Raw genomic sequence first — 72089 nt, forward strand, 5'->3', positions numbered from 1 at the left:
TATTACAGGCCTGCGCCACGCGGCGACCCGCTCACCATGGGGGCACACCTTGCTACTTCTGCGGGCAGAGCCAGCACCCACGCCCACGCTGCCCAGCCCGCTCCGCGATCTGCAGCGACTGCGGGAAGAAAGGGCACTTTGCGAGGGTCTGCCTGGCCAGACCCAGGGGCTAGAAAAACAAAGAACAGCCGGCCCGAAAATCAGGCTCTCAGGCCCGCAGGCCTCGCAATGCTGCTGCGCACCGACCCGACACGTCCTCTTCTGACGCGTCATCAGCCTCGTGTGAATCATGGGAGCGGCCATCTGGTCGGCGGCCATCTTCTCGACCCGACACGTGCAACCAACGGCAGCGGCCATTTTATGACTCCGACTACCCGCGACTGGGTGCGATCACCCTCGATCAAACTCGGCCAAAACACCTGCAGAACTCCATGATGCAGGTCCAGGTCAACGGGCACGACACTGCATGCCTCTTCGACTCCGGGAGCACGGAGAGCTTTATCCACCCTGAAACGGTAAGGCGCTGCTCCCTACGCACCCATCCCACATCCCAAACCATAGCCCTCGCATCTGGGTCCCACTCGGTACAAATCACGGGGTACTGTATTGCGGATCTCTCGATCCAGGGTGCCAAATACACCCGTTTCAAATTTCATATCCTCCCTCACCTCTGTGCCCCCCTGCTGCTCGGACTGGATTTCCAGTGCAGCCACCGAAGCCTGACACTGAAGTTCGGCGGACCCTTGCCCCCCCTCACGGTGTGCTGCCTTGCGGCACTGAAAGTCGCACCCCCCTCGCTATTCGCTAACCTCACTCCCGACTGTAAGCCCGTCGCCACCAGGAGCCGGCGCTACAGTGCCCACGATATGGCTTTTATCAAGTCAGAGGTCTAGCGTTTACTGGGAGAGGGGGTCATCGAGGCTAGCAACAGCCCTTGGAGAGCGCAAGTGGTGGTAGTCCGGTCCGGGGAGAAGAAACGGATGGTCGTGGATTATAGCCAGACCATAAACCGATTCACGCAGCTTGATGCGTACCCCCTTCCTCGCATCGCGGAAATGGTAAATCGGATCGCCCAATACCGAGTCTTTTCCACGGTCGACCTCAAATCTGCCTACCACCAGCTCCCCATCCGACCAAAAGACCGCCTCTATACTGCCTTCGAAGCAGCCGGCCGGCTCTTCCACTTCCTCAGGGTCCCCTTTGGTGTCACAAATGGGGTCCCCGTCTTTCAAAGGGCGATGGACCAAATGGTGGACCAGTACGGTTTGCGGGCTACATAACCGTACTTGAACAATGTCACCATCTGCGGCCATGATCAGCAGGACCATGACGCTAACCTCAAAAAGTTCCTCCAGACCGCCCGAGCCCTTAACCTGACCTATAACGAGGGCAAATGCATTTTCCACACCAACCGGCTGGCCATCCTCGGCTATGTCGTGGAAGACGGGGTCCTAGGTCCCGACCCCGACCGCATGCGCCCCCTTAAGGAACTCCCTCTCCCCCGCAGCCTCAAGGCCCTCAAACGGTGCTTGGGGCTTTTCTCCTATTACGCTCAGTGGGTCCCCAAGTATGCGGACAAAGCCCGCCGACTCCTAAAGACCACCACTTTTCCCCTCTCAGCTGAGGCTCAATTGGCCTTCAACCGCATCAAGGCCGACATCATCAAGGCCGCCATGCACGCGGTGGACGAAACCATCCCTTTCCAGGTAGAGAGCGATGCATCAGACATCGCCCTGGCTGCTACCCTCAATCAAGGAGGCAGACCAGTAGCGTTCTTCTCCCGAACCCTCACCGCCTCCGAGATTCGACACTCTGCAGTCGAAAAGGAGGCACAAGCCATTGTGGAGGCTGTGCGGTGCTGGAGACACTACCTCGCCGGTAGGAGGTTTACCCTCGTCACCGACCAACGGTCGGTCGCCTATATGTTCGATAACACGCAACGGGGCAAAATAAAAAACGATAAAATTTTGAGGTGGAGGATCGAACTCTCCACCTACTCGTACGATATCAAGTATCGTCCAGGGGAGCTCAACGAGCCCCCAGATGCCCTGTCCCGCGGCACATGCGCCAACGCGCAGGAGGACCGCCTGCAAGCCATCCACAATGACCTCTGCCACCCGGGGGTTACCCGGCTCGTCCATTTCATCAAGTCCCGCAACCTACCTTACTCAACCAAGGAGGTCAAGGACATGGTCAGGGCCTGCCAGGTCTGTGCGGAGTGCAAACCGCACTTCTATCGGCCAGACAAGGTTCAGCTCGTGAAGGCCTCGGGCCCCTTTGAGCGACTGAGCGTGGGCTTCAAGGGGCCCCTCCCGTCCACCAACCGTTATGCCTATTTCCTCACCGTGATCGATGAGTTCTCCCGTTTCCCATTCGCCATTCCCTGCACCGACATGACCTCAGCCACGGTGATTAAGGCACTGCACAGCATCTTCACCCTATTCGGTTTCCCTGCTTATATCCACAGCGACCGGGGTACATCGTTCATGAGCGATGAACTGCGTCAGTATCTGCTCAGCAAAGGCATCGCCTCGAGCAGAACGACCAGCTATAACCCACGGGGAAACGGGCAGGTGGAGAGGGAGAACGCGACCGTGTGGAAGGCTGTCCTTCTGGCCCTGCGGTCGAGAAATCTCCCAACCACCCGCTGGCAGGAGGTCCTACCCGATGCCCTACACTCCATTAGGTCACTCCTCTGCACGGCCACAAATGAGACCCCTCATGAGCGATTGTTTCTCTTCCCCAGGAAGTCTACCTCCGGGGTCTCGCTTCCACCTTGGCTGACGGCTCCGGGACCTGTTCTTCTCCGGAGGCACGCGAGGAGCCATAAAACGGAACCCCTAGTTGAAAAGGTCCGACTGCTCCACGCCAACCCCAGTTACGCCTACGTGGAGTACTCCGACGGCAGGCAAGATACGGTTTCCCTCCGGGATCTGGCGCCCGCTGGATCCTCCACCGCAGACACCCCATCCCGCGCCGCTCCCCTGCAGGACCCGTCGCCCCCTACAACACACCCCCTTCCGGCCCTACCACCCGTTGGTAAGCTCCTACCGTGCGCCCCCCCCTTGCGCCCCCCCTTTACACACCCCGCCGGCGCCGGCTCCGCTACCCCCGGCCCTGCCTAGTTCCTCTGCCCCGACCCGGACCGAAGCTCCAACCGCTGTGCTCCCGGATGTGCCCTCAACCGGGACGTCCGTGCCTGCCGCACCACTGCCCGAACTGAGGAGATCGAGGAGGACGATCCGGCCGCCGAGACGGATGGACCTATGATGGCACTTCACTCCCGCCGGACTCCTTTTTAAACAGGGGGTGAATGTGATGAACGGTTACTGCCTTATCATCATGTAAGGTGATGTCCCCTTTAAGACCAGGCTTGGAACCCTGGGGACTCCGCCTCTGGCTCCGCCCATCTGGGAGCCATACATAAAGGCCTGCCTCATGGTCTGTATAGCAGTCAGCTCTCGTCCAAATCTGTAGCATAGTTATTAGCCTAATAAAGCCTTCTTTACAGTTTAATCTCTAAGCATCATTATTGAGGGTACCTCAAATAGCTGCTTCTGGATCTTTCGCTGGATTGAGGCGTTTTGGTTGATCCATGGTGCTTGCTCGAACGCTGTACCATGTGCCCATCAACTGGCGAGACAGCTAGTGTCGGCATACTTTTGGACGCTCTCGCCGTTGCAGGCAAGTTTGCAACTTCAGAAATGATCTGCAAACCCTTGCATTCCGGTATCTTAGCTAGATCGAGGTCCTCAACATTAGGCATTACTTCTTCACTTTGTGTTTTAGCCTCAGTTAGTGGTTCATCCTCATCTGATATAACGATACATGCTTTGTCTTCAGTTAAAGAACTGCACAAAGATGTATCCATCTGGCTTCCTTTAAGTTTTTTGATGGACTTGCCTTGAGTCCTTGGGAATTCACTGCAGGAACCATTCCAGGGCATAGGATAATTCATCATAGTTCTCTGGAGCCAATTTCTCCAAAATAGGGATTATTTCTTCAGTTACCAATCGGCTGTTCGCAGTTGATTTGCGTTCACTGAAAATCGTATCAATGACACAAGGTCTTCGCTGTCTGTCTCCTCCGGCAAGTGAACAGGCCTTGCTCGCTCCAGACAGGAGTAACATTGCCAGGCAAGGTGGTTTGCTCTGCCACATTTGGAACAGATCAATCCAAAAGCTGGACATCTCTGTGGCAAATGTTGATTGCTGCATTGCTGGCATAAAATGGGGGATCATGTCGGCCGCTCAAAATGGCCACCTGCATTGGGAGCACGTTTCTTATTCAGCTGTGTCACCACACTGCCATATCTTCTGCCCTTCCGCCAAAACTATGGAGATTAATCCTCAGGTTAAATCATCACCAGTCCTCACAGTTTACTTATAGTACTTGGCCTGGTGCCATTGGGTATAATGTAAATATGAGGTGACAGTTGAAATAAATGTGCAACCAGGCTAAAAATTGTGCAGCTAAACGATGCATAGGGAAATTTCAAACTGGTTGCTCGGTGCACTCATATTTCAATGGAAGTACAGGCTGTACACTTAAGACAAAGGATTACCGGGAAGAAATGTCTGCCCAGAGCTCTCCTCCAAGGTTTTCTCTTGGGTGGCGGGTGCAGGTATGACTCCGGATGGCCCGGTCTCATCAGATGGAGATCCTGCAAGAAAATGGACATGTGGTCGGTGAGAGGGGAGGATCGTTTTTCCCGACAACTCACTTGAGACTTCTGCGGTGCAGGTCAACCTGGGGGGCTGACGCAGGTCAACAGTGGATGAGAGGTCAGACCTCTACCTCACCTATAACAAGGAGAAGTGCGTATTCACCACAAACCGCTTAGCCATCCTCAGCTATGTGGTTCAGAAAGGAGTTCTAGGGCCCACCCCGACCGCATGCAACTCCCCCTTCTCCGCTGCCCAAAGGCCCTCAAACGCTGCCTGGGGTTCTTTTCTCACTACGCCCACTGGGTCCCAAACTATGCGGATAAGGTCCGCCCACTCATCCAGTCCAATCATTTCCCCCTGACGGCCGAGGCTCAACAGGCCTTCAACCGTATTAGGGCCGACATCGCCAAGGCCGCGATGCACGCAGTCGACGAGACTTTACCATTTCAAGTCGAGAGCGACGCATCGGGCGTCGCTCTAGCCACCACCCTCAACCAGGCAGGCAGGCCCGTGGCATTCTTTTCATGAACCCTTCATGCCTCTGAAATTCGACACTCCTCCATCGAAAAAGAGGCCCAGGCCATCGTTGAAGCTGTGCGGCATTGGAGGCATTACCTGGCCGGCAAGAGATTCACTCTCCTCACTGACCAACGATCAGTAGCCTTCATGTTTAACAACACAAAGCGGGGCAAGGTCAAAAACGATAAAATCTTGCAATGGAGGATCGAGCTCTCCACTTACAACTACGAGATTTAGTATCGCCCCGGTAAGCTCAATGAGCCCCCCCCCCGATGCCCTATCCCGAGGTACATGTGCCAGCGCACAGTGGACCGTCTCCGGACTCTGCACGACAACCTTTGTCACCCGGGAGTCACATGGTTGTACCACTTCATCAAGGCCCGCAATCTGCCCTACTCCGTCGAGGAAGTACGGGCAATCACCGAGACTGCCAGGTCTGTGCGGAGTGCAAACCGCACTTCTACCAGCTGGACCGCCCGTGCCTGGTGAAGGTCTCCCGCCCCTTTGAACACCTCAGCATGGATTTCAAAGGGACCCTCCCCTCCACCGACTGTAACACGTATTTCCTCAGTGTGGTCGATGAGTATTCCAGATTCCCCTTGGCCATCCCATGCCCCGACATGACGTCTGCCAGCGTCATCAAAGCCCTCAACACCATCTTCGCTCTGTCCGGCTTCCCCGCCTATATCCACAGTGACGGGGGATCCTCATTCATGAGTGATGAGCTGCGTCAGTTCCTGTTCAGCAGGGGTATCACCTCCAACAGGACAACCAGCTATAACCCCCGGGGTAACGGGCAGGTGGAGAGGGAGAACAGGACGGTCTGGAGGGCCGTCCAGCTGGCCCTACGGTCCAGACATCTCCCGGCCTCGCGCTGGCAGGAGGTCCTCCCCGATACACTGCACTCCATTCGGTAGCTCCTATGCACTGCGACTAACGACACACCCCGTGAACGTCTATTTGCCTTCCCCAGGAAGTCCACATCCGGGGTGTCGCTCCCGACTTGGCTCGCAGCTCCAGGAGCCGTACTCCTCCGTAAGCACGTACGACTCCACAAGGCGGACCCGTTGGTTGAAAGGGTGCAGTTACTCCACGCTTACCCCCAGTATGCCTATGTAATGTATCCCGACGGCCGCCAGGATACTGTCTCCCTCAGGGACCTGGCACCAGTAGGTTCTCCACACACACCCCTCCAGCCCGGTGCCACCCTCCCCATCCTCCGGCGCACCCCAGGACCATCAGTCCTCCCCCTGCCCACACCAGAGGATGAGGAGGATTTTGGCACGCTCCCGGAGTCACCGAGGACCGTACCGACACCGGAATCGCCGCCACCACTGCGTCGCTCCCAACATCAGATCAAGGCCCCGGACCGGCTAAACCTTTAATTGGTTATGGACTGTTAAAGCACCATGTACTGGACTCCAAACTTTTTTTGCCTCGGTATATTAAAACTTGTTCTGTATATAGTTCTCCGCCACCCCCGCCGGACTCAAATTTAACAGGGGGTGAATGTGGTAATCACCACTGTTGTATATATTAGGATATGTGTGGTAAGGCCCTGTACTACAGGTACGAGGGTAGTCCCTATCTGCTGGCTCCGCCCAGTAGGCAGAGTATAAATATGTGTGCTCCCCATGCAGCAGCCGTTTCGCCAGCTGCTGTAGGAGGCCACACATCTTCGTGTAACAAAGCCTCAGTTGTATTCAACTCTCGTCTTTGTGCAATTGATCGTGCATCAAACCTCACGCAAGATTCAATAGCCTCGTCGCGGCAGCAAGTTGGGCGCAATGAGGCCACTATATCATGCCCAATCTGATTATGCAATGATGCCTACTCACAAACAGAAGCTATGGACTTGATTTTCCCACCACGTTGTGCTGGGCGCCAATCTCGTTGTGCTGGGAGCATTGCGGCAGAAGCCCAAATGGGGCTTCGCACTGTACTCAAAACCGCATGGAAGTCACCCAACCCACGGTGCCCGGCGTGATCTGGATCACACCCTCATTGGTCATGATATTTAAACAAGCCATTAGGCTCATTTTAATATGCATGACCGGGTTCAGGTTGCATTCCCTCTGTTCCCGGGAGTCACCGGCTGCAACGGCGAAGCCTCACCCAGGAGCCAATTAGTACTGGTATCGACAAATGGAACCCAGGCATCATGGCTGTCATAATATACACCAGTAGATCTGTTTGTGATCCAGAACACCCAACACATCAATGGCAACTCCGTGGGTCGCAGAACCATTGGAGCCCCCCGATGGTCGGGGACAGTGAAGGGCTGTACCCTAGCACTCCCCCTGGCACCTGAGCACCCTGGAAGTATCAGCCTGTCACTGCCAAGGTGCCAAGTTGGCAGGGTCAGGTTGCCAGATTGGCACTACCAAGGGCCTGGGCCTGAGGGGGCCATGCCGATGAGAGGGGGGGAAATGAAGGGAGGTATGATGGATGGGGGAGTGAAGGGGAGAGGTGCTGAAAGGGGGCTCTAAAAGTGGAAGGCCCCAAGCTCCAAAGAAATGCCCAAGTGCGGGTGAGCACAGATCTGGATCTCACCCAAACATCTGACGAGAAACACCCCATCAAACTCGCCGAAAATGGTTAATTGTATTGATACGTTGAAATTGAATTGGAATGAAAAAGTTCAATTGCATAATGGTCGCCCTAAAATGGAGGAGAATAATGTATTATTAAATGTCTGCCTCTTTATTCTGAAAATCTCGATATGACTATTCCAGTGATTAGTCAATAACAGCAATGGGAGCAGAATTAGCCATTGAGCCTTCAATGAGGTGTAATTGCCCATGCCCTACATCTGAGGGAATACTGCCATTGATGCAAACCCCATTGCCCTCTGTGCCTGACTGATGGCCTCTGTGTTGAAGCTGATGAATTCCAATGCTCTCACAATAAGTGCATCAGCCACCTGAGCAGCTATAGGCTGCTCACACAAGGGCCCCCTGCTGGCTCCCGAAATGAGCCCCAGGCCAGAAAGTTCAAACTTGAAAGCTTCTGGCATATGGTGTCCCCTACGCATTGTGGTGAAAGATCATCCGTCAGGGGTGCATACAAATCAGCCTCAATCTGCTTCGATAGGGACAGCCATCTGCTCTAATATATTCATGATGGAGGCTCCTCACAGATCGGGGCACCATTTTGAAAGGCTGACCGATCGTCAGGATTATCTGAAGAGAAACTATTTGCAGGGAATTGTAGGGAAAGGGAAAGGGATTGGGACTAGCTGAGTTGTTCTTGCACAGAGTGGGCAGAGTTGAATGTTCTCCTTCTGTGCTCTATCCATTGTACTGTTTGCATGAGGCTCTGGCACAGGGTGGAGCCTGTATTGGAAAGATTGCAGTTATGAGGAAATGGATCATTCAATTACATTAATAATGAGCCTAATTGGTGACCTGCCTATTTCCAGTGTGCAATCCTTCCACCCAAGATGCCACTTCTGCAAAATTTGCCTGAAGGCACCAATATGTTGGGCAATTGGCACGCTGTTCTCCAGTGCAAATCTGTCATCTTGCCCACCTCCTAATCCACCTTCACCTCTTTGGGAAAATCTAGCCCCAACGGTGTGAAAAGCATTTTTTAATTTGCTCTCAGGAAGTGGCAAAGCCATGTTTGTTGCCCATCTAAATCACCCTGATAAGGTGGTGGGGGGCCTTTGCTTTGAGTCAATCCAGTCTTATATTATATTCCTGCAATAGCGAATTCCAGGATATTGACCAGCAACGTTTATGGGAAGGCAATATATATCCATGTCACAGTGGTGTGTAGTTTGAACAACATGCAGGTGATACTGTTCCCAGGACATTACAGTTCTTGCCCTCTCTGTGATCGTTATTGTAGAAAAGGGAGTTTGTTCAAAACACTATGCCAAGTTGCTGCAGCACTTTCTGTAGAATGTACACTGCAGCTACTGTAATGATGATGGAGGGGGTGGATATTGAGTAACAGGGATGCCAATTAAACAGACTGCTTTGTCTTAAATGTTATTGAGTTATTTGAATTTTCTGTCGACCAAAATGCAGATGAGTGGTCCATATTCCAATTGGCTCCTGACTTCAGCCTGGTAGATGGTGGGAAGGCTTTATGGAGTCAGGCAGTGAATGACTTGGTGCAAGGTACCCAGTTATTTACACTATTTTCTTGGGGTTGTCGCAGCACGATGAATCTGAATGGGAATTAATACACGCCCAACGTTGGAAGAAGCTTTGAGGCTTGTTTAGAATTAAATGTCAGATATTCAATTGGTGATGATTGCAACAGCCGTGGGGTTGATGGAGAAAATAGCATGACGCATTTGGGTGTCATTACTGTAGCAGCTATGTGACAGCTGACCCCAAGCTTTTTGATAGCATCACCAGCAAGCAGAAAAGGGAAGACAGAAGCCGAGGCCAGTCAGTTGCAAAAGTGTGTGACAGCAAGAGGGAGAGACAATTGGAATTTTAATGAGCATTTCGCAGCCAGGCAAACATTGAAGTAAGTTTCCAGCTGGTTACTGCATCAGCTGCCATGCTCATCGACACGTTTGGGTTACAGTTTGGATTAAATTGACAGTACGAAGGGCAGTGTGCCTGAGCGAACAGCGGTTATGATGACCAGGAGCTGGAAATTTCCTTCACTCTTGAGTACGCTGAGAGAAGCAGCAAGACTGACACTGCAGAACAGACTGCTAATTAAAATGAAACTTTCATGATACATTGCTCTTGTCATTGTAAAACGGCATACACTGTGACTACCAAGAGCGACATTGTAGGCAGTAAATCGGAGGACAAAATAGGAGTTTGTACGTTCTCCCCATGCCTGCGTGGGTTCTTCCGGGTGCTCCGGTTTGCTCCCACAGTCCAAAGATGTGCAGGTTAGGTGGATTGGCCATGATAAATTGCCCCTCAGTGTCCAGTGATGCACAGGTTAAGTTACAGTGTTACAGCAATAGGGTGTGGTGGATGGGGGAGTGGACACGGGTAGGGTGCTCTTTCGAAGGTTCGGTGTGGACTCAGTGGGCCGAATGGCCTCCTCCTGCACATTAGGGATTCTATAATTCTATGAATGCAGTCTGATCTTAGTGTCTGCTCTGTTAATTATGCAAATTTTCTGCATCATGTTTGGTCAATTGAAATTTCATATCGACAATACATTAAAAAATTAAATCTGACTCAGGATGGAGAATATCAGATAAATGCAAAGTTACTGAAGGCGAAGGGCCTGTACTGCGCTGTATTGTTCTATATTCTATGTTCTATGTATGCAAAAGCAACATATCCAGAATAAACAACAGTAATTTCAAAAATAGTTGAATTATCACTCAAAATAATTTTTCAAAATCTTTCCAAATGTTATCTTTTTTTCTACCAAGTTTAATGCCTAGGTATTGGAGGTAAAGTTTAGAGCATTAGAGAGCTGTAAAAAAAATTATAAAATCCACAGGGAAATTGTTCAACGTATTTAAATAATAGTTTTTTTTCATGCTTAAAAGCTTGTAGCGATGTTTCCCAACTGAGGCCTGTGTCTCAGAGAAACCCAAGTTGATGCAATCCTTCAATCAATTGTGTAAGTGGAACTTACAGGAATGTGCCGATTGACAGAACATTGAGCCATTGACAGAGTGATGCAGAGCCTCACAACCTCTCCCATTCTGCAACATCTATGAAAAGGTACTTGTACTCTGTTATATCTGCGAAAATGTAAGCCAGAAAGGCAATCTTGTATATTGCTATGTATTCAAAATCATTCTACCATTTATTTTACTTTGTTTATATTCAATATAATTCAACAAATTATTTTTCATGGAAACAGGAAACATGTAAAAAAGGACTAGTTTTTTTAATTAGAGGGTGATGGTGTGCGGGCAAAAGTTGCAAACACAAATCATAGAAACATAGAAATTGACTGCACAGAAGGAGGCCATTCAACCCAGCGTCTCTGTGCCAACCAATAAAGAGGAATTCGGCCTAATCCCGCTTTTCAATCCTTGCTCCATACCCTGTTGGTTACTTCAATCCATGTGCAATTCAAGTAATTTTTTAAAACACCTTGGTCTGAATTTTTAGGATGGAGAGCACTCGTGTCTGCCATCCTGAGAGTCAGCGGAGAACACATTCCTACCGATTCTGACACGTCCGCTGCCATTTTACATTCAATTGAGCATTGATTGGCACCAGGCGAGATTTCCAACCCCCCTTGGATGCAGTGGCCAGAAGAGGTACTGCAGCACTAGCACGATGCAGGACCCTAAGTCCCAGGAATGCAGTTCAGGTAAGTACCAGAGGTCCCGAGGGCAGGAGGGTTGGGGTGCCTTGGCGGTTGGGAGGAGGGCGATCAGTGTCTGGCGGGGGCCGGGTAGAGAGCCAGAGCTCCCATCTCCCTGAGTAGAGAGTGCCCCAACTCTGATGAGGTCTTCAAATTGAGACGCCCTCTACCTTCGTGCCTGAGATTGCAAAAGTTCACTTTTTCTATCTGGAACCCTGATCAAACCATTGCATGCCAACATAAAAATTGAGGCTGGGGGGGGAAAGGCCCTTAAATAGCCGTTAAATGGCCACTTAAGGGCCTTAATTGGGGTGGTGGGGAGATCCCCATCTGAGACCCTCTCTGTCCTGCCATAAAATTGCAACTGTGTCAGAGTGGGCAGGATCCCAATTTAACGTTCTCCCTGATCTCGGAACCTGCCTGGGTGGGAGCGTAGAATATGCCCAGGGTTTTTTACCTCCATTATTCTTTCAAGCAGTGAGCTCTGGACGTACACCATCCTCTGACTGAAAACTTTCTCCTCAAATCCCATCTAATGCTCCAATTACTTGAACTCTATGGCCCCTGGGTTATGATCTCTCCACTAAGGGAAATAGATCATTCCTATTCACTCCATTTGGACCCCTAAGCGTTTTTAAAAATCAACTTGCATTTATATAATGACTTTAGAGTCCTGGAGACATAGAGAGAGTCATAGATTTTACAGCACAGAAAGAGGCCCTACAGCACATTGTACCTTGTAGCCACCTGGGATGGCCACTTCCCGATTACAAAATGGACACTTGCAAAGATTGCAGGGAAAATGGACAATACTAAGAAAGCAAGCAGGTGCAAGGTTTGTCTGTTGATTGGAGCCGTAGCTCCCAGACAAGGCCGATACTGCAAAACCATTACCATACTAATGAGCCAACCCCGGGAACTAAAAGGTAACATTTAAGTAAACAATACCAAGATAGACACCCCGGCGCCAGAGGAGACCAGAACAAAGCAGGCCAACGGCCACCTAGGACACGCCCAGCAATCAGGGCACCCACCCCCCTATTGGAGGAAATAGATAGGAACGATTGGTAAACAGCCCAATTAATTGGGGCCAAGTTCAAGGCCCGCCCAAAAGCGCGTAAAGCCCCTTTTGGGTATAAGAAGAATCCCCCAAGAGAGAATCGCTCTCTTGTGGCTCCGGCTCTCACCAAGGAGAGACCTGCCCAACAGCAACATCAGAACAAGTAAGTCCAAGGTCAATGCATGCTATCAGACAGACGCTCCTAGCTGTTATTCCATACCAATTCGACCCCAGCAGCCTTAGAACCGAATAACGGCCATTGTTCCTCTGACTGAGTGGGCGCCCGAAGCTAAGTATAGGCTTTAGCAGCAGTGATAGTTTAGTTTGTAGAATTTTATGCATGAGTATATTTGACTGTGTGTGTAAATAAATGAGCATTTAGTTTGAACTTACTAACTGATGTATCGAATCTTTGATCAGTATTCGGTTTTGAAACTTGTGGCGGTATCGAAAGATACCTGGCGACTCTAGAGCAAACGTAATTAGAATTAAGGAAGGCGACCATATTGGCCGCCATCTTCAGAGCCAAATTAAGAGAAACACAATTAGCAACATTTACTGGCGACTCTGCCGGGACTCGACCTAGAAGTGGCCTAACCACAATTACACCATAAGTGTAAGAACAATACTGATCAAAGCTCCAAGATTTGGAAGTCTGCTAATACATGCGTTCTAACAGAGCTATAAGGTAAACCTGAGAGATTTTGTTGTGTAAAACTGTCGGGAGTTTTGTAGGCCGGAAATTAGTGTAAGCCGTACCCGTGTTTACGTCACCACTTTATCAGCCCCTGTTCCAAATTCAGTAGAGAACCCAGATAGAGAAAATGGCCATGAAGGCAATGGAATGCCTTATGAACCCCAGGAATTTGAGGTCGCAGCGACCAGTAGAGTAGGACAGTGTCCCGTATGGGAAGAGGAAATCAGAAAGTACCTCAAAGGGAAAGGATGGCTCCTTTGGAGCAAATTCTGCGTGAATGATGAAATAGGTCACGGGAGTATAGGACATACTTGGTGAGAGAACCTGTCACAGATCCACAAGAAGAGCTTAGGGAAAGCTCGCAAGCCGATGGCAATCGTGTCCTGCTTGGCACAATTGCGAGGCACAGAGGAGGTCGTTGGGACGCTCCGTAGAGAGATAGAGGAGAGAGACTGAAATAGTGAGGGAGATGTGAGCGAGTTTGAGAAAGAGAATAAAGATTTGAGAGAACAGTTAGCAGCGAGGGACAGAGAAGTAGATGATGCCAAGTGGGCACACCAGTCTTGCCTCGCCCATTTGACTATTTTTCAGACGCGATACGATAAGGCCTACCAGGACACGCAATGTGCGGTCTTGGTAAGACAAGAAACCAATCAACAGGTAGAGAAATTGCAGAAACAGTGCAATGATTTGAAAGCAGCCCTACGAGCGCTCCACACTTCCACGACGGAATAAAGGCAGAGCTCCGTAGATCACGCAAAGTGCCAGAAGCAAATTGCAGAATTGCAATCTCTGCTTTCCATTCAGAATGGGTTTCAAAATACGTTTGGACCCCAATTAGACTAGGAAAATGGCCCCGATTGGCAGGAGTTAAGTGAGACTGCCCACAGATATTTACATGGGACATGTACGCAAGAAAAACCCCAAAAGAGAAAAGCACCCCAACCCCCGACTGAACAGGCAGAACACACCCCCATGAACCCTGTAACCACACACCGCAGGGCCGCAGCAGAAGGAAACGCAAATTTCCTATATACGACCCTGTTAACCGTGACCCAATTACGGTGTGGAAAAATTACACCGTTCCTCCTCCACATCAGACCCCCACCAGTTTTTCGCTAGAGTTAAACAGCAGGCTACCATGTACGGCCTGGACGAAAAGGAGCAAGTGAAGCTCACAGTTTTAAGCCTCGACCCTTCAGTCGTGGCAGCCCTTCACGACCCACAGAATGTAGGAGGAAGCACACTCCAAGAGATGCACACAGCGATCCTAGATGTGATCGGCTATAACAGAGGAGACCCCGTAGAAGGCCTAAACAAGTGTAGGCAAAAGAAAACAGAGCACGCCACAGCGTTTGCTGGACGCTTGCGGATACATTTCACACCAGTTTTCGGAGAGTTAGCCCGCGCCCATTTGTCTGCAGATAATATGGCCAAATGGACTTGAATCCTAGTCTCTCACGAGACAGACGCAGGACAGAGAGCTTGTGCAAATTACGACCCCTCAGATGAGGCCCACAACGAGAAATGGGTTTTGAAGAGACTGTCCCGCACTTGGGAACAATCAGTCCAAGGCAAAACCACATTTATCAAACCAGATGAAGAACAGGCAGATATGAATCCAGATAAAGCGCACCAGAACCCCGCATGGGTAAATGAGGGCAGGAACAGCCCACCACAGCCAAAACCCCAGGAATGTTACAACTGTGGACAATTAGGACACTTTACACAAGAGTGCAACACGCCCCAAAAGCAGCAGAGAAACCAACAGACAGGCACCCTAAATAAGAATAGGGCAAAGCCAATCCATAGCGTTAGCGCCCGTTCAGAGTACATAGACATGAACGGCACCGACTGACGGTGTTCGGGATCCCCAACTTGGGTCTGCGGCACCCTTTGTGACAAGTCCGGTAGACCGGTCATAGCAGGCAAAGTCCGGGGACACCCCATAGAATTTCTTTGGGACACAGGAGGGTCCCGCACCACATTCAATTCCTCCACGATGTTTCAGCGAGACACGTGGCCCACAACAGACACCATCACACTCAGTGGCTTTACAGGTCATTTACAACAAGGACACATCACAGCCCCTGTAGCGATACAAATAGGGAACATTACAACTAAACACCCCGTAGTTTTGGTCGATCTACCCCAGACAGCTGAACACATCCTAGGAATTGATTTTATGAGCTTCCACAACCTCTCTTTTGATCCAGTTAATAAATGTGTTTGGAGAATGGCAAAGGCAGCATGAGCCCCCGCCACGCTCACAGTTGGAGACTATGAAAACAGGATTAGCTCAGTAGGAGACTTCTGGTTCGACCCCCGAGCCATGAGTCAGGACAAACAGGTTAGGGAAGTCCTGCAGCAACACAAAGTAGCATTAGGACAGCACAAGCACGACTGTGGCAAAATAGCTGGCTTGGTAAATATTACAGGTCCCGACCCCAGACCCCTAAAACAGTATGGTTTTCCCCAAGAGGCAGAGGGAGAAATCTCCAAAGTAATAGAGAGTTTGCTGGATCAAGGCGTACTCAGATCAGTAGCCTCCACAAACAACGCACCAATTTGGCCCATCTGGAAACCCAATGGGTCATGGCGACTGACCATTGATTACCGGGAACTGAACAAAGTAACCCCAGTAGCAGCCCCCACCGTAACCACGAGTCCCGAGACCATGCTCAAACAGGGACTCCAGTCAAAAACAAAATTCGGTTTTGGACATTAGCAATGGCTTTTGGCCATTCCATTGGATAAAGCGTGCCAAAACAAATTCGCCTTTACATTCCAGGGACAACAATATACGTGGGCGTGCCTTCCCTAACACAGCACATCTTTACAAGATGGGGCCTCCCACGCAGTATAGAGTCCGATCAAGGCTCCCATTTTACAGGACGAGTCATGAAAAACGTCCTCACAATTTTCAGAATTCGGCAGAAGTTTCACATAGCCTACCACCCCCAGTCAAGCGGCATTGTAGAGAGGATGAATAGGACTCTAAAAGCCACCCTCAGGAAAATGGTACAACAGAAAAACAGCACCTGGGATTCAGTTCTCCCATTTGCTTTAATGTTCCTAAGAAACACGGTATCCACGTCCACAGGATACACCCCCCACACCGTCATGACCGGACACCCCATGAAAGGGACAGAGTATCTATTAGGACTGGATTTGGCCACCCCCACAGTCACTGCCCTCACGCATGAAAATGCTGTACAGCAGTTACTTGAGAATATAAAGGCAGCCCAACTCACAGCAGCTGTGAGACTTGGGACCAGGAGGAAACAAAGCAAGGCTTGTTTCGCCAAAAAGGTACATGCCACCAAGTTTGTAGTAGGTTAGCAAGTGATGCTTTCCCTATACAACCCCAGTTCATTCCTTTCCCCCAAATTTTCCGGACCGTACTCCATTTCAGACAAAGTAAGCCCCTCGGTATACAAGATCACATATCTCAATGGCAAGTCTGCGTGGTTCCACATAAACCAGCTTAAGGCATATGGCTCGCAGAACAACATTCACACCACATCTTGCTCGCAGCAGCAGATGAGCACGCCCCGCCCACAGATGACGTATTCCTCCCCTCCCCCAGTCAGTCCAGCACGTCCTCAGACACATCTTCAACTCCACCCCCAGAGGCACGACTCTGCCTCTCCCTTCCTTCAACCAGCAGCGTCAGCGACAGTGATAGCGATAGCAATGACGACAGCCACAGCACACCACGTTATGATTACACCCCTGCACCAGGGCCCACTCCCAGCGAATCCGAGCATGATTCCAGCGACCCCTTTGAAATCACATACATCAAAGCCCCTGACCCAGACCCACCACCCGACGATTATGGATTACAACCTAACAGCTCCAACCTCGACACACAATTCTGGCACCGAGACAATTTGTTCAGGCTCATCCGGAATGATGAGATGGACCCCAATTCGCCCCAAGCAGCTTTAGCCAAACTACTCCAGTCAAGAGTATGGCAGCCGGGAGAAGATGATGACATAGAGTCTGACTCCCACCAAACAAATCCCTTTGCGACCCTATTCGCTATTGATCAATGAGGTGTCCAGATGATGGAAAAAAGGAACCGATGGAGAGAAACGGTGTCCTTTCTGATGGAACCTGCACCGTGTTTGTTGTACGTTTGTTCGTTTAATGTACATGTTTGTTGTTTGGAAATTTGAAAGTTTTTCATGGCCCCACGCCACCGCCCCTTTGACACCCAATGACGGTTAGAGGAACTGGTTTGTCGACAGACAATCATTCAGAGGAACTAGTTGGCGACAGACACCACTCATAGCTACTCTCCTGATTCGATCACGAGAGGCAGAACCCCACGACGACCACATTCATACCCGTTCTTGCCAGTCGCTCAGGCAGTGGAGAAACGGCACTGGTCCCCACCCTGCCTGAGGAACCCCCGTCTGGTCAGCTACGCTCGGGTAGAGTACAGACAGCACTGATCACTGTCCTACCCGAGGATTCTACCCATTTCCTACTCGCCGCGGCCCATACGCACCCCATTTTGGCACTTTCAGTTTGAAATTCTTTTGTTTGTTTTTGGCGACCCTTAGGTTGCTTCCGTATGCTATTTACATCCTCAAACACTAGGATGGTAGATCACACAGGCTGCGAGACAGCCCGCACTATGTCAGTATTTTTCTCGGATGTCTTGTCCCAAATATTTGGTTTAAAAAAAAAAAGGAGGGAGTCACAGATGGTGACCAATCATAATGGCTAATTTGCAACAAAGGACAGACAGCCAGACATATGAGATCTTAAGCAAGATAATAACAGATATTATGCTTGTGTCCATAGAACTCCGGAACCTCAGGAACCCCAGAGGAAGAAAAAGAAGAAGACAGAAAGACGGAAAGATGAAGACAACCTTCATGCTCACCTGGATCTTAGCGGGATCCCTTCAGTTGCGTGCGGACGCTACCCCCCTGACCCCTACCACACAGGCCGGGAATGATTCCCACCCCTACCATACACAGAACCCCGAGATAGTTAGTCCTAAGACAGTTAACGATACCCTGACCTGGTGTGATAAGTTAATCACCTGGTATTCACTATCCTACATAGTAGAAGCACTGTTAGTACTGGCGATACTTTGCAGTGTCGTGCAGACACTTAGAATCAGAAAATGGCGAAGGAGAACCTCCCGCTCTCGCACCCCGGTATACACATTTAGGTCCCCTATTTTCGAACGTCACCAAACCCCCGAACCCCTTGACATGAATTAAAGTGCATCCGCTCTTCTTTATGTGTGTTTTATTCAATAAAGAAATGTAAACCTCTGTGCCTGACTGCCAGGCCAGAGAAACTTGTGTTGCTGCTATTTTGTCCATTTAAAGTGTTGTCAATTATTTTTGATTGTTTGAGTGAGGATAGTTTATTGAGGATAGTTAGAGGTTCCAGTTTTTTAAATTTTGTAATGCATGCCTGAATGTCATAGCGCCCCGTAGAGTTTTATACCGATGTATGTAAGTAAAATGATTTTAGGCAAAGAATTGCGTTTCATAGGATAGGGCAGTGTAGAGCCCATGAACTGCTTATGGGTGTCCTGCTTGGTCAGAGAATGAAGACGACGCAGTAATGTGATCCTTCACGCTTCGCGTTGAGGATCACAATGAGGGAGTGTAACCATCTGGGATGGCCACTTCCCGATTACAAAATGGACACCTGAAAAGATTGCAGGGAAAATGGACAATACTAAGAAAGCAAGCAGGTGCAAGGTTTGTCTGTTGATTGGAGCCGTAGCTCCCAGACAAGGCCGATACTGCAAAACCATTACCATACTAATGAGCCAACCCCGGGAACTAAAAGGTAACATTTAAGTAAACAACACCAAGACAGACACCACGGTGCCAGAGGAGACCAGAACAAAGCAGGCCAACGGCCACCTAGGACACGCCCAGCCATCAGGGCACCCACCCCCCTATTGGAGGAAATCAATAGGAACGATTGGGAAACAGCCCAATTAATTGGGGCCAAGTTCAAGGCCCGCCCAAAAGCGCGCGAAGCCCCTTTTGGGTATAAGAAGAATCCCCCAAGAGAGAATCGCTCTCTTGGCTCCGGCTCTCACCAAGGAGAGACCTGCCAAAGCTGCATCAGAACAAGTAAGTCCAAGGTCAACGCACGCTACAAGACAGACGCTCCTATCTGTTATTCCATACCAATTCGGCCCCAGCAGCCTCAGAACCGAATAACGGCCATTGTTCCTCTGACTGAGTGGGCGCCCGAAGCTAAGTATAGGCTTCAGCAGTAGTGATAGTTTAGTTTGTAGAGTTTTATGCATGAGTATATTTGACTGTGTGTGTAAATAGATGAGCATTTAGTTTGAACTTACTAACTGGTGTATCGAGTCTTTGATCAGTATTCGGTTTTGAACCTTGTGGCGGTATCGAAAGATACCTGGCGACTCTAGAGCAAACGTAATTAGAATCAAGGAAGGCAGCCATATTGGCCGTCATATTCAGAGCCAAATTAAGAGAAACACAATAAGCAACAACCTGAACCAGCCAGCAAGCACCTATCTATTCTAATCCCATTCCCCAGTACTTGGTCCATATCCTTGTATGTTATGGCATTTCAAATGCTCATCTAAATGCTTCTTAAATGTTGTGAGGATTCCAGGGCCTACCACCCTTTCAGGAGGGAATTCCATGGCTTATAGAGTTTTCATAGAATTTACAGTGCAGAAGGAGGCCATTCGGCCCATCGAGCCTGCACCAGCTCTTTGAAAGAGCACCCTACCTAATCCCATACCCCCACCCTATCCCCATAACCCAGTAACCCGACCCAACACTAAGGGCAATTTTGGACACTAAGGGCAATTTTAGCATGACCAATCCACCTAACTTGCACATCTTTGGACTGTGGGAGGAAACCGGAGCACCCGGTGGAAACCCACGCAGACACGGGGAGAATGTGCAGACTCCGCACAGACAGTGACCCAAGCCAGGAATCGAACCTGGGACCCTGGAGCTGTGAAGCAATTGTGCTAACCACCATGCTACCATGCTGCCCCGTTGCTTATAAAGCAACATTTGACAACAAACTACATTAAGAGATATTAAAGCAGAGGAACGTTTTAAGGAACATGGGGCGGGATTCTCCATTTCAATGACTAAGTGTTGACGCCAAGATAGAATCGGTGGACTTCTATGACAGTAAAATTGGCGCCGCTCCTGGAGCAATTCCACAACCATTAAGAAATGGTGTTGGATATGCCAGAGTCGGGATTGACACTTGAGAGGCTGAAAAGCTGCAGCCGCATATTAGCCCTCTACCGCCACACACACTCATTCCAGCCAACAAGATGGTAGCACAGAGAGCGGCACCACGGTTTACGGACGCGGAGCTGGAGACCTAGGTGCCGTGGAGGAGAGACAGGCTACCCTCTATCCTGGGGTGGGTAAAAAGCTGAAACCCACCGGCCTACAGTGACCCTGGGCGCAAGTGGCAGAGGTTGTGAGCACCGTGGGCCCCACCACCAGGACCGGAGAGCGGTGTAGGAGAAAACTGTACGGCCGCCTCCAAGGCGGTCAGGATGAATAGGTAGCACTGTGCCCCTGGCACTAAACCCCGTCCCACACATTTATAACCCCCCCCCCCCACCCCCCTAGGGTGACCGAACTCCCACCCTGCATCATATGGCAGCACCCAGGCCTAGGCCCGGGCAATAAAGGGCACCAGCTACCCAGCGCCTGTGCTGCAGGCATCAACTATCTAATACTGTCTTTCTTCCACTCCCTGGCCCCTGCCCAGGAGAAGGTGGCGCACAACCGCCGGGAGGGAGAATAGAGGGGGACCACCGGACCTGCGGCCCCTCACTACAGTAGCCAGCAGTCCCTGAAACTAGTCGAGGGGCCCAGAGGTTAGCATCGGGTGAGCAAGTGAGGTCCCCATGGCACTTGTGTCACCATCCCCACCACCACACACATCACCACCACCCCCCCCCCCCCCCACACTGCACCTTCACCACCCACACACCCACCCCACACCACCCTAACCACCCCCTATACCCTCCCCACACCACCCCCACACCACCCACAAACCCCACCTCCAACCCATGGTCTAATCATGCGTCTGGATCACCTGCCGATGAGGCGTGACCTTCTGGTGCCCCCTGGCCTGACCCCAACCACAACCCCAAATGGATAGCAGAGATGAAGAGGACATGGACTGCGATGGGAGCTCATTTGAAACTGCACCCCGAGGCACTCCCGAGCACCCATCCAGGGAGGACACTGACCTCCCAACACAGCTGTCTCCAACAGCCTCCACCATCCCAGAACCACTCACCTCGGTTGGGCATGTTACTGAAGAGGCTCTTGGGGCACTCTCTGGTGCGTAACACACACATGCAGTGGTACAGCAGTTGGAGGTAGGAACCCCCGAGGGGGTGGAGTATCAGAGGGCAGCCTGACCCCAGGGATTAGCTGCCGTCGAGACGACTTTCGGGCTTCTGGAAAGGGCGATCCCAATGACAGTGGAGATTCAGTCACAGAGCCAGGGAGTGCATGAGGGGATGTCAGCAACCATCCAGTACCTGCAGGTACAGTTCGAGGATCCAAATGCCTGCAGGGGCAGGAGATGTCGCCAACCTGAGCTCCTCTAGTGGGTCTACATGTCAGATGCAAGCCATGGTCGATCAGTCGTGCCCTCAGGCCAATATGAATGGCTAATGTAACGAGAGTGCAGAATTATCAGGCTTCTACACCTAATAATTAGATTTAAAGTTCTTCTAATGGGGTTCACAAAGTCGAATATTGGGAATTTCATTAGGTCACTGGGGGGGGGTGATAATCGCAATGGGACTTCCCACCAATTTGTAACTTAGTTTGGGGGCCTCGCAAGATTTTGCACTTCCGTCGCCGTTCACGCTCGGTGCGAATGGGAGCACAAAATCCGGCCAAGGTCATTGTTTTAGGGGAGCTTCAGCCACACTGGTCCATTAGTCATTGATAGAGGACGGATTATCTTATTTATAAGTTACACCCCCAAAATAATAGGTTGTAAAAGCATTTACCTAGAATATTGAGCATATTGTGATAATGATTCTTTGTAATACTTATATGTAGACTTAAGAGCACACTTATAATGATACCTTGCATGTTCACCAGAAGACTCTAAGTTCTCGTGCTCGCAGGGTTTACAGCTAGACAGGTTTAATTGAATTCTGTGACTTTTTTCTCAACATTCCTTTTTTTTTAACCTTTTTCCCAATCTGGGGACGTGAGAATCCAGAGCCTCCATAGCATTACCTCATTCCATTAGCTGCTCTACCTTATTGATATCTACAGTTTTAACAAGAATAGCTCCCAACATATTGTGCTAGCTTCACCTCCCAAACTGTCAATTCAACCGGAGACAGTTACAGAGAGATTACAGAAAGTCCCTTTGCATGCAAAATTCTCACTTGCCATGCACAAATGAAGGTTCATCCTGAGAAAAGAGTTACGAGATATTTGGGGCCAAGTCAAAGGGATCTTGTTATTGAATCCTTATCACATAAACTTCACTGTCTAATAACTTAATTCTCACAGATCAACTGAGCATTACTAAAACACACATTTGATGATCTCAATGTTAATATAAAGAGCTCAAGACAATTTAATTAACTCTTTCCTTACAGTAATATGGAAGGGTCTCACTCTCTCCAAAGGTCGCTACACAACAAAGCAAGTAATCTGTTTGTTAACTTTATTTGTAAGTGGCATTTGAACTGTATTGGATTGCTTAATTGGAGTTAGTAGCAGGTATAGATGGTAACTTCAAGTTTTTCCTTGTGTTTTGATGTTAATGTGGTTAATTCTGTGCTTAAATTAAAGTTGGTTTTAACACAAAAGAGTCATATTGGTCTGAGTCATCACTCCTAGGGTGGAGTATCCTTTCCTCACAGTTTTACAAATTCAAAAGTATTTGGGGTTCTTGTCCAGTATGCAAACAAATGTAACACAGTCAATGCCACCTTTCTAAATCAGGGGAAATTACAGGGTAGTTATTTGCTGATAAGTGCTACCTCATGCTGCCTGGGCATTTATTTAGCATTCTAGATTTAGGGACACATTAAGGTTGCATTGGATACACACAAAACGTTATCCCACAGGAAAGCTTGTACAGTGTGCACACATGCACATAAGGCAACATGGTGGCACAGTGGTTAGCACAAGTTGTCCACAGCACCAGGGACCGAGGTTCAATCCCAGCCTTGGGTGACTGTCTGTGTGGAGTGTGCACATTCTCCCCATGTCTACATAGGATTTGTCCGGATGCTGCGATTTCCTCCCACAGTCCAAAGATGTGTCGGTTAGGTGGATTGGCCAGGCTAAAGTTGCTCCTTAGTGCCCAATGATGTGCAAGTTAGGTGGGGCTACAAGGTTATAGGGATAGAGCAGGGGAGTGGGCCTAGGTAGGGTGCTCTTTCAGAGGCTCGCTGCAGACTTGATGGGCCAAATGGCCTCCTTCTGCATTGTAAGGATTCTATTGAGGCTGTGTTGGATACACACACACGACACACTCCAACTCGGGATTAGCAACAGGAAAGCTTACACACCTTGTCGAGTAACCGTTCAATCAAAAACATTAATCTCAGATCATGACAGAGATGTTTTTCTTTAAAAGGAAAGCAATCTCAGATCCTTGATCATACACTATCACTGCCTTGCTGATGAATATGGTGTTGTCTATGCCCATTCTAGCATTCAGAGCTATCATCTGTATTTCCACATCGGCAAAATGTGGCTGCGGCATTTCAAAGATGTGATGGCAGGTTTTGCAATCACAGATAACGAAGGGAAAAGGCCTTACTTCTCCTGTTTGGAGGTGAAGAATAGGAAATATAGGGACAGCGCGGTGGCGCAGTGGTTAGCACTGCTGCCTCATGGCGCCGAGCTCCCAGGTTCGATCCCAGCTCTGGGTCACTGTCCATGTGGAGTTTGCACATTCTCCCCATGTTTGCGTGGGTTTCGCCCCCACAAACCAAAGATGTGCAGGCGAGGTGGATTGGCCACGCTAAATTGCCCCTTAACTGGAAAAAATGAATTGGGTACTCTAAATTTATAAAAGAAAATGTACTCACATCCAATTCCGCATCCAAGAAAAATACAATGGGCAGGATTTTGTAATCGCACCCGCCCAAGGCCGGAAATTCCGGCCCGAGTTCAACAGACCTTTACATGGCCCTTCAAATGTTCAGTCCCACCCCTGACAATTCTCGTGGCGGGCGAGACCCGGAACATTTACCTCAATATCTGAAAAAATTGGCTTCCTGCACACTGAGCAAGAAGCAGACAAAATAATTGGCCAATATTGGATGTGATTGAGGTAATTAGCAACCAAATGTGACTTTGGTGATGTTGTCTCTCTCATCAATTACACTGAAAAGCACTCCAGAAAGATAGAGAGCTGTCAGAGTTGTTGGAGTTAACAAGATCGTTATCTTTTTCAGAGTCCAGAGTTATTGAAGTTGAGACTGCCAACAGTAACTGCCACACTCCAAGTTCAACTCCTGTGAACGCAGTTCATCACTCCTGTGGCAGGAAACTAACTGCAGAGAAACAACAGCAATCCTGCAGAGCTGTGACCTTCCCAACAAATGATTCCACCCTTGGCAGTGCCTACTCATACCTGACAGAGTGTCCTGCTGCTGGTAAACGTGTAAAGCTTGTGAAAAGCCCAGCCATTTTGCTCATGTTTGTCGTTCATCATTAAAATCAGCTACGAAGACCAATCCCAACAGTGGGGTGTCACGTATGCATATAGCAGCAAAGGAGCAAGGGAGTGGTGCCGATATAGAGGCAGATGATCCTGAATATATTTCTGTGTTCCCTTTTGGACACATCAACAAGCTACGTGTAACAGTGACCACTGGCTGCTCGGAGGTAGATGTTCTCATAAATGCAGGAGCATCTGGGAATTGTTGTGTTGGGCGCTCTGGATCCGTGGAACACATACAGGTCACCAACACTTGAAATAGTGCAACACTATTTTATTGAATCATTAACTGTTTAACATACTCTCACTGTGGGTTAACACGACACTAGCTTTAACTAAAGACCTTTGCCTTGTCCTAACCAGTCGATGCCCTCAGCACATGGTGAATGTCTGTGCTGCAGGCTGTGAGCTCTGTCCTGCTAGCTAGCTGCAGCTCGAATGGGCGGGAACTCTGATGCCCCCTGTCTTTATAGTGCGTGTGCTCTAACTGGTGATTGGCTGCGGTGTTGTGTGTATTGATTGGTCCCACTGTGTGTCCATCAGTGTGTGTCTGCACCATGATATACTGGTGTATATTATGCCAGTAATGTTATGCGAGACAAAATATTCAACAAACTTCAGGATTGCCCCATTCTCTGCAAACCAAGGAATACAAGAGTTTTCCTTTATAAGAGTGGCAAACTACTGAAAATTCTTGGGGCATTTGAAATGCAATCTCATACAAAAATACTGGAACGAATGCTGTATTCTATATCGTATCTGGAGAATGTGGTGCACAGCAACAGATCGGCACGTGATTTCAGTCACATACATGATTCCTCAACCTACCAACAATATTTTTTTATGTATGCTGCACTTCACTGGTATCAGCAATATGGAAGGTATTACATGTAAGCTGTATGTTGACCCTAATGCTAGTTGACCCTGTTGCGCAGCAATGGCAACGAATATCATTTCATGTCAGAAAGCAGACAGTGAAGGAATTTCAGCACCTACTTCACCCTGACATTCTAGAGAAGGTTGGGGATGAGCCTACCTCTTCGGTCTCACTTATACAAGTCATGAAGAAAGACCGAGAACCAGATCGCAGTCTGCGTTAATATGTGATCACCAAACCAAGCCACACAGCGAGAAGGGTCAATATTGATGCTATCACAGAGAAAGTGAATCGTGCTAAATACTTTGCTATTTCACCTCTCGTCAAATTGAACTTGCAGAAAAATTGAGGGATCCCACAGTGCAGACACTCACATCGGACTTTTTCAATACAAGAGGCTCAACCTTGGAGACAAATCAGCAGCTGAGATATTTCAGCATATTATTCATTCCGTACTGTAGCCACCTGGGTTGGCCACTTCCCGACTTAAAATGGAGAATCGCAAAGACTGAAGGGAAATTCAGCCAACACAGGCAAAGACTAGCAAGTGCAGAAATCATGTGCATTGAAACCTGCAAAACAACCAGACAGCACTGAAACCAGCAGCCATCTGCATAGTAATGAGCGATTCCAAGGCACAATTGCAACACTTAAGGTGAATAAAGCCAAACCAGACTCCTCGGCGCCAGCTGGAGCCAAGACAAAGGAAGGCCAACGGACATTTAGGGACCGCCCAGCGATCAGGGAACAACTCCAGTATTGGAGAAATCGATCCAAATGATCAGAACGCAGTCCAATCATTTGGAACCAGGTACGGGGTCCGCCCTGAAGGGCGGGAAGCCCCTGGGGACTATAAAGTAAAGCCCCCAAGTTCAAATCATCCTTCTTGGCAGGGCCACTCAACAATGCGAATCAACCCCTGAGAGTGAACTGCCCAAACGGCCACATCAACCAAGTAAGTCTCCAGTCCACGCTCGCTACGAGATAGGCGCTCCTAGCTACAAGTCCATACCAGCTTTTGAATCCGCAGACTCAGGACCTGAACGAAAGGCCATTTGTTCCCCTGACCTGGTGGGCCAGTCCAAAGCTAAGTATAGGCCTTTTAGTGATAGGAATAGCCTAGAAAGTAGAGTTTATGCATGAGTAGTGATTTACTGTGTATAATAAATGTGTTTTGATTTGAATCTTACTAATTGGTGTGTTGAATTATTGATCAGTCCTTGAACTTGAACCTCGTGGTGGTATCATAAAGATACCTGGCGACTCTAGAGCAAAGGTTAAACAAACAGAGCAAATTACGAATTAAGAGCCAACCAAAAGTTAGCAACAGTACTCAAGAGTTTAAGAGCACGTGGAACATCAGCGATGGCATTCTCCTCTGTTGTTGCACTGAAAGTTAACTCGAAACATGCCTACATGCATGCCTACAATGTCTCAGAGAATGTAACCTCACCATGGAGAAAGACAATTGATTGTTCAATGAAAGGAGAATCAAATTCTTCTATTATGTATTCAGCGGTAAAGGAGTATCATCTTATCTACAGAAAGCTAAAGCCACTGCAAGCAGCGCGGATCCCACAGATGTGCAGGAAGTCTGGTGCCTGCTAAGACACAGTTGTATTATAGTTGTTTTATTCCTGATCTCCCTCTGCTAACTATCCCCCTACGTGGTCTGACATAAGGGGAACTACATCACGCAAACAGACTGCACACCATATCAAAGAATGAACGGCAACAAGTTGTACAAATACCTATTTTGACCCCAAGAAAACAACTGAACTAGTCGTGGAGACAAGTGTGGCTTAAGCACAGTTCTTGTGCAGAAAATCAAGGCAGGCAACCCATCAATCATTGGGATGGCATGCAGATCAATAATGTTATTTACAAACAGGTAGAAAAGTACTCTCAATCACATGGTGCATGGTACACTTAATTTCTACTTGCATGGAAGTGAGTTTAAAGTTATAACCAGTCAGCGGCCCCTGGTAAGCTTGCGCAACAACCCACACAACAAACCACTTGGATAGAGCACTGGATACTCAAACTGCAAGAGAACAAGTTCCATGAGGATCAACCAAACAAGCTCAACCCAGTGGACTATCTTTCATGACATCTGTTGCCGACAGTCAGTCCCATAAATCATGAGGGAAAGGTGGCAAATATTTTACGCATGTTAACCTGAATGCAGTATCAAAGTCACTAAAACTAGCTGACGTCAAAGTAACAAAACATGATGCGATCTTGCAACTATGGTATGAATCTTTCAAATGGCAGGGCTCACCTCCACCAATTTATACTCCAGTGAGCATTGATTGGCTGCAGGCAGAACTTCTGCCTTCCCCAGTGTAAAATCGTTGAGTAGTTGGGGAAGCCGGAGTGAAACCCATCCCTGAATTTTCACCTCCCCAAAACACAGGTGGGGAAATATAAAATTCAGGCCTATGCCAATGTATGGTGGCTATGGAATCAGCAAATTGGAAAGACATGACCGAGAGAGCATCGACAAAGGAAATTACTCACACTTACAAGGTCGTCAGAATGGTCAAACTGAGCTCACTGTCACAACCACATGTTACCTCGCAACCGTAATGTCATTCCACACTATCCGAAAGAATGTGTCATCTCTATAGCAAATGAAGGTCACCAGGGAATTGTTAAAACCGAACAACTCCCTCGGGAAAGGGTATGGTTCCCAGTAATTGACTGCATGTTAGAGATCAAAATCAATCAGTGTTTGCCGTGTCAGTCAACAACAATGCCAAAATTTGGTGATTCACTCAAGCTGTCAGAACTATACCTCCAGCTAGATTCGGGTGGCATGGTGGCACAGTGGTTAGCACTGCTGCCTCACAGCGCCAGGGGTCCGGGTTCAATTCCGGCCTTGGGTGACTGCCTGTGTGGAGTTTGGCTTTTCTCCCCTTGTCTGCGTGGGTTTCCTCCGGGTGTTCTCAATTCCTCCCATAGTCCAAAGATGTGCAGATTAGGTGGCGTGGCCATGCTAAATTGTACCTTAGTGTCTAAAGATGTGCAGATTAGGAGGGGTTATGGGGATAGAGAGGGGAAGTGGACCCATGTAGCATGCTTTTTCAGAGGGTCGGTGCAGACTCCGGGCCGAATGGACTCCTTCTGCACTGTAGGGATTCTATTCATCTTTGTACATAGATTAACATAGATTAACATAGAATTAACATAGAATTTACAGTGCAGAAGGAGGCAATTCGGCCCATCGAGACTGCACCGGCTCTTGGAAAGAGCACCCTACCCAAAGTCAACACCTCCACCCTATCCCCATAACCCAGTAACCCCACCCAACACTAAGGGCAATTTATCATGGCTAATCCACCTAACCTGCACATCTTTGGACTATGGGAGGAAACCGGAGCACCCGGAGGAAACCCAGCAACACACGGGGAGGATGTGCAGACTCCGCACAGACAGTGACCCAAGCCGGAATCGAACTTGGGACCCTGGAGCTGTTAAGCAATTGTGCTATCCACAATGCTACCGTGCTGCCCTACTTTGTGCACACTTCTTCCTGAGATACCCCACAGAGCTATTGGGCATTGCGTATATCAATGCGATCATGTGCGCCGTGGCTGTCTTCGCGCCAGTCCCCCCGCAACATGGCAGAGCCCTCCGGGGACCCGGCATGGAGGAACATAGGCCCCCCTGGAATGAGCATGCCCGCCGATCGGTAGCTACCGATCACGGGCCTGGCCACTGTGGAGGCCCCCTCAAGGAGTCGGATCCCCCCACCCCCCCACCAAGACGGCCCCTGCAGCCAGAATGCTGAGGTCCCGCCGAGTGGGACCACATGTGAACCACGCCGGCGGGACTCGGCGGAGCTCGGCGGGCACTCAGCCCAAAGAGCGCGGAGAATCGCCGCTGGGGCCGCTTTCAATGGCCCCCAACCGGCGCACGTCGATCGCGCATGTGACTGGCAGCGATTCTCTGGTCGGCGGAGAATCGCGCGCCAGCATGTGAGCCTATTTTGGGTAATTCTCCGCCCCCACGCCGAGCGCAATTTCGGCGCGGAGGATCGGAGAATGCCCCCCAATGTTTATAACCATCTAGGAGTTAAGTGCTTTCACTTTCTCTTTTCCTCAGGAGAAAGCACATCACTGCTTTTGTGTGGTCAGGAGCTGTCAATCATAGCTAGATGCTTATAAACATTGTAGCTAGGGTCACAGCAGGCTACTTGAGATGCATTCAAGAGAAATGAAAATAAACTGTCTAGTCAACTGGCTGTCTGGAGGCTACTACCCTGTCAATTGTAGCTTGACTGCTCTCAGTTATGGGGGGTTCTCTGTTATGGGGGGTTCTCTGTTACCGGTCTTTCTGAAGTGGCCTACCATGAAGTCCACCGCATCAGGGCCACACTGGCAAATACTTGCACCAATCCACATCTGTGTGAATCCCAGCTCAGAAGGCCAGAGCACCATGGAGACACGGAGAATCAGGGGTGGGATTCTCCGACCCCCCGCCAGGCCGATGAATCGCCGGGGGGGGCAGCGTGAATCCCGCCCCGCCGCCCCGACGCCAGCTGCCGGATTCTCCAGTGCCGGTTTTCTGCCGGGGGTGGGAATCGCGTTGCACTGGTCGGGGGCCATTGGCAATGCCCCCCCCACCGGCAATTCTCTGCTCCACGATGGGCCTAATGGCCGCCCGTTTTCGGCCAGTCCCAGCGGCGTAAATCAAACAAGGTCTTTACCGGCGGGACCTGGCTCTGCGGGCGGCCTGCAGAGTCCTCAGAGGGGTGCGGAGGGACCGGGCCCGGGGTGGGGGGGGGCGGCCCTACGGTGGCCTGGCCCGCGATCGGGGCCCACCGATCAGTGGGCGGGCCTGTGCCGGGGGGGCACTCTTTCCCTCCGTGCCGGCCACTGTAATGGTCCGCCATGGCCGGCGTGGAGAAGAACCCCCCTGCGCATGCGCTGGGATCACGCCAGAACGTGCTGGCGCTCCCGCGCATGCGCCAACTCGCGCCGTCCGGCGGAGGCCCTTCGGCGCCAGTTGGCATGGTGCCAACCCCGCCGGCGCCAGCCTAGCCCCTGAAGGTGCGAAGGATTCCGCACCTTCCGGGCAGCCCGACACCGGAGTGGTTCACGCCACTCCTCGGCGCCGGTACAGCCCGCCCCGCCGGATAGCAGCGAATCCCGGCCCAGGTATCTTGCCTATTAATAGAATTTAAATGATTCAAATGACGAATTTGCATCCTCCTAATGGTGTGGGCGCGAACCGCAGTGCCACCACCAGCATTAGGCAGCGATCCCATTTTCCCCCGAAATGGGATTCTTCGCTGTATCGGGAGCTCTGTTACCGGTGGCAGAGAATCCAGCCATTGCTGCACTGCCTCCAAAGCAAGTATCCTTCCACAAATATGGTGGCCAAAATTGCACACAGCATTCCTGGTGTAGAAGGTCTTGTGGTGCAGTTAGCCTCTGAGCCAGAGGATCCAGGTTCAAAAACAACTCCAAGTCTTGGTGGCCACAAAGGTAGGTTCATAGCGCAGTCAAAAATGTTGAGCATCAACCTGTAAATCCCTCCAACATAAACAAATGGCAGGTGGCACGAGCAGGAGACATTCCTAGTCCCCCAAATGATGGAAAAACATTGGAACCTTTGTCATCGCTATCAATAGCTCCAGGCTGTAACAAGCATTTAAGAATGTAAAAATGCATGTTGCCACAGCAACACAGACCTCAAGGGGATTAGATGGCTCTGTTGGTTGGATGGTAGGTGTGGATCAGATTGGTGCCAAAAGCAAGGAATTCGAACCCCTTTCTGGACGGGGTGGTTTCAGAACCTGCTTTATTCCCCAACCCATGGTAGAGATTGCAGCGCTGTGGGCTGGACCTACCTTCAGGCAGAGAACTAAAAAAGGCGAATCCCAGGTATGGGGCTGAATTCTCCGATCCTCGACGGGGTGGAGAATCTCCGATGATGCCGAGATCGAGCGGCGCCACTTTCTTGATGCTCTGCCCCTGAAAAGTGGCATAGCCACGGCCTCCGAACGTTGGCTGAGGCCCGCCCGCGATGCTCCGTCCCCGACCGGCCGAGTTCCCGATGACGTGGGTCTCTCATGGTCTCACCCATCGGGAACTCAGCATGGCGGCTGCGGACGCAGTCCAGTGCCGCCACAGTCAGGGGAGGGCCGATCCGGGGGCAGGGGGGGCATATTCAGGACTGAACGCAGTGTGGTGGGGCGGTCCGGGGCGCGCGAGCCGGCCGAATGGGGGTTCTATTTCGTGGGCTGGGTCCACGAGCGGTATCTGCAGGCTGCCATCATGCGCATGCATGGCCATGGACCCAGCAACTCTCTAGGCTGTATCGGCAGCTAGAGCTGGGATCTCTACTCTGCCTGGCTGCTAGCCCCCCCGGAACAGGGAATCGGCAGCCGCTTTGCACCAGTTTTCCTGGCGTAAAACGCCACTGTGTTCACACCGGTGTGGGGACTTAGTCTCCAGGACGGAGAATCCAGCCCATGGTCTCACCAAAGCCCTGTATAATTGTAGCAAGACTTATTTTTTCTTATCAAGTCAACACACCATTTGCTTTCCTGATTGCTTGCTGGATCTGCATGCTAACTTGAAGTCTTCTTCATGCTGAGATTTTCCAGCATTTTCTGTTCTTGTTTCAGATTCCAGCAGTAATTTGCCTTTATTCATGGGAACCAATATATCTCAGCGAACACAGTGGGTTATGAGTGAATGGGATTTTCCACAAATTAGGATATGGATAGCAGATTTTTGGACGAGCTCAAGTTTGTCTAAGGTGGAAGTTGTGGTTTTGGCTCAACGAGCATTGTAATCGTGTAGCCTCAAAGCACCAAAATCATGGGTGTATATCAGCAGATGAGGTGGGACAAGCAGAGTCAGCCAAAGTTATGAAGGGGAAAGTTAGCATGAAGTTTATAAATGTGGTCAGAAGCTTATGTCAAGGTCATGTATTATATGAAGACTGTGAACAGTATAGTTCGACCTCAGACAGCTGTCAGGAAGGGGGATGGAATCTGCGGCTAGGGAATATAGGATTTGGTAGGCACCAAAGTCAATGGTGGGGGAGGGAATTTTCTGCATCCCTCACAGTGTGTTTCTCAGTGGTGGGAGGCAGCCCACCATTGGCTCTTCCATTGGACCTTCCATTGTTCCCAATGCCGTCAATGGGATTTCGCATTGAATCCACTCCATGCCGCCGGGAAACCTGTGGCAGGGGTCCATAGTTTGCAGGACCGGGCGATCTTGCTGGTGGGAGTGGCCATGAAATCCACCCCCCCCCCCCCCCATGGCAGAAATTTTCCAGCCCTTCCTGCTGGTGGGATCTTCCGGTCCCACCGGTGACAGCCCCACCCCCTCCCCCAAGCGGCAGATGGTGAAAGCCATGGAAAACATTGTTGACGTCGGCAAGACCGGGAAATCCTGCCGTCAGCCAATGACCAGCTGCTCCACCATCGCAAAACATGTCATGGTGGGGTGGGGGGGCGGGCAGTGAGGTTGGGGTGTGGAAAATCCAACCCAATTACTTAATTTTCCCCAATGTTTATTTGGGAGAAATCTGTGCTCAGCCGTGACTAACTGTCAATCAAGCAGTTTGGCAAATCAGAGTTGATGAGGCAGTCGACAGATTTGGCAGTCATGTAGAGCTGGGTGTTGTCAATGGACATGTGGAACCCATCCTGTCTTTGGATAGGTGCCTCTGAGGGCAGCATGCAGATGGGAAATACAAATAATACTGGTGATGAATACTCCGACCCGGCGGGAGATCGGAGAATCCCGCCCTTTGTTTCAGGTGGTTGTCTTCCAGCACATCTTCCTTCAGTCTAGACTTTCAGTTTGAGGTTTTTGCTTTCAGTCTGTAATGGTTTTCATTGTAGATTCATCCAGGTTCTCTGTCCGATCCTGGATCTCATCCATGTTCAGAAATTCAGCCGCTAAGCAGCTTCTCTGGAGAAAGGAGAGAGACTCACAGCTTCTTCGCTGAGCACCCAGGACTTGACTGTACTTTCCTTGGTTCTCTGAAAACCATTTAGGAATCAATCACTGCCTGTTGCCCGGCAGAATGCGGCCTTTTGGCCAATTCATTGGTCACCAGTCAACCAATCAACCAAGTTCCTTCAATCTCTCAGGTGTCAAAAGGTCTGAGTTCTGCTGTTCGAAAGCTAGCATAGTGTTTTGTAACCTTTGAGTTCCTCACTTCCTCTGCTTGACTTAAAAGTATATGTCCATTAAAAATCCATAGATCAAAAATGATAACATCAACATAAAATAAATGGGAAATAAGGAAGGTCCCTTACATTTCTCCTTATCCTACCCAAAGACTAGAGTTAATCAGCTTCGCCTTAACTATTGTCCTTCTAACAGTTATCAGAGTTGGTTCCCCGGGCCTGCTGATTTAAGTCCTTGAGGCCATACAAGGTTTGTCTGGCAATTAAGGTTGCTGATATGGACCCTTAGGATGTACAAGGTTCATCTGGTGAATCCTGACTGTTGGCTGTGTTTGATGATACTGGCTGTGTAACCATTTAACTCGCATGTGCCCTTTACTCTGAGTCAGGAATGTTAGCCCTACCCTCTTTTAATAAATTTAGTTCATTTCCCCTAACACAGACAACTCATCCTGCACATCTGTAGCTGCGTGTTTACTTTTAATTGCAATCAGTATCATCCCTGCCAAAGAATCAGGGTGAATTTCCATAAGAACTGGCAGTTTTGGACGATGAGTTGTTCTTCAAACAGCATACGAAAAGCTGTTTATCTTTGAGTGCTATTTTAAACCAAATAAAAAATCTATAAAGTAAGCTGATCAAAGTATGTCTGAACCAGACAGCTGCCATCAACAGCTGGTTGGTAATTTTATTCCCCAATCTATCAGGAGATCTTTCGCACATTAAAGCAGTGAAATTGGTTTTCAGTGACAACGCAACGCAAGTAGAAACAAATTGCCAGCATGATAGACACGCTGCCAATTATCTTTTGCATTTTGAAGAGGAATCCACTAATGCGGAAGGTGTGCAATCCCTTTTTTTCTTTCAAATTGGAAAACCCGAGTCTGAAATTTTCACATAATTTTCATTCTGAGGTGAAACTGCCGGGGGTATTTTTTGTACAAAAAGGAGATTTGCACAAATCTGCAATAACATTATTTGCATTAATTAAAACATAATCAACATTTTGAAAACAAATATCCTTATTTTATCACAGAAAAGCACACAATCTATATGATTATCACACAGTGAATTATATCGAATATAATGGCATACAGTGTGCTGTCATGATATTCAGATAAACATCATGGTGCAAACACACATGCACACTGATGGACAGATCAACGGACCAATCAACACACACGCAACATCACAGCCAATCACAAGCAAGAGCACACACACACAACGTGTTTGGGGAAACACGTGTTTCCCCAAAACGGGGAACACCACAGTTCCCGCTCATTCCAGCAGGAGGCAGCTCAGGGCACAGAGCTCACAGCAAGCCACTCAGACATACACCATGTGCTGAGTGCCTCTCCAAGATAGTGTTAGGGCTGGGTCCACAGGTTAAAGGGTAAAGGACGAACCACAGTAACAAGTTTACAGATGTTGTTATTGATAGTAATAAAACAGAGTTGTACCATCTGCAACCGTGTTGGTTCGTCTCTACAGCGGAACACCCAACACGACATGTGCTTCATTTGAAATTGCAGAATAAATGAAATGACTTTGTGTGGTTTGATGCTCCTTATGTCCCGTAATTGGTTACACACATTGTAGCTAGCTATGATATAAGAAGCAAAAAGATAATTTCCCATGGTCTGGGTTTTACTTAAGACCACCCAGGTTCTTGTACCAGATTTCTTATCAAGTGGGTTCTACTGGAAAGTTTGAGGAATTAAGTTCCAGTGACACCGTTTGTAAAATCAGTGGGAGCCCCTCAGTGCGTCTGTGGAGGAGGCCCGATGCAAATTAATTACTTTCAGGCGCTTAACTGGGCAGCATGGGCCCGGCTAGAAACTCTCCATTGACGGCAATGCCGCTGCAAACATTGGCTGCTGTCAGTAATGCTTTGAGGCCTACCCAGAGGATCAACGCTGGTTCCCCGTAAACAAGTGAGTAGGACAGGTTGGGGGTCACAGGGAGGGGGTTGCCGGAGAAGGGAAGCTGGCAGGTCAAAGGCAAGGGTAGGGAGGTGGCTTTTGGCAGCTTCTATATCTCAATGTTAACTCCCTTGATCATACAAGACCGCATGGCAACCCAACAGGGATTGCTGTAGACCCATGGGAGGACCAGCGGACCTGTGCAAGTCCTGTTAAATCCTGGAGCCAACAATAAATTCCGGTGGGATCAGTGCTATTTGGATCTCGGAGGCTCATCTATGAGGCTAAATGGCATCCCACCACCAGCACGCGCAATTCTCACTTTGGGGCCTTCCTGCCTCCAACTTAACTGAGGGCAGTTTCCCAGGTGCCAGGAATTGGATGCGAATAGTCTCCCGCCCACCCCTACCACAATGTCCACTTTGACAGGCTCCACTAAACCCAGCTCTTTGTGCGTGAGCATTGGGTGAGGACAGGTTGTCCTGAACTACATTCCCACCTTCTTGATTGGTGAATGGCTTGCCAAAACTCACTGCTTGAGTTGCCACTAACAGGGTGGTCACTTCTGTGGGGTGCCAGAAGGTGATTAGCATATGGACCCTTAACAAAACTTACTTCGGCATCTTCAGAAGAGGAAACCAAAAAAGATAGGAAATATTGTGAACAAAAGGTTTTCAGAAGTGGACTAAGTATGTTTTATAAGAGAAGTTAGAAATAGGGGCAGAGTGGACCATTCAGCCCTTCAAGCTAGCTCCACCATTCAAAGCAATTGTGGTTTATTCGCTACCTCAGTTGCACCTATTCACACTACCTACATATCCTTACCTCCCTTGGTGTCCAAAAATCTACCAATCTCAACTGAGCAGCTCACTGTCAGTAATGCTCTCAACTGAGATCTAGGCCGATATTTTCTGACTCTTTCCACTGGCAGGATCTTCCATTCGGCTCCCCGGCGGCGAGGGGTGCAGGGCATGCAAAACCCTATAGACATCAGAGGAACTGGAAGATCCCGCCGTCGCCAATGGCAGGCCGCCTCTACCACCACCGGAGGATACGCCGGGGTGGGGCTGGGAGGAGAGCGGTGGCAAGAAACTCCCTCCCCCAAAGAATTCATAAGTTCCACAAACCTTTGAGTAAAGCAGTTTCTCTTCATTTCAGTGATTATCGATCGATCCTTTATCCTCCAGTGCAAATAAAAGATGCAATGACAATTCATGATTTGTCGTTAAACAAAGGTCAAAATAATGTGGCTTTTCGCGTTGTGGCAATACTACTGTATCCTTAAAATCTTTAATTTTTCACATTCAGATCAGAATCCTGAACTTTGCATCTATAAAAGATCAGTAATAAAATGATTAAAAATAGGAATAATAGGATTGAACATGAATAAATCTGCAGCACGAGTCATGTCCATTGCCTGATAACTTCCAACTTTTTAAATGGCTCTGCCTAAGCAGTTAATGAGTATTACACAGCATCTTAATGATAATTATTTGAATGGGCATTAATAATACTGAAGTCATGCTTAATTGCTTTTGGAGTTATCTTATTAATCAGAAATTTGATCTACTGTGTTAATAAATGTAAGCTGTAGAGAAGATTTGTAAATGCTGATAATTGGTTTTTTTTCTCTGGCACATGGCTTAAAAAGTCATTACAGTCTCTACCTCAGTCATGGGTAGCCTGGGAATGGAGGCAGCTGTGGGTTATTATATTTACCCTTTGAGTGTTGGGCCAATTTCAGGCCAAACTAGTAGAATCAAAACCTCTATTTACTGTCCTGATCCCAAATTACATAAGTCCAACAGAACTCCTTATTTGACAATAGTTGGCAGAGTCAGCTGAAGACGACAAAGTTGAGCATGGATAACAGGAATGTCATATTGGTAATTTAATGATCTTAAAATGAATACAGTGTTGGGATAATGTCAAAGAAACTTTACTTCGCAAGTTACCTAGAGCTGCTAATCTTTCAACTCTAGATAAATAGAACCATTCTCCAAAGGGGTTTAAAAATATGAAACAATTGTTTTGATAGATTCTCAAATGGACCCTGTTAATGTGGGGCGCAATCGTACGGGTCGTCACGCCCGACTCGGTAATGTGACAAGGCCGTTAAATCTCACGAGAGGCCTTGTCGCGATTTAGGACCCTTGGTACGCCTCATGAGGTCTAAGGGAATCTCACGAGACATCACGATCTGGATCTCGCCAGCACTGGGCAGGATCCAGATTTGCACATTTAAGTGAGTTGTTAGCTGGAGTATCCCAAGGCTTGGGATCGAACGTCCACAGCTGGGAGCCTTGCCGTGGTGCCATTTAGCACTGGTTGCCACAAATGTGGACCAGGTATAACGGCATTTGGGGGGGTCTCCCAACCAATCAGAGGCCCCCAGATGGTTGGGCTCTGGGCAGGATGACACCCTGGCACACTGAAGCCACCAATGCACTTTGGCACTGCCATCTGGGCACCCTGTCAGTGCCACCCTTTCAGTGCCACCCTGTCAGTGCCACCCTGGCACTGCGAGGGGCACGGCTGGCACTGCTAGGCGGGCAGGGGCACTGCCAGGGTTACAGGCCAGCAGTGTCAAAGTGCCCAGGTGGCAGGTTGCCCATGTCAGGAATCAGGCCCTGGGGGGCCCTGTCATGAGTGAGATGATGGGGGGCTCGACGACCCCCCAATCAGTAAGTTGGGGCGTTGTGGGGGTTCGGAGGCCACAGTGGGGGATCATGAGATCAGGGCTGCATTTAAAAATGATGAGCTGAGCTTGTCAGTGTCGGAAACGAGTTAAGTGCGTCCTCAGCAGGGTGTTCCTGATTAATAAATGGTTAACCTGTTTACTATTTGTTGTTCTTTCATAGGATGTGGGCAACACTGGTGTGGGGAGCATTTGTTGCCCATCGCTATCCCGTAAGAAGATGGTGGTGAGCCGCCTTCTTGAGTTGCTGCAGTCCATCTGATTTAGATAAGAGCACAGCTTCGCTGGGAAGTGAGTTCTTAGATTTTGATCCTGCGACCGTGAAGAGATGGCGATATAGTGTCAAGTCAGGGCGGTTGTGTGGTCTAGAGGGGAAATTCCAGGTGGTGGTGTTCCCATGCATCTGCTGCCCTTGTCCTTCTAAGTGGTAGAGAGTGCAGAGAGTTTTCCTCCTGATTCCCATTGACACCAGTTTTGCAAGGGTTCTGTGATAACCCTCACAAGGGCCAGGGGGATCGCTGATTGATCTCACCGTGGGTTCCATAGAATAAGAGTTCTGCGGAGTCCTGCCCAGCTGGAGCCCACTAGTGGGATCTTTAAATGTAGCTCCCAAACCCGGACCGGTAGTTCCCAATAATCCTGGGCTGATATGTTTTTTTTTGTGTGCTGTGTAGCAGCTTTATTTTCGGTTTAAAATAAACCAGTTTGGCCTTTTGCTCTGCACCTCGTGGAATTGTTACAGGCTCCTTGATGCTACACTCACCCAAATGCAGCCTTGATATCCTAAGAAATAATAACAATCACTTATTGTCACAAGTAGGCTTCAATGGAGTTACTGTGAAAAGCACCTCGTCAACACATTCCGGCACCTGTTTGGGGAGGCTGGTCCGGGAATTGAATCTGTGCTGCTGCCTTGTTCTGCATTACAAGCTAGCTGTTTAACCCACTGTGCTAAACCATCCCCTGTTTAAATATTTAAAAATACACCGCTGTTCTCTCTCGACAGATGCTGTCAGATCTGCTGAATATTTTCACCATCTTTTTGTTTTTATTTGTAATAAATTCATGGTTGGTTTTTCTGGATAGTTGTACCAAATAAAATCTTACATCCTTACTATCTAAGATACATCAAGTATTATTTTTCCAGTGTGCTTAAAATGTGAAAGCTAATCTTATCATTAAATTGTATATATTTTTGATGTCTCTGACCTACATTGAGTCCCGGTCTGGCAATGCCTCAATTTTAATATATGCAGCTTTTTAAAAATTCCTTCATGGTTCTCTCCCCTCTTTATCTCTATAGCCTCCTCTAGTCTCAGAACGCACTGAAATCTCTGGGCTCCTCCAGTTCTGGCCTCTTGTGCACCTCCAATTTGCATTGTTTCGTCATTGGCGGCCATGCCTTAAGCTTCCTCTCTCCTTATCTCTGGAATTTCCTCCTAAAATCTCTCCAGCTTCCTAACATTCTCTCCAGGTTTAAGGTGCGCCTTAAAAATTACCTCTTTGATTCAGCATTTGCTCATCTTCCCTTAAATATCTGCATGGAGTTGGGTGCCAAATTATGTTTGATGACATGTCTGTGAAGTGACTTGGGATATTTTATTACAAGGAAGGTGCTATATAAATGCAACATCTTGTCATTGTAGGCGTGACAAGCACCAGACCAGCATGTACCTAATTGAAGAATGCAGATATCTAAATTGGGAGCGTTGCAGCATATTTTGAAATAGAGACTGAAACGGAAAAAGAATTATTAATAAAATATATTCGCACGGTTGATGTGCTTTGTGTCATCAGGTGCAGCAGAGCAGGCTCCAAATCTCAATTTTACCAGCATTTCATATAATGGTAATTGCTTACTTACCTTGGCTGATTTTCTGCCAAATACCAAAATAAAAGGATGCTATTTACCATGTACTTTGTGTTAGCTTTTGCATGTGATGTTTTCATCAGTTGAAAGGGTGCAGTTTGAAATGAAAAAAATGAGATGAAAGTCGCTTATTGTCACAAGTAGGCTTCAAATGAAGTTACTGTGATAAGCCCCTAGTAGCCACATTCCGGCACCTGTTCTGGGAGGCTGGTATGGGAATTGAACCGTGCTGCTGGCCTGCCTTGGTCTGCTTTTAAAGCCAACAATTTAGCCTTGTGTTAAACCAGCCCCAATTTATTCACAAAAGTGTAGAAAACATGGAAAAGCCTTCCAGTACTGACAATAATTACAGAATTATGGATAGTTGGTAGTGAATATTGAGGTTTAGTCAATGTCATTCAGTCAAGGGGTTTAGATAGCATGCTTAGTTTATAGATTTAAGTTTTGACTCCTGAGATTAAATTACAATCTATTATTTTTTTCTATGAATCTGTGTTTTCTATGGTATGCACTCGGCAAACTGAGAATGATATAGGTGAAATATAAAAGCATTGCTCAAATTAAATTGACAGTTAGGCTAGTGCAACACTTTCACTAAAAAGGTGATCTGGCAAGGTATAGCAACATGCTGAAGTTGAAAAATAAAATTTTTGACTGAATAACTGTAAAATCTATTGTAAGGTAATCTTTATACAAAGAAGTTTAATAATGCTTCCCAGTGACTCCATTGACAAAGCAAGTAGAGGACTGAACCATATAAGCTAGAATGCTCCAGGTAGCTGATCGCAGCTGCAATAACAGTAATGGCCAATGTGTTGGGGATGTGCCCTCATTTCACTTTTGAATCCTCTCCCATGTGCGGTAGGATTAGACCTTTTCGTATTGAGGCGATTGTGAACCATTTTTTTGCTACAGTAATTAAAACCTTACTTCCCTGTGTCACAATGACAGGAAATTGTGACTGAGTGAGATCTATCCATAACTTCAGCAGCTAACGAAAAACATATTGAACTGTCTAAAGTGGGCCTATTTTTAAAAAAAATACAAGGAAAGGCGTTGACGAAAGATGGCTACCATCAGTCACAACTGATGTCTCGTATTGTAAGTTGACCACGTTTCTGGAAAGTTCCCATATGGATTGTACTGCAGACCTGCGCTGACCTGTTGCATGGAATTCCACACCTGGGGACATGCCAAGTTTCACATTAAAAAGGGACTCTTGAAAGAACGGCATAAAAAATTCAAAGTACTGAATTTTAATCAACAGTAAAGACAATTAGATCTGCTAACCAACTATGTACACCCAACAGACAATCAAAGTCCCCGTGGAGGGTGAAATAACCTCATCCCCTATTGCTTTCTACTGCCTAGAAATGTGTTGGAAGTTTCTGAGGTGAAAGATCAAGGACGGGATTCTCCGTTTCTGAGACTAAGTGTTGACGCCGGCGCAGATTCATGGATTCCACGACAGCAAAACTGGCACCGCACCTGGACTGATTCTACTACTGTTTTTTTTTTTTAAAATAATTTTTATCAGGGTTTTCACAAAATATCAACAACAGAATGAAAAAGAAACCCAATAAAATTAAATACAGAACAAAGTAAAACAACCCCCGTGCCCCCTCCCCCCATACATAAATAATAAATTAACATCCCGAGTTAACACAAAGCAAACATAGCAAATATATACACCCCCTCAGATCCCCCAGGGTAAATAAACAAAAAGACAATAGGACCCCCCACCCCCGGGGTTGCTGCTGCTACTGACCATTGTCTACCGTTCTGCCAGAAAGTCCAAGAACCCTTGGACCAATCCCCTTAAGGCGAATTTCACCCTCTCCAATTTAATAAAGCCCGCCATATTGTTGATCCAGGATTCCACGCTTGGGGGTCTCGCATCCCTCCACTGAAGAAGAATCCTTCGCCGGGCTACCAGGGAATCAAAGGCCAGAATACTGGCATCTTTCGCCTCCTGCACTCCCGGCTCCCCGCAACCCCAAATATTGCGAGCCCCCAGCCCGGCTTGACCCGGGATCCTATCACCCCCGACACCGTCCTCGCCACACCCTTCCAAAATTCCTCCAGCGCTGGGCATGCCCAGAACATATGGGTGTGATTTGCTGGGCTCCCCGAGCACCTAACACACCTGTCCTCACCCCCAAAGAACCGGCTCATCCTTGTCCCGGTCATGTGTGCCCTGTGCAGCACCTTAAACTGTATGAGGCTGAGCCTCGCGTACGAAGAGGAAGAGTTCACCCTCCCTAGGGCATCTGCCCACGTCCCCTCTTTGATCTCCTCTCCCAACTCCCCCTCCCACTTACCTTTCAACTCCACTACCGAGGCCTCCTCCTCCTCTTGCATCACCTGGTAAGTTTCCGAGATCTTCCCCACTCCAACCCACCCCCACGAGAGCACCCTGTCCTGTACTGTGTGTGGCAGCAGTCGCAGGAATTCCACCACTTGCCGCCTGGCAAACGCCCTTACCTGTAAATATCTGAAGATGTTCCTCGGGGGGGGAGCCTGTACTTCTCCTCCAGTTCACCCAGGCTCCCGAACTTCCCGTCCACAAACAGCTCCCCCAACCTTCTTATCCCTGCCCTGTGCCACCCCAAAAACCCTCCATCTATTTCCCTGGGACAAACCAATGGTTCCCCTGTATTGGGGTCCACACCGAGGCCCCAACTTCCCCCCTGTGCCGCCTCCACTGCCCCCAGATTTTGAGGGTAACTACTGGGCTCGTGGTATACCTCATTGGAGGGAGCGGCAGCGGCGCCGTTGCCAGCGCCTCCAGACGCGTACCCTCACAAGACGCCGTCTCCAGCCTCTTCCATGCAGCCCCCTCCCCCTCCATCACCCACTTGCGCACCATCGCCGCATTGGCGGCCCAGTAGTACCCACAGAGGTTGGGCAGTGCCAGCCCCCCCCACCCCCCCCATCCCTACTCCGCTCCAGGAACACCCTTCTCACCCTCGGAGTCCCTCGCTCCCACACAAACCCCGTTATGCTCCGATTGACTCGCCTAAAGAAGGCCTTGGGATAAACATGGGGAGGCACTGGAACAGGAATAAAAACCTTGGGAGCACCGTTATCTTAACTGACTGCACCCTACCTGCCAGGGACAGCGGCAACACACCCCACCTCTTGAAATCTTCCTCCATTTGCTCCATCAGCCTTGTGAAATTAAGTCTATGCAGGGCCCCCCAGCTGCTGGCCACCTGGACCCCCAAGTACCTGAAGCTTCTCTCCGCCCTTTTTAGTGGGAGCTCGCCAATCCCCGTCTCCTGGTCCCCTGGGTGAACTACGAACAACTCGCTCTTCCCCATGCTGAGCTTGTACACTGAGAAATCCCAGAACTCCCTGAGGATCCTCATTACCTCTGGCATTACCCCCACCGGGGCCGCCACATATAGCAGCAAGTCGTCCGCATAGAGCGACACCCTATGCTCCTCCCCGCCCCGCACCAACCCCCTCCCGCTTCAGGATCAAGGAGATCAGTGCCCGGGACATCGTCGGGGGCAAGGCCCCCCCCCCTTGCCTCATTGAAGGTCCTAACTAGCAACGGGCCCAACAGGTCCACATATTTCTTGTAGAATTCGACCGGGAAACCATCCGGCCCCGGTGCTTTCCCTGCTTGCATGCTCCCTATCCCTTTGGCCAGCTCCTCCTGCCCAATCGGGGCCCCCAATCCCGCTACCAGTCCCTCCTCCACCTTCGGAAACCTCACTTGGTCCAGAAAGCAGCCCATCCCTCCCTCCCCCCGTGGGGGCTCGGACCGATACAATTCCTCATAAAAGTCCCTGAAGACCCCATTGATGTGAACCCCACTCCGTACTACACTCCCTCCTCTATCCTTAACTCCCCCGATCTCCCTAGCTGCGTCCTGCTTCCGAAGCTGATGCGCCAGCATCCGACTTGCCTTTTCCCCATACTCATAAATCGCCCCCTGGGCCTTCCTCCACTGCGCCGCCGCCTTCCTGGTGGTCAACAGGTCGAATTCGGCCTGGAGGCTACGTCTCTTCCTCAACAGGCCCTCCTCCAGCACCTCCGCATACCTCCTGTCTACCCTCACCATCTCCCCCGCCAGCCTTTCCCTCTCTCTCTGCTCTCTCCTCTCCTTGTGGGCCTTAATGGAGATCAGCTCTCCCCTAACCACCGCCTTCAGCGCCTCCCATACCATCCCCACTTGGACCTCCCCGTTATCGTTGGACTCAAGGTATCTCTCTATGCTTCCTCGGACCCGCTCACTCACCTCCTCGTCCGCCAACAGCCCCACCTCCAAGCGCCACAGCGGGCGCTGGTCCCTCTCCTCCCCCAGCTCTAGATCTACCCAATGCGGGGCGTGATCCGAAATGGCTATCGACGAGTACTCGGTATCCTCTACTCTCGCTATCAGCGCCCTACTCATAATTAAGAAGTCGATCCAGGAATAAGCCTTATGGACATGTGAGAAGAATGAAAATTCCGTAGCCCCCGGCCTTGCAAATCTCCAAGGGTCCACACCTCCCATCTGGTCCATAAATCCCCTCAGCACCTTAGCCGCTGCCGGCTTCCTACCTGTCCTAGACCTGGAGCGATCCAGTGCCGGATTCAACACCGTGTTAAAGTCCACCCCATTATCAGGGCCCCCACTTCCAAGTCCGGGATCCGACCCAACATGTGCCGCATAAAACCCGTATCATCCCAGTTCGGGGCCTACACGTTGACCAGCACCACCCTCTCCCCTTGAAGCTTACCACTTACCATTACGTACCTGCCGCCATTGTCTGTCACAATGCTCGACGCCTCGAACGACACCCTCTTTCCTACCAAGATCGCCACACCCTGATATTTGGCATCCAACCCTGAGTGAAACACCTGACCTACTCACCCCTTCCTCAATCTTACCTGGTCTGCCACCTTCAGGTGTGTCTCCTGGAGCATGACCACATCCGCCTTCAGCCCCTTCAGGTGCGCAAACACCCGGGCCCGCTTGACCGGCCCGTTCAGTCCCCTTACATTCCAGGTTATCAGACGGATCGGGGGGCTACCCGCCCCCCCCCCCCTCCCCCGCCAACCAGCCATAACCCCTCCTCGGCCAGCCTCGCGCCCGCACTCCATGCCCGGCCCGTTCCCCACGGCGGCAGACCCCCGTCCCAACCCCCTCTACTCGCTCCAGCTCCCCCTTGACCATAGCAGCAGCAACCTGGTCCCCCCCACCCCCCCCCCCCCCCCCCCCCCCGGCCCCCAAGCTAGGATCCCTCCTAGCTGCTTTACTCCCCACATTGCACTCCCGCAAGTCAGCTGACTCCTGCTGACCCCGGCTACTCCCGCCTCTCCTTCGACTCCTCCCATTGTGGGACATACCCTCCTCCTCCATTACCCATCCACAGGCTCTCCGCCTCCCCCTTCCATCCCAAGCGTAGGAAATAACCCTCGCTTCCCCGCCCCGATCCCGCCCCCTCCAGCCTTCAGCGCGGGAAAAAGCCCACGCTTTCCACCTGCCCGGCCCCGCCACCTCAGTCGCCGCTCCTTTTACAGGCCCAGTCCCCTCACCCCCGACTCGGGCCTCCCCCTCCTCCGCGGGGCCCCATCCCCCCTACCGGCCATCCATGCCTACTCCATTTACTTACCCCCTTCCAAGAGCCCACCCGACAGACCCAACCAAAACAGTGCCCAACTCACCCGAACCACCCTCATCAAACCAAACAGAAATAAGAGCAAAGAACCCCCCCTCAAAGAGTAACACCCCAACAGCAATCCCCGACCACCCATCCCTACCCTCAGTTTGTGTCCAGTTTCTCGGCCTGGACAAAGGCCCACGCCTCCTCCGGAGACTCAAAATAATGGTGCCGGTCCTTCTAGGTGACCCACAGTCGCGCCAGCTGCAACATGCCAAACTTCACCCCCTTTCTGTGCAGCACCGCCTTCGCCCAATTGTATCCGGCCCTCTTCTTCGCCACCTCCGCACTCCAGTCCTGGTATATTCGAACCTGCACATTCTCCCACCTGCTGCTCGTCTCCTTCTTGGCCCACCTGAGCACACACTCCCGATCAACGAACCGATGAAACCGCACCAACACCGCCTGCGGCGACTCATTAGCCTTGGGCCTCCTCGCCAGCACTCTATGGGCCCCTTCCAGCTCCAGGGGTCCCTGAAAGGACCCCGCTCCCATCAGCGACTTTAGCATGGTGACCACATAGGCCCACACGTCTGACCCCTCCAGCCCCTCCGGGAGGCCCAGAATCCGCAAATTCTTCCGCCTCGACCAATTCTCCATCTCCTCGAACCGTTCCTGACATTTCTTCTGGAGCGCCTCGTGCGCCTCCACCTTTACCGCAAGGCCTAAGATCTCGTTCTCGTTGTCGGAGACCTTTTGTCGGACCTCGCGGATCGCCACCCCCGGGCCGTCTGGGTCTGCAGCAGCTTGTCGATAGAAGCCTTCATCGGCTCCAGCAGGTCCGCTTTAACCTCCCTGAAGAAGCGCTGGATAACCTCCTGCTGCTCCTGCGCCCACTGCATCCACGCTGCCTGGTCCCCGCCCGCCGCCATTTTGCTCTTCTTCCCTCGCACCTTCTTTGGGTTCACCACCACTTTTTTAGTCGCCCGTTCCTGGTCCAAGCTATACACTGTCGGGGATCTATTGCAATCTCCTTCCCACACCGGAAAATGTCGAAAAAATCCCGTTGGGGCCCTGAAAAGAGCCCAAAAGTCAGTTTTTAGCGGGAGCTGCCGAATGTGCAACTTAGCTCTGCAAAGATGCAACCGGAAGTCGTTTCTACTACTGTTAAGCACCGGCGCCACATGGAACACAATCGATTCCAATGAGAAACGGTACCAGATTTGCTGGTTTCGTGATTGGCACTCAGGAGGCTGACAAGCTGCAGCCTCATAAACACACTTCACTCCGCTCACACACCATTCCACCCAACAAGAAGGCAGCGAGGAGATCAGCCTCAAGATTCATGGATGCCAAGCTGGAGACCATCCTGGACATCGGGGAGGAGAGGCGGATGACCCTGTATCCCGATCCGGAAAGGAGGCTGCCAGCCGCTGCCATTCGGCATGCCTGGGGGCAGGTGGCAGAGGTGAATAGCGCTGTGGGTACCACCATCCTGTACGGACAGCAATGCCGTAAAAAACTGCACAACCTCCTCAGGGAGGCCAAGGTGAGTAGGCAACACTGTGCCCCCATCCCACACACCCGTAACCTGACCCCACCCCCCCCCCCCCAACCGCAGGATGAGCGAACCTCTACCCTGCACCACATGTTGGCAGCCATAACGACCAACATTAAGGCCTCTGAGGCCACCAGCTACCCATCCCCTGGGCTGCATGCATCAGATTATCTAACACTGTCGTTTTCTGTTTGCCAGCTCACCTCCACCGTCCCCCCCCCCTCCCTCAACCACCTCCCGCCGTGGATGGTGGCTGGCGGGCCGAGGAAAGGGAGGTTGCCGGGGTGGAGTACGGTCGCAGGCGAGGAAGTTGATGTGCCATCAGTCAACACAAGATGAGTAGTGAATGAAACTGAGGCTTTAATAAGCTAATCAGAAAGCCTCCTGGCCTCTGATCCCGAACTGAGACAGGGCTGGAGGTCGGCCACCTGTATACCAAGCCCGAGGAAAGGCGAAGCCATTAGGCAGTGGTTTACCACATTACGTGTAATACAGTAGAAGGTTACCACAATACATATAATATACTAACAGTGGTTTACCACATTCACACCCTGTTAAAAAAAGAGTCCAGCGGGGGTGAAGTGGGCTTAAAGGTCGAGTCTGTGATCGCCTCAGTCCCGGCTGTGGTGTGTGTACATTGGTGTTGAGACTTGCGCGTCCGGGAGCGTGTTGTCCTCTTCTTCACCCAGTAGTGGAGTCGGTGGAGGGGGGGTATAGGGGCGGGGGTGGTGGTGATGGTCGCCGTCAGGCCTGCGGGTGCCAAATCTTGAAGTAGCCGGGTAGTGGTGGAGGCAGACGGTGTAGGGTCGGGAGTGGTGGTGATGGTCGCTGGGGAACCTGAAGGTGCCAAATCCCGGAGGGAGACTGTCCTGCTGCCCGTCATGATGTGCCACGTAGGCATATTGTGGATTGGCATGGAGGAGCAGGACCTTCTCGACGAGGGGATCTGCTTTATGGCTCCTCGCATGCTTCCGGAGGAGGACGGGCCCTGGGAGTGTCAGCCAGGACGGGAGCGAGACCCCTGAGGTGGACTTCCTGGGGGAAGGCAAACATACGTTTGTGAGGGGTCTCATTGGTGGCAGTGCACAGGAGCGACCAGATGGAGTGGAGCGCATCGGGAAGAACCTCCTGCCAGCGGGAGACTGGGAGACTTCTAGACTGTAGGGCCAGAAGGACGGCCTTCCAGACTGTCATGTTCTCCCTCTCCACCTGTCCGTTTCCCCAGGGGTTGTAGCTGGTAGTCCTGCTGGAGGCGATGCCCTTGCTAAGCAGGAACTGACGCAACTCGTCGCTCATGAAGGAGGAACCCCGATCGCTATGGATGTAGGTGGGGAAATTGAACAAAGTGAAGAGACTGTGCAGGGCCTTGATGACGGTGGCAGAGGTCATGTCAGGGCACGGGATGGCAAAGGGGAAGCGTGAGTACTCATCAACAACGTTGAGGAAGTACAGGTTTGTGTAGTCTTTGTGCGCTACAAGGTTACGGTCAGTGGAGGGAAGGGGCCCTTTGAAGTCGATGTTGAGGCGCTCAAAGGGGCGGGAGGCTTTTCACAGGTGCGCTCTGTCGGGCCGATAGAAGTGCGGTTTGCACTCCGCGCAGACCTGGCAGTCCCTGGTCATGGTCCTGACCTCCTCGATGAAGTATGGCAGGTTGCGAGCCTTGATAAAATGAAAAAGACGGGTGACCCCTGGGTGTGGAGGGCCCGAAGTCGGTCTACTTGTGCGCTGGCACATGTACCGCGGGATAGGGCATCTGGGGGCTCTTGAGCTTCCCAGGTCGGTACAAGATCTCATAGTTGTAGGTTGCGACTTCGATCCTCCACCTCAGAATTTTGTCGTTCTTGATCTTGCCCCGCTGCGTGTTATTGAACATGAAGGCAACCGACCGTTGGTCAGTGAGGAGAGTGAATCGCCTGCCGGCCAGGTAATGCCTCCAATGTCGCACAGCTTCAACAATGGCTTGGACTTCCTTTTCGACGGAGGAGTGCCGAATTTCGGAGGCATGGAGGGTACGGGAGAAGGAAGCCACGGGCCTGCCCACCTGGTTGAGGGTAGTGGCCAGGGCAAAGTCGGACGCATAGCTCTCCACCTGGAATGGAATGGACTCGTTCACAATGTGCATCGTGGCTTTGGCAATATCTGCCTTGATGCGGTTGAAGGCCAGTCGGGCCTCAGCCGTCAGGGGAAAAACGGTAGATTTAATGAGTGGGCGGGCCTTGTCCGCATAATTGGGGACCCACTGTGCATAATACGAGGAGAACCCCAGGCATCTCTTCAGTGCCTTGGGGCAGTGGGGAAGTTCCAGGAGGGGGCGCATGCGGTCGGGGTCGGGCCCTAGGACTCTGTTTTCCACAACGTAACCGAGGATGGCTAGGCGGGTTGTGCGGAAAACGCATTTCTCCTTATTGTGCGTGAGGTTAACATAGAACATAGAACATAGAACGATACAGCGCAGTACAGGCCCTTCGGCCCACGATGTTGCACCGAAACAAAAGCCATCTAACCTACACTATGCCATTATCATCCATATGTTTATCCAATAAACGTTTAAATGCCCTCAATGTTGGCGAGTTCACTACTGTAGCAGGTAGGGCATTCCACGGCCTCACTACTCTTTGCGTAAAGAACCTACCTCTGACCTCTGTCCTATATCTATTACCCCTCAGTTTAAAGCTATGTCCCCTCGTGCCAGCCATTTCCATCTGTGGGAGAAGGCTCTCACTGTCCACCCTATCTAACCCCCTGATCATTTTGTATGCCTCTATTAAGTCTCCTCTTAACCTTCTTCTCTCCAACGAAAACAACCTCAAGTCCATCAGCCTTTCCTCATAAGATTTTCCCTCCATACCAGGCAACATCCTGGTAAATCTCCTCTGCACCCGCTCCAAAGCCTCCACGTCCTTCCTATAATGCGGTGACCAGAACTGTACGCAATACTCCAAATGCGGCCGTACCAGAGTTCTGTACAGCTGCAACATGACCTCCTGACTCCGGAACTCAATCCCTCTACCAATAAAGGCCAACACTCCATAGGTCTTCTTCACAACCCTATCAACCTGGGTGGCAACTTTCAGGGATCTATGTACATGGACACCTAGATCCCTCTGCTCATCCACACTTCCAAGAACTTTACCATTAGCCAAATATTCCGCATTCCTGTTATTCCTTCCAAAGTGAATCACCTCACACTTCTCTACATTAAACCCCATTTGCCACCTCTCAGCCCAGCTCTGCAGCTTATCTATATCCCTCTGTAACCTGCTACATCCTTCCACACTATCGACAACACCACCGACTTTAGTATCGTCTGCAAATTTACTCACCCACCCTTCTGCGCCTTCCTCTAGGTCATTGATAAAAATGACAAACAGCAACGGCCCCAGAACAGATCCTTGTGGTGCTCCACTTGTAACTGAACTCCATTCTAAACATTTCCCATCAACCACCACCCTCTGTCTTCTTTCAGCTAGCCAATTTCTGATCCACATCTCTAAATCACCCTCAATCCCCAGCCTCCGTATTTTCTGCAATAGCCTACCGTGGGGAACCTTATCAAACGCTTTGCTGAAATCCATATACACCACATCAACTGTTCTACCCTCGTCTACCTGTTCAGTCACCTTCTCAAAGAACTCGATACGGTTTGTGAGGCATGACCTACCCTTCACAAAGCCATGCTGACTATCCCTGATCATATTATTCCTATCTAGATGATTATAAATCTTGTCTCTTATAATCCCCTCCAAGACTTTACCCACTACAGACGTGAGGCTCACCGGTCTATAGTTGCCGGCGTTGTCTCTGCTCCCCTTTTTGAACAAAGGGACCACATTTGCTATCCTCCAGTCCTCTGGCACTATTCCTGTAGCCAATGATGACATAAAAATCAAAGCCAAAGGTCCAGCAATCTCTTCCCTGGCCTCCCAGAGAATCCTAGGATAAATCCCATCAGGACCCGGGGACTTACCTATTTTCAGCCTGTCCAGAATTGCCAACACCTCTTCCCTACGTACCTCAATGCCATCTATTCTATTAGCCTGGGTCTCAGCATTCTCCTCCACAACATTATCTTTTTCCTGAGTGAATACTGACGAAAAATATTTATTTAGTATCTCGCCTATTTCTTCAGACTCCACACACAACTTCCCATCCCTGTCCTTGACTGGTCCTACTCTTACCCTAGTCATTCGCTTATTCCTGACATACCTATAGAAAGCTTTTGGGTTTTCCTTGATCCTACCTGCCAAATACTTCTTATGTCCCCTCCTTGCTCGTCTTAGCTCTCTCTTTAGATCCTTCCTCGCTACCTTGTAACTATCCATCGCCCCAACTGAAACTTCACACCTCATCTTCACATAGGCCTCCTTCTTCCTCTTAACAAGAGATTCCACTTCTTTGGTAAACCACGGTTCCCTCGCTCGACGCTTTCCTCCTTGCCTGACCGGTACATACTTATCAAGAACACGCAGTAGCTGATCCTTGAACAAGCTCCATTTATCCAGTGTGCCCAACACTTGCAGCCTACTTCTCCACCTTATCCCCCCCAAGTCACGTCTAATGGCATCATAATTGCCCTTCCCCCAGCTATAACTCTTGCCCTGCGGTGTATACTTATCCCTTTCCATCATTAACGTAAACGTCACCGAATTGTGGTCACTGTCCCCAAAGTGCTCTCCTACCTCCAAATCCAACACCTGGCCTGGTTCATTACCCAAAACCAAATCCAACGTGGCCTCACCTCTTGTTGGCCTGTCAACATATTGTGTCAGGAAACCCTCCTGAGGAGGGTTAGGAGCTTAGCGGTGTGGAAGAATTTTTGGAGGTTGGCGTCATGGTCCTACTGGTCATGGCCACATATGGTGACATTGTCTAGGTACAGGAACGTGGCCCGCAGCCCGCACTGGTCAACCATTCGGTCCATTTCTCGCTGGAAGACCGAGACCCCATTGGTGACGCCGAAGGGAACGCTGAGGAAGTGATAGAGGCGGCCATCTGCCTCGAAGGCAGTGTATTAGAAGTCCTCCGGGCGGATAGGGAGCTGGTGGTACGCGGACTTCAGGTCGACTGTGGAGAAGACTCGATACTGCGCAAAAGATATGCGGGGGAGGGGGTATGCATCGACTTGCATGTACCGGTTGATCGTCTGACTGTAGTCGATGACCATCCGGTGCTTCTCCCCAGTCTTGACGACCACCACTTGGGCTCTCCAGGGGCTGGTACTAGCCTCAATGATCCCCTCTCGTAGGAGTCGCTGGACCTCCGACCTGATAAAGGCCCTGTCCCGGGCATTGTATCATCTGCTCCTAGTGGCGACGGGCTTACAGTCCGGGGTGAGGTTAGCGAAGAGCAAGGGTGGGGCGACCTTAAGGGCCGTGAGGATACAGATGGTGAGAGTGGGCAGGGGTCCACCGAACTTTAAGGTAAGGCTTTGGAGGGGACACTGGAAGTCGAGCCCCAGTAATAGGGCAGCGCAGAGATGGGGAGGATGTAGAGCTTAAAGTTAGTGTACTCTCCACCTTGTACCGAAAGAGTCGCGACACAGTACCCCCAGATTGCTATGGAATGCGATCCGGAAGCCAGGGAGATTTTCTGGGTCGCGGGTAAAATTGGGAGGGAGCAGCGCCTTACCAAATCTGGGTGGATAAAGCTGTCTGTGCTCCCGGAGTCGAAGAGGCAGGTCGTCTCGCGCACGTTGATCAGGACGGTCATCGTGGATCTCGTGAGTTGATGGGGTCGAGACTGGTCGAGCGTGATGGAGGCGAGCTTCGGAAGGTGGTGGGTGGGCCAGTTGGTGGTAGCGGTGGCCAGCCTTTGACCGGGTGAGAAGGGGTCCTGGGAGGCGGCGGAGCGAATCCAAGATGGCGGCCCCCATGGGTCGTGCGTGGCGAGTGGCATCGGAGGTGGCATCAAAGATGGCGGCCCCCATGGGTCGCGCAGGGCGGGTGGAGTACAAGATGGCGGCGAAGATGGCTGCCCCCACGGGTCGCGCAGGGCGGGTGGCAGCGAAGATGGTGGTGAAGATGGCGGCCCCCACGGGTCATACATGGCGGGTGGCAGTGAAGATGGTGGCGCCCACGAGTCACACATGGCGGGTGGTGCAGCAGATGGGGGAGGTCCCGACGAACAGCAGGCAACGCTGCTAGGCCTAGGAGTTTTAGGGACCGGTCAGGCCTGGCAGACTTTGGTGAAGTGGCCCTTTCTCCCACACCCGTTGCAAGTCGTGTTCCGTGCAGGGCAGCGTTGTCTGGGGTGCTTACCCTGGCCACAAAAGGAGCATTTGGGGCTTCCGGCATTGGCGGGCTGCTGCGCGGCACAGGCTTGCGCTGCACTTGAGGGTGATGGCGGCGCCCACGACGTCCACGAGGGAACCGCGTGGTCGGAGGTGCAGGCCTCCATGTTCTGGAAAACCACTTCCAGGGAGTTTCAGAGCTGCACTGTCTCGGGATGGCCGAGCGTACCCCCTTCTAGCAAGCGCTGGCGGATGTAATTGGATTTAATGCCCGCGACATAGGCGTCCCTGATCAGCAGCTCCGTGTGTTGGACAGCCGATACCGCCTGGCAAGCACAGTTCCGGCCGAGTACCCGCAAGGCACGCAGGAATTCGGCTTGTGATTCTCCGGGGCGTTATCGCCTCGTGGCAAGGAGGTACCTGGCGTACACCTCGTTTACTGTCTTCACGTACTGTCCCTTCAGCAGCATTATCACCTCTGTATACGAGGGGGCGTCTCTGATAAGAAGAAAAACTTGAGGGCTCACCCGTGCATTGAGTATTTGCTGCTTCGGGAGGTCGGAGACGTCTTCGGTGGAGGATCCGAGGTAAGCTTCGAAGCAGCTTAGCCAGTGCTCGAATGTCGCAGTGGCGTCGGCTGCTTGTGGGTCAAGCTCCAGGCGATCAGGCTTGAGCGATGAATTCATCTTAAAAGTTTAGCTTCTTAAATTGATGTGCCATCAATTAACACAAGATGAGCAGTGAACAAAACCAAGGCTTTAATAAGCTAAACAGAAAGCCTCCTGGCTTCTGATCCCGAACTGAGACAGGGCTGGAGGTCGGCCACCTTTATACTGAACCCGAGGGGAGGCGGAGCCATCAGGCAGTGGTTTACCACATTACATGTAATACAGTAGCAGGTTACCACAATACATATAATATACTAACAGTGGTTTACCGCAGAAGTGAGATCCTGCCACGTTGCGGTTCCCTGTGACAGGTGTGTGAAGCCCTCCCAGCACCACCCTCATCCATCTTCACCCCTACACTACCCTCACCCTCACCCCTCCACTGCCCTCACCCCTACACCACCCTCACCCCACACCCACACCACCCTCACCCCCACCACCTTCACCCCCACACCACCCCCATCACCCCACTCCCCTGGCCCTTGGTTTAATCATGCGTCTTGTGATTTGCAGGACCTGCCGGAAATGGGGTGGGCCCAACAGACGTCCCCCGCCTCCAGCCAGTGCCACAGCCTGAGCCCCCCATGAGCCGAGCAGCTCCGACGCCAGCCCTCCACCCAAGACTCAGGACACCCCGGAGCTCGAGTCTGAGGATGACACTGACTTCCCGTCACAGTTGTCTCCTATACCCTCCAACATCCCAGTGACACTCACCTCAGTTGGGCACTTTAGTGAAGAGACTCCTGGGACACTATCTGGTGTGCACCACTCAGCTGACCCAGTACAGCAGGTGGAAGTAGCAACACCCAAGGGTGCGGACGTTCGGAGGGAAGGCCGACCCCAGGGACTAGCTGCCATCCAGATGGGTGTCGGGCTTCTGGAATGGAGAGTCCCATCAATTTTTGCAAAGCTAGAGATTATATGAGGGGTTATTGGGGAGCATCCAGCATCTGCAGGTGCAGTTGGAGGAGTCCAACCGCGTGCAGGAGCAGGAGGTGGTGCCGATATGCAGGCTACCCAGGCCAACACACACTGGTGACGTCCATGTTGGATGCATTGGGGATGACAGAGTTGGCTATGGATCAGCATATCCAAGGCCTGGGGCATTCTGTGTGGCCGCTGGTCTAGGCCCCGGACAGGGTAGCCGCCTCACAAGCAACCATGTGCCAGAGCCACCTGGAAATCGGAGCGGTGCTCCTGAGTTTGGCCCAGTCACAGCAGGCCATGGCTGGGAACATCAGCGGCATTGCCCAGGAGCTGGCCAGCATGGCACAGCCACAGAGAGAGATGGCCAGTCGCAGAGGGAGATTGCGTAGTCACTGGCTGACGTGACACAAACCCAGAAGGCGGTGGCACAGTCAATGGGTGATGTGGTGCAGTTCCAGACGGAGATGGTCCACTCCCTGTGCTCCATGGCTGGAAGCTTGCAGACCCTGGTCGAGACCAGAGCCGGCCTCCAGGTCTGGCAGTGCCAGGTGGCGGGGGAGCCTCAGGGGACATCTCCCCTCGCACCCCCATCCCAAGGAGTAGCCCAGGGGCCAACTGGCACCCCAAGGAAGGAGGAAGTGATTGGGCTGTGCCTGTGACTCCCGCAGGGGAAGTGCTGGAACACTGCAGCACCTTGGACTCCCCCCTCCCTTCCTGTCCCTGGTGCATCTGGTGGGCAGGGTGTAGAACAGGGCAGCACCACACCACCTGGGATACACGGGCTACAGCGGGCCCGGTCAGCCTAGAAGACGGCTGCCCAGGTCACAGGGTGGGAATCAGAGCAGGCCGCCTCCACTCCTGCTGTACTGTCTGGGGAACCACCAATCACCTTTTCCTTTATGCCTGTGTTCCCTAAATAATGAACACCCTTGGACATTCAGTTCCCATCACTGCTCACGCTGAAGCCATGTCTCCATAAGCATTGTGGATAGCACAATTGCTTCACAGCTCCAGGGTCCCAGGTTCGATTCCGGCTTGGGTCACTGCCTGTGCGGAGTTTGCACATCCTCCCTGGGTTTCCTCCGGGTGCTCCGGTTTCCTCCCACAGTCCAAAGATGTGCAGGTTAGGTGGATTGGCCATGATAAATCGCACTTAGTGTCCAAAATTGCCCTTGGTGTTGGGTGGGGTTACTGGGTTATGGGGATAGGGTGGAGGTGTTGACATTGGTGGGGTGCTCTTTCCAAGAGCTGGTGCAGACTCGATGGGCCGAATGGCCTCCTTCTGCACTGTAAATTCTATGAAAATCTATGATAATCCCGACTATATCATAGCCATTTACATTTATTTGTACGATTAGTTCATCTATTATGTTGCGAATGCTCCGTGCGTTAAGGCACAAAGCCTTTAAGCTTGTATTTTCAATATTACTAGTCCCATTCCAATATTTTTCTCTGTGGCTCTGTTTGAATCTGGCACTTGGTTTAATACTAAAAATATGATAAAATATTAAAACGTGCTGCTATGCAGAGAGACCTGGGTGTGATAGTGAATGAGTCGCACAAAGTTGGTTTACAGGTGCAACAGGTGATTAAGAAGGCAAATGGCATTTTGTCCTTCATTGCTAGAGGGATGGAGTTTAAGACTAGGGAGGTTATGCTGCAATTGTATAAGGTGTTAGTAAGGCCACACCTGGAGTATTGTGTTCAGTCTTGGTCTCCTTACTTGAGAAAGGACGTACTGGCACTGGAGGGTGTGCAGAGGAGATTCACTAGGTTAATCCCAGAGCTGAAAGGGTTGGATTACGAGGAGAGGCTGAGTAGACTGAGACTGTACTCGTTGGAATTTAGAAGGATGAGGGGGGATCTTATAGAAACATATAAGATTATGAAGGGACTAGATATGATAGATGCGGGCAGGTTGTTTCCACTGGCGGGTGAAAGCAGATCTAGGGGGCATAGCCTCAAAATAAGGGGAAGTAGATTTAGGACTGAGTTTAGGAGGAACCTCTTCACCCAAAGGGTTGTGAATCTATGGAATTCCTTGTCCAGTGAAGCAGTAGAGGCTCCTTCATTAAATGTTTTTAAGATAAAGATAGATAGTTTTTTGAAGAATAAAGGATTAAGGGTTATGTGTTCGGGCCGGAAAGTGGAGCTGAGTCCACAAAAGATCAGCCATGATCTCATTGAATGGTGGAGCAGGCTCGAGGGGCCAGATGGCCTACTACTGCTCCTAGTTCTTATGTTCTTATGTTCTTATCTGCCCATCACTTTTCTTATTCCCCTTTCTGTCTTTTGCTTTTATCCTTATTTCTTCCTCCTCTGACTCCTTGCATAGGTTTCCATTCCCCTGCCATATTAGTTTAAACCCTCCACAACCACTCTCGCAAATACTCCCCCTGGGACATCAGTCCCAGTCCTGCCCAGGTGTAACCCATCCAGTTTGTACTGGTCCGACCTCCCCCAGAACCGGTCCCAATGCCCAGGAATCTGAAACCCTCCCCCTTACACCCTCTCTTCAGCCACATAAATATCCAATATATCTTGCTATTTCTACTCTGACTAGCACGTGGCATGGTCTTTGCTTCAAATATTTAGTTTGAAAAAGCATTACATGCACTAATAACATTCTATGTAAAGAAATTTCTCTTTACCTCTTTCCTAATTCTGTTAATGGCAATTTTAGATCATCAAGCTCTTACCACTAGTTCCTCAATTGCTAATCAGAGGAATACCTTTCCCTGCTCTCCCTATCAAAACTTTTGGATAATAATATCTCTATTGACTCTCATTTTAGCCTATTTGCTCCAACAAAATGGCACCAGTATCTCATCTCTCTTCAAAACAATGGTTTCCAATCTCTGAAATCATGCTGGTGAATCTACACATGACGAATCCCATCCTTTTAATGTTTTTACCTGCAATGGGGTGCCCAATACGATAGGCAAAATCTCCCAGTCCCACTAGCAATGGGAAGCTTGGCGGGCAGAGGAATTAAGCTTGGTGTGAGGCCAATGGAAGGATGAACTGATGGAATTCTGTTCATGGAACTTGAAAGATGGGTGAGGAGTAGATTGAGGTTACCGATCAATAATATCGGGGAACCCTTTTGCATGTATTAGGATTGGTTGTTGTTTTTGTGCGATTAGTAGTTGTTATGGTGTGATAGGTAGTTGCTACGGTGTGATTGGTTGTTTTCCTCGTGTGATTGGTTGTTATAGTGTTATTGGTTGTTGTTAAGGTGTGATTGGTAGTTGTTCTGGTGTGATTGGTTGTTGATATGGTGCAACTGGTAGTGTTACGGTGTGATTGGTAGATGTTACGGTGTGATTGGTAGTTATTATGGAGTGACTGGTAGTTGTTATGGTGTGATTGCTAGTTGTTCTGGTGTGATAGGTTGTTGTTATGGTGCGATTGGTGGTTGTTACGGTGTGAATGATAGCTGGAATAGTGTGATAGGTAGGTGTTCTGATGTGATTGGTAGTTGTTGTCGTGTGATTGGTAGTTGTTAAGGAGCAATTGGTAGTTGCCACAGTGTGATTGGTCATTATTACGGTGTGATCGGTTGTGTTTCTGGTGTGATTGATAGTTGTTTTTGTGTGACTGGTAATTCTTTTGCTGTGAATGGTAGTTGTTATGGTGTGATTGGTAACTGTTATGGTATGATTGGTAGCTGTTATGGTGTGATTGGTCATTCTGGTGAGATTGCTAGTAGTTCTGGTGTGATTGGTAGTTGTTACAGGGTGATTGATAGTTGTTATGGTGGGATTGGTAGTTGGTATGGTGTGATTAGTAGTTGGTATGGTGTGATTGGTAGGTAATACAGTGTGATTGATAGTTGTAATGGTGTGATTGGTTGTTGTTCTCGTGTGATTGGTAGTTGTTATGGTATGATTTGTAGCTGCTATGATGTTATTGGTAATAGTTATGGTGTCAATGGCAGTTGTTCTGGTCTGATTGATAGTTGTTGTGAGGTGATTGGTAGTTGTTAAGGAGTGATTGGTATTTGCTACAGTGTGGTTGGTCATTATTATGGTGTGCTTGGTTGTGTTTCTGGTGTGGTTGATAGTTCTTTCGTTGTGATTGGTCGTAATTATGGTGTGATTGGTAGTTATTATGGTGTGATTGGAAGTTACTATCATGTGGATGGTCATTATTATGGTGTGATTAGTAGTTGTTCTCGTGTGATTGGTAATTGTTATGGTACGATTTGTTGTTGTTACGGTGTGATTGGTAGTTGTTTGTGTGCGATTGTTAGTTGTGGTTGGATTGGTAGTTGTTATGGTATGATTGGGAGTTGTTTGGGCGGGATTGGTAGTTGTTGTGGTGGGATTGGTAGTTGTTCGGGTGCCATTCGCAGTTGTTGTGGTGGGATTGGTAGTTGTTATGGTGTGATTGATTGGTAGTTGTACCGGTGCGATTGGTAGTTGTTCGGATGCGATTGGTAGTTGTTGTGGTGTGATTGGTGGTTGTTGTGGTGTGATTGGTAGTTGTTCTGGTGTCATTGGTAGTGGTTGTGGCAGGATTGATAGTTGTTATGGTGTGATTAGTAGTTGCTACTCTGTGATTGGTAGTTGTTATAGCGTGATTGGTAATTGTTACGGTGTCACTAGTTGTTGTTATGGTGTGACTGGTAGTTGCTGTGTTGCAATTGGTAGTTGTTCTGGTGTGATTGGTAGTTGTTACGGTGTAACCCATTGTTGTTAAGGTGTGATTGCTCATTGTTATGGTGTGATTGGTAGTTGATACGGTGTGATTGGTACTGGTTCTGTTGTTATTAGTAGTAGTTATGGTTTGATGAGTAGTTGTTCTGGTGCGATTGGTAGTTGTTATTGTGTGATTGGTAGTTGTTATGGTGTGATTGGTAGTTGTTATGATGTGATTGATGGTTGATACGGCATGATTGGTACTGGTTCTGCTGTTATTCGTAGTTGTTATGGTTTGATGAGTAGTTGTTGTGGTGTGATTGGTCGTTGTTATGGTGTGATTGGTCGTTGTTATGGTGTGATTGGTAGTTGTCATGGTGTGATTGGTAGTTGTTCTGGTGCGATTGGTAGTTGTTCTGGTGCGATTGGTAGTTGTTATGATGTGATTGGGAGTTGTTATGGTGTGATCGGTAGTTGTTATGGTGTGATCGGTAGTTGTTCTGGTGTGATTGGCAGTTGTTATGGAGTGATCGGTAGTTGTTATGGTTTGATGAGTAGTTGTTATGGTCTGATTGGTCGTTGTTATGGTGTGACTGGTCGTTGTTATGGTGTGACTGGTCGTTGTTATGGTGTGATTGGTAGTTGTTCTCGTGAGATTGGTAGTTGTTATGATGTGATTGGTAGTTGTTATGGTGTGATTGGCAGTTGTTATGGAGTGATTGGCAGTTGTTATGGAGTGATCGGTCGTTGTTATGGTGTGATTGGTAGTTGTTATGGTGTGATTGATAGTTGATACGGCATGATTGGTACTGGTTCTGCTGTTATTAGTAGTTGTTATGGTTTGATGAGTAGTTGTTCTGGTGCGATTGGTAGTTGTTATGGTGTGATTGGTCGTTGTTATAGTGTGATTGGTAGTTGTTATGGTATGATTGGTAGTTGCTCTGGTGCGATTGGTAGTTGTTATGGTGTGATTGATAGTTGATACGGCATGATTGGTACTGGTTCTGCTGATATTAGTAGTTGTTATGGTTTGATGAGTAGTTGTTCTGGTGCGATTGGTAGTTGTTATGGAGTGATTGGCAGTTGTTATGGAGTGATCGGTAGTTGTTATGGTGTGATTGGTAGTTGTTATGGTGTGATTGATAGTTGTTATGGTGTGATTGATAGTTGATACGGCATGATTGGTACTGGTTCTGCTGTTATTAGTAGTTGTTATGGTTTGATGAGTAGTTGTTCTGGTGCGATTGGTAGTTGTTATGGTGTGATTGGTCGTTGTTATAGTGTGATTGGTAGTTGTTATGGTATGATTGGTAGTTGCTCTGGTGCGATTGGTAGTTGTTATGGTGTGATTGATAGTTGATACGGCATGATTGGTACTGGTTCTGCTGATATTAGTAGTTGTTATGGTTTGATGAGTAGTTGTTCTGGTGCGATTGGTAGTTGTTATGGAGTGATTGGCAGTTGTTATGGAGTGATCGGTAGTTGTTATGGTGTGATTGGTAGTTGTTATGGTGTGATTGATAGTTGATACGGCATGATTGGTACTGGTTCTGCTGTTATTAGTAGTTGTTATGGTTTGATGAGTAGTTGTTCTGGTGCGATTGGTAGTTGTTATGGTGTGATTGGTCGTTGTTATAGTGTGATTGGTAGTTGTTATGGTATGATTGGTAGTTGCTCTGGTGCGATTGGTAGTTGTTATGGTGTGATTGATAGTTGATACGGCATGATTGGTACTGGTTCTGCTGTTATTAGTAGTTGTTATGGTTTGATGAGTAGTTGTTCTGGTGCGATTGGTAGTTGTTATGGTGTGATTGGTCGTTGTTATAGTGTGATTGGTAGTTGTTATGGTATGATTGGTAGTTGCTCTGGTGCGATTGGTAGTTGTTATGGTGTGATTGATAGTTGATACGGCATGATTGGTACTGGTTCTGCTGTTATTAGTAGTTGTTATGGTTTGATGAGTAGTTGTTCTGGTGCGATTGGTAGTTGTTATGGTGTGATTGGTCATTGTTATGGTGTGATTGGTAGTTGTTATGGTGTGATTGGTCGTTGTTATGGTGTGATTGGCAGTTGTTATGGAGTGATCGGTAGTTGTTATGGTTTGATGAGTAGTTGTTATGGTCTGATTGGTCGTTGTTATGGTGTGACTGGTCGTTGTTATAGTGTGATTGGTAGTTGTTATGGTATGATTGGTAGTTGCTCTGGTGCGATTGGTAGTTGTTATGATGTGATTGGTAGTTGTTCTGGTGTGATTGGTACTGGTTCAGCTGTTATTAGTAGTTGTTATGGTTTGATGAGTAGTTGTTATGGTGTGATTGGTCATTGTTATGGTGTGATTGGTAGTTGTTATGGTATGATTGGTAGTTGTTATGGTGTGACTGATAGTTGATACGGCATGATTGGTACTGGTTCTGCTGTTATTAGTAGTTGTTATGGTTTGATGAGTAGTTGTTCTGGTGCGATTGGTAGTTGTTGTGGTGCGATTGGTCATTGTTATGGTGTGATTGGTAGTTGTTATGGTGTGATTGGTCGTTGTTATGGCGTGATTGGTAGTTGTTATGGTATGATTGGTACTGGTTCAGGTGTTATTAGTAGTTGTTATGGTTTGATGAGTAGTTGTTATGGTTTGATTGGTCATTGTTATGTTGTGATTGGTAGTTGTTATGGTGTGATTGATAGTTGTTATGGTGTGATTGATAGTTGATACGGCATGATTGGTACTGGTTCTGCTGTTATTAGTAGTTGTTATGGTTTGATGAGTAGTTGTTCTGGTGAGATTGGTAGTTGTAATGGTGTGATTGGTCGTTGTTATGGTGTGATTGGCAGTTGTTATGGAGTGATCGGTAGTTGTTATGGTTTGATGAGTAGTTGTTATGGTCTGATTGGTCGTTGTTATGGTGTGACTGGTCGTTGTTATAGTGTGATTGGTAGTTGTTATGGTATGATTGGTAGTTGCTCTGGTGCGATTGGTAGTTGTTATGATGTGATTGGTAGTTGTTCTGGTGTGATTGGCAGTTGTTATGGAGTGATCGGTAGTTGTTATGGTTTGATGAGTAGTTATTATGGTCTGATTGGTAGTTGTTATGGTGTGATTGGTAGTTGTTCTGGTGCGATTGGTAGTTGTTATGATGTGATTGGTAGTTGTTATGGAGGGACTGGTAGTTGTTATGGTCTGAATGGTAGTTGTTATGGTGTGATTGGGTACTTATTATGTGTGGTTGGTAGTTTTAATGGAGGGACTGGTAGTTGTGATGGTGTGATTGGCAGGTGTTATGGAGTGATCGGTAGTTGTTATGGTCTGATTGGTAGTTGTTATGGAGTGATTGGCAGTTGTTATGGAGTGATCGGTAGTTGTTATGGACGATTGGTAGTTGTTATGGTGTGATTGGTAGTTGTTATGGTGTGATTGGGTAGTTGTTATGTTTGGTTGGTAGTTGTTATGGTGTGATTGGTAGTTGTTATGGAGTGATTGGCAGTTGTTATGGAGTGATCGGTAGTTGTTATGGTCTGATTGGTAGTTGTTATGGTGTGATTGGTAGTTGTTATGATGTGATTGGTAGTTGTTATGATGTGATTGGTAAATGTTATGGTGTGATTGATAGTTGTTATGGTCTGATTGGTAGTTGTTATGGTGTGATTGGTAGTTGTTATGGTCTGATTGGTAGTTGTTATGGTGTGATTGGTAGTTGTTATGGTGTGATCGGTAGTTGTTATCGTCTGATTGGTAATTGTTGTGGTGGGATTGATAGTTGTTATGATGTGATTGGTAGTTGTTCGGGTGCGATTCGTTGTTGTTGTGGTGGGATTGGTAGTTGTTATGGTGTGATTGATAGTTGTTATGGTGTGATTGATTGGTAGTTGTACTGGTGCGATTGGTAGTTGTTCGGATGCGATTGGTAGTTGTTGTGGTGTGATTGGTGGTTGTTGTGGTGTGATTGGTAGTTGTTCTGGTGTCATTGGGAGTGGTTGTGGCGGGATTGATAGTTGTTATGGTGGGATTAGTAGTTGCTACTCTGTGATTGGTAGTTGTTATGGCGTGATTGGTAATTGTTACGGTGTCACTAGTTGTTGTTATGGTGTGACTGGTAGTTGCTGTGTTGCAATTGGTAGTTGTTCTGGTGTGATTGGTAGTTGTTACGGTGTAACCCATTGTTGTTAAGGTGTGATTGCTCATTGTTATGGTGTGATTGGTAGTTGATACGGTGTGATTGGTACTGGTTCTGTTGTTATTAGTAGTAGTTATGGTTTGATGAGTAGTTGTTCTGGTGCGATTGGTAGTTGTTATTGTGTGATTGGTAATTGTTATGGTGTGATTGGTAGTTGTTATGATGTGATTGATGGTTGATACGGCATGATTGGTACTGGTTCTGCTGTTATTCGTAGTTGTTATGGTTTGATGAGTAGTTGTTCTGGTGTGATTGGTCGTTGTTATGGTGTGATTGGTAGTTGTTATGATGTGATTGGGAGTTGTTATGGTGTGATTGGCAGTTGTTATGGAGTGATCGGTAGTTGTTATGGTTTGATGAGTAGTTGTTATGGTCTGATTGGTCGTTGTTATGGTGTGATTGGTAGTTGTTCTCGTGAGATTGGTAGTTGTTATGATGTGATAGGTAGTTGTTATGGTGTGATTGATAGTTGATACGGCATGATTGGTACTGGTTCTGCTGATATTAGTAGTTGTTATGGTTTGATGAGTAGTTGTTCTGGTGCGATTGGTAGTTGTTATTGTGTGATTGGTAGTTGTTATGGTGTGATTGGTAGTTGTTATGATGTGATTGATGGTTGATACGGCACGATTGGTACTGGTTCTGCAGTTATTCGTAGTTGTTATTGTTTGATGAGTAGTTGTTCTGGTGCGATTGGTAGTTGTTATGGTGTGATTGGTCGTTGTTATGGTGTGATTGGTAGTTGATACGGTGTGATTGGTACTGGTTCTGTTGTTACTAGTAGTAGTTATGGTTTGATGAGTAGTTGTTCTGGTGCGATTGGTAGTTGTTATTGTGTGATTGGTAGTTGTTATGGTGTGATTGGTAGTTGTTATGATGTGATTGATGGTTGATACGGCATGATTGGTACTGGTTCTGCTGTTATTCGTAGTTGTTATGGTTTGATGAGTAGTTGTTCTGGTGTGATTGGTCGTTGTTATGGTGTGATTGGTAGTTGTTATGATGTGATTGGGAGTTGTTATGGTGTGATTGGCAGTTGTTATGGAGTGATCGGTAGTTGTTATGGTTTGATGAGTAGTTGTTATGGTCTGATTGGTCGTTGTTATGGTGTGATTGGTAGTTGTTCTCGTGAGATTGGTAGTTGTTATGATGTGATTGGTAGTTGTTATGGTGTGATTGATAGTTGATACGGCATGATTGGTACTGGTTCTGCTGATATTAGTAGTTGTTATGGTTTGATGAGTAGTTGTTCTGGTGCGATTGGTAGTTGTTATTGTGTGATTGGTAGTTGTTATGGTGTGATTGGTAGTTGTTATGATGTGATTGATGGTTGATACGGCACGATTGGTACTGGTTCTGCTGTTATTCGTAGTTGTTATTGTTTGATGAGTAGTTGTTCTGGTGCGATTGGTAGTTGTTATGGTGTGATTGGTCGTTGTTATGGTGTGATTGGTAGTTGTCATGGTATGATTGGTAGTTGTCATGGTATGATTGGTAGTTGTTCTGGTGCGATTGGTAGTTGTTATGATGTGATTGGGAGTTGTTATGGTGTGATTGGCAGTTGTTATGGAGTGATCGGTAGTTGTTATGGTTTGATGAGTAGTTGTTATGGTCTGATTGGTCGTTGTTATGGTGTGACTGGTCGTTGTTATGGTGTGATTGGTAGTTGTTCTCGTGAGATTGGTAGTTGTTATGATGTGATTGGTAGTTGTTATGGTGTGATTGGCAGTTGTTATGGAGTGATCGGTCGTTGTTATGGTGTGATTGATAGTTGATACGGCATGATTGGTACTGGTTCTGCTGATATTAGTAGTTGTTATGGTTTGATGAGTAGTTGTTCTGGTGCGATTGGTAGTTGTTATGGAGTGATTGGCAGTTGTTATGGAGTGATCGGTAGTTGTTATGGTGTGATTGGTAGTTGTTATGGTCTGATTGGTAGTTGTTATGGTGGGATTGATAGTTGATACGGCATGATTGGTACTGGTTCTGCTGATATTAGTAGTTGTTATGGTTTGATGAGTAGTTGTTCTGGTGCGATTGGTAGTTGTTATGGAGTGATTGGCAGTTGTTATGGAGTGATCGGTAGTTGTTATGGTGTGATTGGTAGTTGTTATGGTCTGATTGGTAGTTGTTATGGTGTGATTGATAGTTGATACGGCATGATTGGTACTGGTTCTGCTGTTATTAGTAGTTGTTATGGTTTGATGAGTAGTTGTTCTGGTGCGATTGGTAGTTGTTATGGTGCGATTGGTCATTGTTATGGTGTGATTGGTAGTTGTTATGGTGTGATTGGTCGTTGTTATGGTGTGATTGGCAGTTGTTATGGAGTGATCGGTCGTTGTTATGGTTTGATGAGTAGTTGTTATGGTCTGATTGGTCGTTGTTATGGTGTGACTGGTCGTTGTTATAGTGTGATTGGTAGTTGTTATGGTATGATTGGTAGTTGCTCTGGTGCGATTGGTAGTTGTTATGATGTGATTGGTAGTTGTTCTGGTGTGATTGGTACTGGTTCTGCTGTTATTAGTAGTTGTTATGGTTTGATGAGTAGTTGTTATGGTGTGATTGGTCATTGTTATGGTGTGATTGGTAGTTGTTATGGTATGATTGGTAGTTGTTATGGTGTGACTGATAGTTGATACGGCATGATTGGTACTGGTTCTGCTGTTATTAGTAGTTGTTATGGTTTGATGAGTAGTTGTTCTGGTGCGATTGGTAGTTGTTGTGGTGCGATTGGTCATTGTTAGGGTGTGATTGGTCGTTGTTATGGCGTGATTGGTAGTTGTTATGGTATGATTGGTACTGGTTCAGGTGTTATTAGTAGTTGTTATGGTTTGATGAGTAGTTGTTCTGGTGCGATTGGTAGTTGTTATGGTGCGATTGGTCATTGTTATGGTGTGATTGGTAGTTGTTATGGTGTGATTGGTAGTTGTTATGGTGCGATTGGTCATTGTTATGGTGTGATTGGTAGTTGTTATGGTGTGATTGGTCGTTGTTATGGTGTGATTGGCAGTTGTTATGGAGTGATCGGTCGTTGTTATGGTTTGATGAGTAGTTGTTATGGTCTGATTGGTCGTTGTTATGGTGTGACTGGTCGTTGTTATAGTGTGATTGGTAGTTGTTATGGTATGATTGGTAGTTGCTCTGGTGCGATTGGTAGTTGTTATGATGTGATTGGTAGTTGTTCTGGTGTGATTGGTACTGGTTCTGCTGTTATTAGTAGTTGTTATGGTTTGATGAGTAGTTGTTATGGTGTGATTGGTCATTGTTATGGTGTGATTGGTAGTTGTTATGGTATGATTGGTAGTTGTTATGGTGTGACTGATAGTTGATACGGCATGATTGGTACTGGTTCTGCTGTTATTAGTAGTTGTTATGGTTTGATGAGTAGTTGTTCTGGTGCGATTGGTAGTTGTTGTGGTGCGATTGGTCATTGTTAGGGTGTGATTGGTCGTTGTTATGGCGTGATTGGTAGTTGTTATGGTATGATTGGTACTGGTTCAGGTGTTATTAGTAGTTGTTATGGTTTGATGAGTAGTTGTTCTGGTGCGATTGGTAGTTGTTATGGTGCGATTGGTCATTGTTATGGTGTGATTGGTAGTTGTTATGGTGTGATTGGTCGTTGTTATGGCGTGATTGGTAGTTGTTATGGTATGATTGGTACTGGTTCAGGTGTTATTAGTAGTTGTTATGGTTTGATGAGTAGTTGTTATGGTTTGATTGGTCATTGTTATGTTGTGATTGGTAGTTGTTATGGTATGACTGGTAGTTGTTATGGTGTGATTGATAGTTGATACGGCATGATTGGTACTGGTTCTGCTGTTATTAGTAGTTGTTATGGTTTGATGAGTAGTTGTTCTGGTGAGATTGGTAGTTGTAATGGTGTGATTGGTCGTTGTTATGGTGTGATTGGCAGTTGTTATGGAGTGATCGGTAGTTGTTATGGTTTGATGAGTAGTTGTTATGGTCTGATTGGTCGTTGTTATGGTGTGACTGGTCGTTGTTATAGTGTGATTGGTAGTTGTTATGGTATGATTGGTAGTTGCTCTGGTGCGATTGGTAGTTGTTATGATGTGATTGGTAGTTGTTCTGGTGTGATTGGCAGTTGTTATGGAGTGATCGGTAGTTGTTATGGTTTGATGAGTAGTTATTATGGTCTGATTGGTAGTTGTTATGGTGTGATTGGTAGTTGTTCTGGTGCGATTGGTAGTTGTTATGATGTGATTGGTAGTTGTTATGGAGGGACTGGTAGTTGTTATGGTCTGAATGGTAGTTGTTATGGTGTGATTGGGTACTTATTATGTGTGGTTGGTAGTTTTAATGGAGGGACTGGTAGTTGTGATGGTGTGATTGGCAGGTGTTATGGAGTGATCGGTAGTTGTTATGGTCTGATTGGTAGTTGTTATGGAGTGATTGGCAGTTGTTATGGAGTGATCGGTAGTTGTTATGGACGATTGGTAGTTGTTATGGTGTGATTGGTAGTTGTTATGGTGTGATTGGGTAGTTGTTATGTTTGGTTGGTAGTTGTTATGATGTGATTGGTAGTTGTTATGGTGTGATTGGTAGTTGTTATGGAGTGATTGGCAGTTGTTATGGAGTGATCGGTAGTTGTTATGGTCTGATTGGTAGTTGTTATGGTGTGATTGGTAGTTGTTATGATGTGATTGGTAGTTGTTATGATGTGATTGGTAGATGTTATGGTGTGATTGATAGTTGTTATGGTCTGATTGGTAGTTGTTATGGTGTGATTGGTAGTTGTTATGGTCTGATTGGTAGTTGTTATGGTGTGATTGGTAGTTGTTATGGTGTGATCGGTAGTTGTTATCGTCTGATTGGTAGTTGTTGTGGTGGGATTGATAGTTGTTATGATGTGATTGGTAGTTGTTCGGGTGCGATTCGTTGTTGTTGTGGTGGGATTGATAGTTGTTATGGTGTGATTGATAGTTGTTATGGTGTGATTGATTGGTAGTTGTACTGGTGCGATTGGTAGTTGTTCGGATGCGATTGGTAGTTGTTGTGGTGTGATTGGTGGTTGTTGTGGTGTGATTGGTAGTTGTTCTGGTGTCATTGGGAGTGGTTGTGGCGGGATTGATAGTTGTTATGGTGGGATTAGTAGTTGCTACTCTGTGATTGGTAGTTGTTATGGCGCGATTGGTAATTGTTACGGTGTAACTATTTGTTGTTATGGTGCGACTGGTAGTTGCTCTGTTGCAATTGGTAGTTGTTCTGGTGTGATTGGTAGCTGTTACGGTGTTACCTATTGTTGTTAAGGTGTGATTGTTCGTTGTTATGATGTGATTGGTAGATGATACGGCTTGATTGGTACTGGTTCTGGTGTTATTAGTAGTAGTTATGGTTTGATAAGTAGTTGTTCTGGGGCGATTGGTAGTTGTAATGTTGTGATTGGTCTTTGTTATGGTGTGATTGGTAGTTGTTATGGTCTGATTGGTCATTGTTATGGTATGATTGGTAGTTGTTATGGTCTGATTGGTAGTTGTTATGGTCTGATTGGTCGTTGCTATGGTGTGATTGGTAGTTGTTATGGTCTGATTGGTAGTTGTTCTGGTGCGATTGGTAGTTGTTATGGTGTGATTGGTCGTTGTTATGGTGTGATTGGTAGTTGTAATGCTATGATTGGTACTGGTTCTGGTGTTATTAGTAGTTGTTATGGTTTGATGAGTAGTTGTTCTGGTGCGATTGGTAGTTGTTATGGTGTGATTTGTCGTTGTTATGGTGTGATTGATAGTTGTTATGGTATGATTGGTACTGGTTCTGGTGTTATTAGTAGTTGTGATGGTTTGATGAGTAGTTGTTATGGTCTGATTGGCAGTTGTTATGGAGTGATCGGTAGTTGTTATGGCCTGATTGGTAGTTGTCATGGTGTGATCGGTAGTTGTTATGATGTGATTGGTAGTTGTTATGTGTGGTTGGTAGTTGTAATGGTGTGATTGGCAGTTGTTATGGAGTGATCGGTAGTTTTTATGGCCTGATTGGTAGTTGTTATGATGTGATTGGTAGTTGTTATGGTGAGATTGGTAGTTGTCATGGTGTGATAGGCAGTTGTTATGGTGTGATTGGTAGTTGTCGTGGTGCGATAGGTAGTTGTTATGGTGTGATTGATAGTTGATACGGCATGATTGGTACTGGTTCTCGTGTTATTAGTAGTTGTTATGGTTTGATGAGTAGTTGTTCTGGTGTGATTGGTCGTTGTTATGGTGTGATTGGTAGTTGTTATGATGTGATTGGGAGTTGTTATGGTGTGATTGGCAGTTGTTATGGAGTGATCGGTAGTTGTTATGGTTTGATGAGTAGTTGTTATGGTCTGATTGGTCGTTGTTATGGTGTGATTGGTAGTTGTTCTCGTGAGATTGGTAGTTGTTATGATGTGATTGGTAGTTGTTATGGTGTGATTGATAGTTGATACGGCATGATTGGTACTGGTTCTGCTGATATTAGTAGTTGTTATGGTTTGATGAGTAGTTGTTCTGGTGCGATTGGTAGTTGTTATTGTGTGATTGGTAGTTGTTATGGTGTGATTGGTAGTTGTTATGATGTGATTGATGGTTGATACGGCACGATTGGTACTGGTTCTGCTGTTATTCGTAGTTGTTATTGTTTGATGAGTAGTTGTTCTGGTGCGATTGGTAGTTGTTATGGTGTGATTGGTCGTTGTTATGGTGTGATTGGTAGTTGTCATGGTATGATTGGTAGTTGTCATGGTATGATTGGTAGTTGTTCTGGTGCGATTGGTAGTTGTTATGATGTGATTGGGAGTTGTTATGGTGTGATTGGCAGTTGTTATGGAGTGATCGGTAGTTGTTATGGTTTGATGAGTAGTTGTTATGGTCTGATTGGTCGTTGTTATGGTGTGACTGGTCGTTGTTATGGTGTGATTGGTAGTTGTTCTCGTGAGATTGGTAGTTGTTATGATGTGATTGGTAGTTGTTATGGTGTGATTGGCAGTTGTTATGGAGTGATCGGTCGTTGTTATGGTGTGATTGATAGTTGATACGGCATGATTGGTACTGGTTCTGCTGATATTAGTAGTTGTTATGGTTTGATGAGTAGTTGTTCTGGTGCGATTGGTAGTTGTTATGGAGTGATTGGCAGTTGTTATGGAGTGATCGGTAGTTGTTATGGTGTGATTGGTAGTTGTTATGGTCTGATTGGTAGTTGTTATGGTGGGATTGATAGTTGATACGGCATGATTGGTACTGGTTCTGCTGATATTAGTAGTTGTTATGGTTTGATGAGTAGTTGTTCTGGTGCGATTGGTAGTTGTTATGGAGTGATTGGCAGTTGTTATGGAGTGATCGGTAGTTGTTATGGTGTGATTGGTAGTTGTTATGGTCTGATTGGTAGTTGTTATGGTGTGATTGATAGTTGATACGGCATGATTGGTACTGGTTCTGCTGTTATTAATAGTTGTTATGGTTTGATGAGTAGTTGTTCTGGTGCGATTGGTAGTTGTTATGGTGCGATTGGTCATTGTTATGGTGTGATTGGTAGTTGTTATGGTGTGATTGGTCGTTGTTATGGTGTGATTGGCAGTTGTTATGGAGTGATCGGTCGTTGTTATGGTTTGATGAGTAGTTGTTATGGTCTGATTGGTCGTTGTTATGGTGTGACTGGTCGTTGTTATAGTGTGATTGGTAGTTGTTATGGTATGATTGGTAGTTGCTCTGGTGCGATTGGTAGTTGTTATGATGTGATTGGTAGTTGTTCTGGTGTGATTGGTACTGGTTCTGCTGTTATTAGTAGTTGTTATGGTTTGATGAGTAGTTGTTATGGTGTGATTGGTCATTGTTATGGTGTGATTGGTAGTTGTTATGGTATGATTGGTAGTTGTTATGGTGT

This window comes from Scyliorhinus torazame, chromosome 2 (assembly GCF_047496885.1).
Source record: "Scyliorhinus torazame isolate Kashiwa2021f chromosome 2, sScyTor2.1, whole genome shotgun sequence".
In the NCBI taxonomy this organism is placed as follows: domain Eukaryota; kingdom Metazoa; phylum Chordata; class Chondrichthyes; order Carcharhiniformes; family Scyliorhinidae; genus Scyliorhinus; species Scyliorhinus torazame.